We start from the raw sequence: 72,089 nt of genomic DNA, 5'->3' as shown, positions 1-72,089 counted from the left end.
TTTGTTGGCAATAACTTCCCTTTGAGACTTGTGGCCATCTACCCATATTTTTCTTGTTATTTTTAGCGCTTTTCTTAATCATCGGGCATTGGACAAGACTTCTCTAGAGATGAATTTGGGATTTATGGGCTCAATCTTAGGAACAAAGAAATGAACTATTAAGAAGAGGTGAACCTTTCCTTCATGAAATACTCTCTTTATTGAAATTGACAAACTCTTGATCTTCAGCTTTACGGTGATTGCAACATTTTCATAAAGGACTTAGAATTGAAACACAGTGGATTGATTGATCAAATTTGAATTTCAAATGTCGGTTTTGGGACCCCCCCCCCCCCCCCCCCCCCCAAAAAAAAAAAAAAAGAGTTTAATCCTAAAAATTTCCTCTCATTTTTGGATAATAAGGTATAAGTCTCGGCTCTTAGTGTTCATAGCAAGGAGGGTGAAATCATAGTGAACTGAGGGATAGAACGTTCAAATGGAAAAAAGTTTCAGTCACCGAAGTTTGGGGTAAGTTTGGTTAACCCCATGATTTTGTGCCTCAATATCTCTTTCTTAGTAATATGTTAATTCTGAAATTGGTACCGACGTGTTCAAGTTCGAGATATCTTGAAGTTTGGTGAAGGAACCAATTCAATCGAGGCCTAGAATGTGCTGATTGAGGGTGATATCAGACTATCTAAGCCTTCCCCACACAAATGTCCGAATGGTCACAAGGTAGAAGATGATCGTGTGGTTAGTTCAGTTGAACTAACAATTAATGGTTGATCTAAACCCCATCCTTTAAACTCTTTAATGTTTTTGTTCAATTTTAACCAAAGGAGGATTGTAAATTGTGGGTTCAACATCCTAGACATGTACATGTCTATCCTAACAACCTGATCACAAAATACCAAACATGTCCAAGTCAATTCATATCAGGATGGTATATATGTATGTTGTTTTTAAAACTTTTTACTGATTTCTCTCTCTTTTCTTTTTTACATGAATTAGGACCTAATTATGATATTTGTAGTGATTTAAGCTTGAGGAATGGGTAAAACCGAGCATGTAAATAGTCAATTCGATTTTTTTTTTTTTAAACATTACTGGTAGGAATTGACTTGGGCATGTTTGATATTTTGTGATCAGATTGTTAGGATAGAAATATACATGTCTAGGAAGTTGAATCACAATTTAGGATCCTCCTATGGTTGAATTAGCGTGATAGGACAAACCAACTATTATTCATGTCTTTATTGAACTGAGCTGCTCAATTCATGTCTTAACATTTATTTCTACACTCCAAAACAACGGGTAAGACTTGATCAACACGTATAAACAAGGTCTCAACAAACAACTTAGGGCTATGTACCAGAAAACTCTACCTTAATTCTTCCAGCCATAGCGAGTAAAATTGTTCTATCATGGCTCGAGGGCGAAAGCTAGTCCAACTTTAGCACTCATATCAACCTCTTGGATGTCTACATCCGCACATACGGTGAAGAATGATTTTGGACGCCACTCGTGCTGGATGAGAGCACTGGCCTTGCCAAAGTTGTTCACTCGAGCCTTCACCGTTGTCAGTGGATCAAGTGAATGCTGGGTGCCAACAGTGATGGTACTCTAAAAAAAGGAGGGTAGCTTCCATAATGTCTTTGTGATATCACTTTGTCCCAAAATCCCACTTTTGGACTCGTGGGGTGTTTTGTAATTGAACCATCGAGGTCGGTGCACATGAGAATGTGTACTCAAGTTATTTGGCTTCATTGGAAGCTGTTATAGTTGGCCACTTGTCAACTTTTTCTCCTTTATAAGACTCGCATTGGATAGTGGCCGCTTTGTCTCTTTTTCACCTGCATCAAAAAGTGGCATTGGTGTTTAGATCTTTCTCTTATTCAACTAGTTGGGGTTATGTTCTTCCCTTTAGAAGTCAATGGGTTGAACTTGTAAGAGTCCCGCTGACCTCTCGGTTGGAAATGAACGTTTAACTAGCGCGCCGAAAGTATTAGAATCGTTCTTGATCCTACTTAGAATTAAACAAAACAAAATGTTAAACAAACTACATTGAAGAAATATGGAGAAACTTCTCGCAGATCTTTAATCTACTTGCTCCAACTTCTCCAATAGATGAATCTCCACCGTAAAGTATTCATCGCTAGGAATCGAACACAAAGTCAAGGCTTGTGGTTGCTTCTTGAAAGAAAATATGCAAGGATGGGAGAATGAGACTTTTAGAGAGAATACTGGAACCGAGGAAACGTTGGATACTTTTTGGGTCAACCCAAGGGTCTTCTCTACCGCTATTTGAGGATATTTACCAAATAATATATTTGAATATCTAACATGGTAGGATATAACATCTTTCCCCAATCATATTTAAATGTCATAAGATATTCTAATATATATTTAACTAATTTAAATCTCGTTCAAATTTCAAATATATATTTTCATTCAATTATCTATATATATGGATTATTTTAACATTTAGTATATCAAAAGCAATAAATATATTTTTCTCCGATTTGAACCCATTAACTTAAATGTATTTTTTTTCTTTATATTTAATATATCTAATATATTAAATTGCAATTTAAACACTCCAAGTTAAATTTATTTTTTCTCTTTCTTGTATTTAATGATCTGATAGGTTAAATATCAATTTGAACACTTCAAATTAAATACTTTTTCTTCTTTCAAATTTTTCTTCAACTAAATCGATCCTTTTCGTGTTACTATGAGCTGGCAAAGGAACCTTATGACCGTATTGATTATAAGCTGCAATGATGTAAAACTAATTAAATATATTCCTTAATTAATCAACTTTGTTCATTAACTATAGGCCACTCCATTGTAGACCTAGAGTTGCACGCTTATATAGTGTACAACAAGTTTTGACCATTGATATAATCGTTACAAGCTATCACGAGTTGTTCGCAATGTCTTATGCCTTAAGTGCCACTAACTCTCTCATGAACAATTTACTTATGATCAAACCATAAACCAAGTCCTTCCAGGGTCGGTGAGAGAGTGTGACTCCATTGTTCAAGTCCCGAAATCAGCACTGAAGGGAACTACTCGTCTACTTATTCTATATCGGAAAGAGTGAATTTCATCTCGTGAAATTATGTTCCCAGCTCCTTGTTTGGTCAAGTACCCAAAACAGTAGACATATTAAATTTGCTATAAAAGTCATTCTCAACTCCCTTGGGATTGAGATTAAGTCGCATATGGTCAACCTGTAAAATATTAATTTTCTCGATTAATGAATTTGTGAAGCGAGATAAAAAAAATTCGTGGTCCAATCTTATACAAACTCTTTGCAGTATAAGATACACCCACTCACATGTGTCAACATGAACGATTTAGATATAATCATTTGAAACAATTACAGACAGAGTCGTATCAATCATGTTATCAGGATAAGAGACCAAACCTTATCGACATACGATAGACCCTTTAGGTTATTCTTAAACATGATTCTCTTGTATGTCAATCACATATTGTTTAAGATTACATCAATGATCTAGGACTTTTCATACCATGGATAATGTTAAATTTTAAATAAAATAATCAAATATATTATTAAAATTAAACAATTAATTACAAGAATTTATGGATGAATCTCAATACTCTCCATGTCCAAGATATTCTGACATTGTCCCCACTTTTTTTTTTTTTTTTTTTTTTTTTTTTTTTTTTGGCCTTTTTGGCCCTTGATCTCACTTTAATTAATTTCAATTAATTAATTGATGTTTTGATGATAACAAACCTACTTTTTAATTATTAACTATTTTCTGTATTTTGAACTGTCCACAGTATAAGGTCGGGAATAACGATTTCAACGACCTTTCAATTACTCAAATCAGAGCTAAAACGAAGAAATTACAATCGAGAAAACATACCCAACGTGATGATGTGTCATCAAAATCAAAATGATGGACAAATCAAAATATATCAAAGTATGACATTTATAATTTTGGGAGAGTAACAAATGGTAGAGTTTTTTTTTTTTTCTTTTTATTATTATATTTTTAAATAAAGTTATTTGTACAAAATATAAATTTGAATCTAACCGTTACTCACATCGATTATTATTATTATTATATTATTATATTTATAATAAATTTTGAATTTCATTTGATCATTACTCACATTACTTTTTATTATTATTATTATATTATATTACTATTATATTAAAATTTTGAAATAAATGAATTTAGAAAATTTTCTTATTTATTTACTTTTAATCTACACCTTTCATTATTCCTAACACAATCCAGTGGTCAATATTCAATCCTACATTTTGCCACGTTTCTCCTCTATATAAACTCATCTTCCCCACATTTTAAAACACACAACTTACATACATTCTCCAATCCTCATTTGTTCAAAGTCTCCATTGTTTGTTGCTCTCTCCAAGCTTACAAGTTTATTTCTTTTCATCTTATTCTTGGGAGGGATTATTATTGTATGGTGAGGAAATAGTTGTGAGTATCCCAAATTGTAAATCTACTCTTTGAGAGAGTTGTGGTGTGTTATTATCAAACTCAAATACTTGTATCGGTTTGATCCTGCGTCGTGGAAAGGATTGAGTTTGCTCTTGAACTCGTAAAAAGAGCGGTGTAGCGGTTTGGCTCAGATCCGTGGAAAGAGTCGAGAAAATTCTTTATTCAAATTTCCAAGAGGCGCTTGGGGAGTGGAGTAGGTCGAGTTTGACCGAACCACTATAAAACTACGGTGTCATTTTCTCTAATTCTTTCCTATTTAATTTCAAAATTATTATTGTGATTTATTGCATGTTCTACTTGATTATTGTTTTGACTTGAATTACTTTGTTATAGTAATTATCATCTTCTACTTATTTGTAAAAAGTTTCATCATTAGAAAAATTAATCACGTTTAAACACTTTTATCGTTAAAACCCTATTCACCCCCCCTCTAGGGTTGCCATACCGATCCAACAATTGGTATCAGAGCAGGTTGCTCCTATAGATTTTTTATCTAAACTTTATTGTTCGAGCTTATGGCAAACCTACGTGTTAAAAATGGTTTTAGTGAAGGACAATCAACTTCTAGGCTACCTTATTTTGATGGAACAAATTATACATGTTGGAAAGCTAGAATGAAAATTTATTTGCAATCCGTTGATTATCAATTGTGGTTAAATGTTAGTAATGGTCCTTACATTCCAATAAAAATTGTTAATAATATTGAGGTGCCTAAATTAGAAAATGAATTTGATGAGCATGATGTGAAAAAATGTTCTTTGAATGCTAGTGCTATCAATTGTCTGTATTGTGCCTTAAGTAATGATGAATTTAATAGAGTATGTATGTGTTCTTCGGCATATGAAATTTGGAAAACTCTTGAAGTAACTCATGAGGGAACCAATCAAGTTAAAGAAACAAAAATTAGTATGTTAGTTCATAATTATGAACTATTTAAAATGGAGGAAAATGAACCTATCGGTGATATGTTTACTAGATTTACTAATATTTTAAATGATTTTAAAAATCTTGGAAAAGTATATTCTACTTCCGAAAATGTAAGAAAAATTCTTAGGTCTCTGCCTAAAAGTTGGGAGGCAAAAGTGACGGCGATTCAAGAAGTAAAGGATCTCATAAAGCTTCCTTTGGATGAACTCGTTGGTTCTCTCATGACACATGAGATTACCATGAAGGGTCACATGGAAGAAGAATCCAAAAAGAAGAAAAGTATAGCTCTAAAGTCCATCAAAGTTGACTCTGAAGATGAGGACGTCCTTGATGAAGATGATGTCGCCTACTTCACACGTAAGTATAAAAATTTTATTAAAAGGAAGAAACAATTAAAAGAAACATTTCACAAATCAAAAAGAGTCAAAAGGTGAAAAGAGCAAAAACGATGAGGTAATATGTTATGAATGTAAAAAGCCGGGTCATATAAGAACGGATTGTCCTCTCCTCAAATCATCTAAGAAATCCAAGAAGAAAGCAATGAAGGCTACTTGGGATGATAGTGATGAAAGTGCAAGTGGAAGTGATGAAGACGCAGCAAATTTTTGCTTCATGGCTCATAGTGACAAAGAGGATGAACAAGAAGATGAACAAGAAGATGAACAAGAAGATGAGGTAACTCTTGAATCTCTTTCTTATAATGAATTATTTAAACTTGTTGATGAGATGACAATTGATTTAGAAAAACTTAGTTCAAAGTATGTTGTGCTTAAAAAGAAATATAAGTGTAACGCCCCTAATTTTCTTTAACCTAATCAGTGACGTCACCCATGCATACTTATCTCATTAAGCGGAAGCTCATCATAAATAACCTTGAAATAGTCTTTCATAAAAATTCATGAATCCAAAACAAAACCTAAACTCCGAAAATAAACCTTCAATACTGAATTCAAAATAAATCCAAATAAAACGATACTCAATCCTATAACTTAAAACAGTCTAATAAAAGTAAACTCCTAAAAATATCCCGTCTCCAACTTCCATGGTGGCCTCAGCTCCGCCGTCAACCATACATTGGCGCCTTGCCTTTACCTGAAAAATGTAGGTAGCACGTGGCTTGAGTATTTTATGAAATACTCAGTAAGTCACCCCACTGTTGGGGTTAGGAATGCAAACACATGCAACATATGAGCGGGACCTAACTTTTCATAAACTTTTCATAGCCTTGGGCACTTTTCTATTCCGGGTAGGGTTGGATGTGTGGTACTCCTTCACACATGGCCCATGTACGTGTACATGAACCCACCAGGCGGGCTCTTATACGTACCCCCTGGGCCTGACTTGGTCGGGCACAACGTGTTACACGTAGCCGGACACCACAGAACAGAAAAGGGCCCGCATGATATTATGGCGAACATAAATATCGTATTTCATTCTTTTGTATCATAAAGGGGAAGAATCCCGATGCACGTGACATACATATATGCATGAGGTCCCTTAACATATTTAACATGGCATTACATAAGCAGTGCTAACATTGCATTTACGTTTCTTACATCACATGACATCTCACATGACTTACATTACATGACATATTACATAACATTCCAGTTGCATAAACATCTCATAACATGACTCGATAATTCTATGTGTATCTATGGCATCAAACAACATATTCATGGCATACAATACTAACATCTCATTCATGACATAACATAAACAGTCAACAGTCAACACAAGTTCATACGTCACATAACATACACAATCTACGGTCAACACAATCTATACATCACATAATCATATCACATAAAATATGGTGCATGCAGGGGCCACAGGGCACGCACCATCATACAACACGTGGAAAGCTAACTCCAACAGTAAGGTCACTTACCTCGATAGTCTTGGTTGAAGTCACTCACAACGAGCTAATCCCAGCGGTTAAATAAGTTCTATGATAACCACATAAAAATTTAGAACCTTTGCTATTTATCAAATAAACCCTCGACCTAATCTGTCTTTAACGTTTAGGAGCCATACTGACCTCGGATGGTAAAACTAAGGGCAGAAACGGCTTCGGAAGGGCCAAAAACCTTGGAATCGATATATTATAGTGATACCGATTCACCAAGCTGAGCTGCCGAGCCGACCAATTAAGCCGCCGAGCTGAGCTGCGGGATTTGATGGAGCCGAGCTGCCGTACACGTCAAGCCGAGCCGAGAGCACGCGTGCGGAGCTGAGACCAAGGCTACAGCGCGCGTCCGCGTTGGGCCGAAACGCACAAGGCCCGCGTTCGTTCCGTGGGCTGGTCTAGAGGCCAAACGTGAACCCGACCCGTTTTCCTTCGTCTTCCTTACCCGAAATCTCGCGAAAACCCTAATCGTCGCTGCGCCGCCAACGGCGACGTCACAACCCCGATTCCGACGATGCGACGACACCCCTCGCCTATTCCAACCAACGCGCAACGATATTCAACACCGATAGCCTCGGTCGCTTCTCCCTCCGGCCACTCACCGAAGAAAATCCAGCGAACCACCTCACACGTTTTTCCTGGCTAACCCTCTCGATTTTTCCATACTCTTAGACACCCTCGAAAACCCTAAACGTTTGGAGAGCAAAAGTTGTTTCCAAGGAAGGAGGAGAGTTGTATATGGGAATATAAAAGGTCTTTATGACTTTTCCATTAAGGTAGTAATTTCCTTGCTAGAAATCATACCTTTTCCAGCCATAATAAATGCAGCATAATATCTTTTCGTTTTGGCAGCAAAAATAAAATCTTAGCATAAAATCTAAAATAAATAAAACAAAAATTTGAATCCTTACAATAAGACTTCAATTATTCAAAATAAGTCTTTACTAAATGAAATTTCTTGCTTAAAAGAGAAGTATCATAATATTGTTAAAATTGATGTACCTTGTGAAAAGCATGTATTTGATTGTGATGAGAAAAATGCATTAATTGATAAAGTCAAGTCTCTTGAGCATGATTGTTGTGAAAAAGATAAATTAATTAAATTGCTCAAAGAAAATGAATCAAATAATTTGCAAGAACTTGGTAGGGCTAAGGAGTCTATTAAAATGTTAATAATAGGTGCTCAAAAATTAGATAAAATACTTGAAGGAGGTAAGTCATATGTGATAAAAGAGGATTAGGCTATATTGATGAATGTTCTACACCTTCAAGTTCTAAAACAATATTTGTTAAAGCATCCCCTATCTTGTCTAAATCTAACACATGTAAATTTGTATCTAAGTATGATAAATCTAGATTTGTGCCTATATGTCATTATTGTGGTGTTGAAGGTCATATTAGACCTAAGTGCTTTAAATTGAAAAATTCTCAAAATATTCATTTAGGAAGAAAAGTTTCTCAAAATACAAAGTTTAACAATGTTTTAGAAAATAATTTTTCGAATAAAAATAGAATACACAAATTTAGTCCAAGAAATAAATTCTTGCATAATGTTGTTTGTTTCTCGTGTGGTAAATTTGGACATAAAGATTATTCTTGTTACTTATCCAAATACAATGTCTTTAATATGAATGCAAATATGAAATGGATTCCTAAATTTGTGAATACTAACTTTCTAGGACCCAAACAAGTATGGGTACCAAAATGTCAATTTTGAATATCTTTGTTTTTAGGTTTGTTTGAAAGCCTCCAAGAAAAATAAGTGGTACTTGGATAGTGGTTGCTCAAGACACATGACGGGTAATTCATCCAAGTTTGTGAATCTTTCCAAGAAGGATGGTGGCTTAGTAACCTTTGGTGACAACAAGAAAGGTAAAATAATTGGTAAGAGTTCTATAGGTAATGACTCTTGTACTCTCATTGAAAATGTATTGTTAGTTGATGGTTTAAAGCATGACTTACTTAGCATTAGTCAATTATGTGATAAAGGTTTTAGAGTTGTATTTGATAAGAATAATTGCATAATTGAAAATGCTAGTGATAGAAAAGTTTTGTTTGTAGGAAATAGAGATGATAATGTGTATACTATTGATTTGAATGATTGTCCTACAAATGATAAATGTCTTTTCGGTTTTCCTTGATAACTCTTGGCTATGGCATAGAAGACTAGGACATGCTAGTATGTACTTATCTCAAATATTTCAAAAAATTCATTAGTCAGAGGTCTTCCTCAACTTAAATTTGAAAAAGATAAAATTTCTGACGCTTGTCAAATGGGTAAGCAAACGAAGTCTTCTTTCAAATCTAAAAATATGATTTCTACTACTAGACCTCTTCAACTACTCCATATGGACTTATTTGGCCCTTCTAAACTAGCTAGTTATGGAGGAAATTATTATGCTCTTGTGATAGTGGATGATTTTTCAAGATTTACTTGGGTTTTGATGATAAAACATAAGAATGATGTTTTGAAAAGTTTGCTAGTTTTGTAAAAAGAGTTCAAAATGAAAAAGGGTTTTTAATTACTAAAATTAGGAGTGACCATGGAGGAGAATTTGATAGTGTTGCCTTTGAAAAATTTTGTGTGAAGATAATGGTTTTTCTCACGACTTCTCCTCTTCAAGGACTCCTCAACAAAACGGTGTGGTTGAAAGGAAAAATCGTACTTTACAAGAATTTGCTAGATCAATGTTAAATGAGTATGATTTACCTAAATATTTTTTAGCGGAAGCCGTTAATACCGCTTGTTATATTTTAAATAGAGTTTTAATTAAACCTTCATTAAATAAAACTTCTTATGAACTTTGGCATAACAAAATTCTAAATGTTGGGTATTTCAAAGTTTTTGGTTGTAAATGTTTTATTTTGAACAACAATGAAAAGCTTGGAAAGTTTGATTCAAAAACGGATATTGGTATTTTTCTTGGCTATTCATCTACTAGTAAAGCTTATAGAATTTTCAATAAGAGAACTCTAGTTATTGAAGAATCTATGCATATGGTATTTGATGAATCTTGCAATAATATTTCTAATGAGTCTATTTGTTGTGATGATTTAGAAAGAAATTTTGGAGATTTACTCGTTAGTGACAACGGCAAAGAAATTGTTACGAGTAAAGAAGAGGTGAGCTTAAAGGAAGAAGGTTCTTCATCAATGCCAAAAGAATAGAGGTACGCCTTGTCTCATCCCAAGGACTTGATTCTTGGTGATCTCGAACAAGGTGTGAAAACTCGCTCTTCTATTAATTTATTTAATAATCTTGCTTTTGTTTCTCAAATTGAACCAAAAAGTCTTAAGGATGCCGAAAATGATGAGTTTTGGATTTTAGCCGTGCAAGAAGAGCTAAATAAATTTGAAAGGAACAAAGTTTGGGAATTAGTCCCAGGCCCTCTAATACTTCTATTATTGGAACCAAATGGGTTTTTAGAAATAAAATGGATGAAAATGGGAATATCATGAGAAATAAAGCTAGGCTTGTAGCTCAAGGTTATTGTCAAGAGGAAGGCATAGATTATGAAGAAACTTTTGCACCCGTTGCTAGATTAGATGCTATTAGAATGTTACTTGCTTTTGCTTCTTACAAAAATTTTGTATTATATCAAATGGATGTGAAAAGTGCATTTTTGAATGGTTATATTATGGAGGAAGTTTAGGTAGAACAACCTCCCGGATTTGAAAATGTAGAATTTCCTCATCATGTTTATAAGTTGAAAAAGGCTCTTTATGGCTTAAAACAAGCTCCAAGAGCTTGGTATGATAGACTTAGTAATTTTCTTATCGGGAATGATTTTAAAATGGGCAAACTCAACACTACACTCTTTATTAAGATTAAAGAAAACGATATGCTATTAGTGCAAATATATGTGGATGATATCATATTTGGTTCTACTAATCCTTCTTTATGTGAAGAATTTTTTAAATGTATGCATGGTGAGTTTGAGATGAGTATGATGGGAGAACTTAGTTTCTTTCTTGGACTTCAAATCAAACAACTCAAGGATGGTATCTTCATCAATCAAGAGAAATACACTAAAGATTTGCTCAAAAGATTCAAGTTCAATAAAGGTAAGATTGCAAGAACTCCCATGAGCACATCCACTAAGCTTGACAAGGATGAAAAAAGTAAAAGTGTGGATATTAAAACTTATTGAGGTATGATTGGATCTTTACTTTACTTGATCGCTAGTAGACCCGATATTAAGTTTAGTGTGTGTCTTTGTGCTAGATTTCAATCTTGTCCTAAGGAATCTCATTTATATGTGGTTAAGAGAATATTTAAATATTTGCTTGGAACTATTGATTTAGGATTGTGGTATCCTAGAAATGTTGAATTTAAATTGGTAGGATATTCTGATGCGGATTTTGCCGGAAGCTTACTTGATCCTAAAAGTACTAATGGAACTTGTCAATTTCTTGGTAGTTCCTTAGTTTCTTGGTTTAGTAAAAAGCAAAATTCGGTTGCCTTATCTACTACCGAAGCGGAATATATTGCGGTTGCTAGTTGTTGTGCTCAAATTCTTTGGATGAAACAAACTCTTTGTGATTTTGGATTAAAGTTTCATAGTGTGCCTATATTTTATGATAATACAAGTGCTATTAATTTAACTAAAAATCCTATTCATCATTCTAGAACTAAACATATTGACATTAGACATCATTTTATTAGAGAGCATGTGCAAAATGGACATATTATTCTTGATTTTGTAAACTCTAATAATCAACTAGCCGATATTTTCACCAAGCCATTCAATGAAGAAAGTTTTTGCAAAAATAGGCTTGAGCTTGGTATTATTCATTCTGATATATCTTGAATTTTATAATTTTTTAATGCATGTTTTTAGGGGAGCCATTATGTCATTCTTAAATGTATTCTCTTTCAATTGTTCTTTTTGATGATTACAAAGGAGGAGAAAATTAACAAAAATATGCTATAAGTTTGTTCTTTTATTATTTATGAATCATTTACTTGTTTGATGTTTCAAAATTTCTTGAGGCATTAATATAGGGGGAGAATATGCTTCAGTAAAATTTATGATGATATATTAGCATGTATTGGTATTATTATATGGATGGTGTATTACCTTGGTTTTTATGAGTTTTTCTTGAAATGGTTTGTCATCATCAAAAAGGGGGAGATTGTTGGCTTTTTTTGCTCTTGATCTCACTTTAATTAATTTCAATTAATTAATTGATGTTTTGATGATAACAAACCTACTTTTTAATTATTAACTATTTTCAGTATTTTGAACTGTCCACAGTATAAGGTCGGGAATAACGATTTCAACGACCTTTCAATTACTCAAATTAGAGCTAAAACGAAGAAATTACAATCGAGACAACATACCCAACGTGATATGTGTCAGCAAAATCAAAATGATGGACAAATCAAAATATATCAAAGTATGACATTTATAATTTTGGGAGAGTAACAAATGGTGGAGTTTTTTTTTTTTTCTTCTTATTATTATATTTTTAAATAAAGTTATTTTTACAAAATATAAATTTGAATCTAACCATTACTCACATCGATTTTTATTATTATTATATTATTATATTTATAATAAATTTTGAATTTCATTTGACCGTTACTCACATAACTTTTTATTATTATTATTATATTATATTACTATTATATTAAAATTTTGAAATAAATGAATTAAGAAAATTTTCTTATTTATTTACTTTTAATCTCCACCTTTCATTGTTCCTAACACAATCCAAGGGTCAATATTCAATCCTACATTTTGCCACTTTTCTCCTCTATATAAACTCATATTCCCCCCATTTTAAAACACACAACTTACATACATTCTCCAATCCTCATTTGTTCAAAGTCTCCATTGTTTGTTGCTCTCTCCAAGCTTACAAGTTTATTTCTTTTCATCTTATTCTTGAGAGGGATTATTATTGTATTGTGAGGAAATAGTTGTGAGTATCCCAAATTGTAAATCTACCCTTTTAGAGAGTTGTAGTGTGTTATTATCAAACTCAAATACTTGTATCGGTTTGATCCTGCGCCGTGGAAAGGATTGAGTTTGCTCTTGAACTCGTAAAAAGAGCGGTGTAGCGGTTTGGCTCAGATCCGTGGAAAGAGTCGAGAAAGTTCTTTATTCAAATTCCCAAGAGGCGCTTGGGGAGTGGAGTAGGTCGAGTTTGACCGAACCACTATAAAACTACGGTGTCATTTTCTCTAACTCTTTCCTATTTAATTTCAAAATTATTATTGTGATTTATTGCATGTTCTACTTGATTATTGTTTTGACTTGAATTACTTTGTTATAGTAATTATCATCTTCTACTTATTTGTAAAAAGTTTCATCATTAGAAAAATTAATCACGTTTAAACACTTTTATCGTTAAAACCCTATTCACCCCCCTCTAGGGTTGCCATACCGATCCAACATTTTTATGTTACCCTAGTTTACCTGAGTGGCCTGGATCATAGATTGTAGTGTCATGGTATCCAGTTATTCCGACACTTGTTCTTAGCGTGCCTTTCCTTATAAGGAATTTGAGCAGGGTCGGTCTCAGTCAAGGCTCTACCTGCTCTACCCCCTCGTCAAGTACCACTTCAGATTTTAGGGCACATAATCTATCATCATGCAATAAAATCTAAGTTATTAGGTACGGTAACCAATTATAACCTGATTAGATCGTAAGACGTAGCTAACATATGCATATAATTCACATAAGGAGCGAGATCTTGCCTACTAACCTTACAACTTACACACCTTGTCAAGGCGAGGTGAGCTTCAGTCAAGTTGCAAGGTGTCACGGTCAGGCTTTTTCAAGGCGTGTTGCTTACGGTCGCGTGTCAGGTGTTCCAATGACGATGGTTGTCCAAAACGTATTGTCCATGACCGCATGCCCGTTCCAACCCCTTTACTTGCTTTCATGTTAGATTGGCATTTACTATTCTTGTTGTGTTAGTACGGGGGCATGATCTGTCCACAAAATTATGTCTACACCCTCCATGGCTAAAATGCTCCAAAATGTACTACAGGGTGATGAAACTAGTCGTCAATTCTTCCTACGGGGTTATATGCTATAAAAGTTTAGTTGTTGCTTATTTGCTTTTAGCCTGTAACATTTTTTTCTAGCAAAAAAAAAAAAAAAAAAAAAAAGATTCTGCGCATTTTTCTCGCTTACATTTTCTAAAACACTTTCTTTCAAACATGACCAAGGCTCGATTAAACGTACGAATTGTCTACGACTTACAATTTTCATACTGCTGAATTGTTCATCGGGTTAGAATAAGTGTCGCAAAATCGCTATCCCGCTCCACAAGAATGTGATTGTGATAAGTGGGATTACAGCCAAGTTGGCTCCTTGAATCATAGTACACAAACATGTCTGCTGCAAAACAACTGGGCATGTCCCGGGCTAATCAATTGGTAGAGATCGAAGATTAGTTACTCTATGTAAGTCGTTCCTACAAGCAGGATACTTACTAGGTATATTTATAAATTCACCCCGTTTTGTTTTCTTTTTCAGTTGTTCGCAGGTTGCAGAGTCAAGGTGGAGGAGCGTTCGAGAGCTATGCAGTCAGAGAGGGGGTCGTTACGGAACTTCAGTCCTTCTTTTCATTTTGTCAGTCTTGTCTATTTCATTTTCTAGTTGTATCCAAGTCCATTTTCCCCAAATTGGAAGTCTTGTAATTTTATTTTAATGTGGAATTGCTTAACTTAATTTGATTTTAATTTTACTGCATTTTCTTATTTTATTTTATTTTATTTTACTTATATTTTTATTTGTTTTCGCTTTCGTCTTTTTACTTTCGATCCGAGTTTCGAAGTCTCAGAATTCGTGCCGTGACATCTTGGATTTTCCATACCAGCGATAATATAAAATTACGAATAAAAGAATTATTAAATAATTAATTACAAAACTTTAGAGCATAAATCCCAACAATGGGAGACTTGAAGCAGTAGGAGGAGACTATGAATCCTCCAAAAAATGGGTAGAAATCCATGGCAAGGACTTCACAGTCACAACAACTACAATCAATGGTCCTCGTCCAGCTTCATATACGAGGTGGTCTATCGAGAATCTGAATACCCACAAACAGTGGACCTTCATGACTTCCGAGCCAAACCGTCGAAAACCCTGCATTGGGGGTCTTAAAGTACCTATTTGCTTTCAAGAAAAGAGCTGTAGAGACAAAATTGTCAATGTCTTATGTACATTGAGGACTAGGTTAACCATAGATCGGCCAAGAGCACAATGGTCGACCCTAGAGCTATGCACAACTTTATGATAGAGACGGAAGAAAAACACTTAAACATTCTCTAGTATAAAGACAGAAATGATGAAAGTTGTCAATGCGATACTTTTATCTACCTCAAGAGTTATAAAGAGAACTTCGATAAGTGAGAGACGGTAAAAGAAAAGTCTTTAATGATAAAAATTTTGTCGATTCATATAAAAACGGCATATCATCGATATAGTCTATCAACGATAGACTTTGAGACTTCGAAAAGTGTAACATCCCTAAATTGTTTCTTTGTGTGGTGCATTTGTAAATTTATTGGATAGTTCCAAATATGACAAACAATTTTGCTTCTCTTTGTTTGTGTGACATCTTTGCAAATAAAAAGTCACCGACTCTATATTACATCACATACTACAAATAAAAAAGACTATGAAAAATACATGATAGTATTTTCTCCATACTATCTTCTAGAATATTTTATTATTTTTATTATAATAGAGAATCCATATAGAATCAATATCTACAAATATAAACACCTAAAAGTATTAGGAAATTGTTATTATTACAGTAGGAGGTTGAGAAGCCCGATCAATGAAACGGATGTTGTTACATTGCATAGTTCTTTAGTTGACACAAACAATTAAAATTAAACATCTTTTTTACAAAATAAGCGGTTGGAAAACTTAGGGTTTTTTTTTTTTTTTTTTTTTTGGCTTAGATCTCCCCATCTCTTTTTTAGTTAAATAAAAAATAAAATCATATTGACAAAGAAACTTTTTTTAAATTCAACTAAACTAAAAATGAGAGATGGTCATTAAAATGGCAATGAGTGTCTTATCTTATAAGATAGCCTTCAATTTAAAAAGGTTGGCAAGAGGCAGAGATTTACCCACGTGACATGCCTAATCAAAATTGGTTAAAGGGTGTAAAAACAATAATTGTTAAATAGAACAAGAATAGAATAGTTCTTGAGACGGGTAAGTTCAAATTAGAGTTAGAAGGGTAAGCATTAACCTATAAATATGACTCCACAGCTCTTCCATTTTCCCATCACTTGCTTCATTTTTCTCTCTCTCATGCTTATCACCAGGCCTTGTATCATTAAGTTTTCTTTCGCTCCTCTCGTAACCTTTTATGTTTTTCTTTCCCTTCTATTTCTGTTTTGTAACCATGCCTTGGCTGCTGAATTAACATTCAATATTATTAGCCTCGGTGCCAAGCCCGATGGAAAGACCGATGCCTCGTCTGTGCTTCAAATGACATGGGCTAAGGCTTGTGACTCGTCTACACCGGCCACTATTTACGTTCCCAAGGGTATATTCTACGTTCGAAGTGTGAGCTTTAATGGGCCTTGTAAGAACAATGTTATTACTGTTCTCATTGATGGAACTCTTGTGGCTTCCTCGGACATTCAAGTTTTAGCTAAGACTAAATCTTGGATTGAGTTTAGTCACATAGATGGGCTTTCCATTACTGGCGATATTATCGATGGGCAAGGAACTGCGTTATGGAATTGTAAACACTCGGGGAAGAGTTGCCCCACTGGAGCCACGGTATGCAAAATTTGAGTTGGCTAGATAAAAAATAAAATTTGAAAATTTTTCTTTAGCGGAGAGTTGAAAGAAAATGAGTCCATTAATTACAATATTAATTTAAATTTGTACTATATCTTGCTTTGGATTCTTTTGAATGGACAGAGTCTTCGAATATATGATGCACGAAACGTGAACATCAATGGATTGTCTTCAATTAACAGCCAAAAGTTAAACATTGTGGTGAGTGGGTGTCAAAAAGTGCATATGACAAGAGTGAATGTCTCGGCTGCAGACGATAGTCCAAACACTGATGGCATCCATGTGGAATAATCATCATATGTGACCATCCTATTTAGCAACGGCGACGACTGCATCTCAATCAGTCCAGGGACCTCCAACTTGTGGATGGAAAGTATTACATGTGGACCTGGACATGGAATCAGGTAGCTAGATTACGACGAACATGTTTAGAATTTTTTTTTTAAGGGTTAAATAAATTTGTCGCACTAAATTTTAAAAGATAAACCTAAACGTTGAATTAAATTTGAATCATTAAAAATATATCCTAAAGTTATTTTGAAGGTGAGAAAAAAGATTTAAATTATTTTAAAATTATTTTGGATCAAAGTTGTTATTTAATATATTAGGTTGAAGTGAGAAAATTGAACCTCATGAAAAATTTGGTATTTTATTGAATGTATTTGTAGCATTGGGAGCTTGGGGATAAAGGCCGAGGAGGATGGAGCGCATAACGTTACAGTGACATTATCTACTTTCACCGGGACTCAGAATGGAGTAAGGATTAAGTCTTGGGGAAGACCAAGCGGTGGATTTGCTACAAAAGTTTGTTTTCAACACATTATTATGGATAATGTGAAAAATCCAATCATAATTGATCAAAATTACTACCCACATGAGGAAGACTGCCCTGGTCAGGTATATTTTCTCATTAATCTCACACAAGTTAATTTTTTTTTCTAATTATATTTAACCTTACATTTGAATAGAACTCAAATTTTTAATTTTATAAATAATCGATTTATTTTATCTTTGATGGCTTGAAATTTGTTTGGTTTAAAATGGGTGCTAAATTATTAGTATTATTTTTTGTTACATTAAATTACACTTATGGGTAATAAATTGCGGACTCGGTTACCCTCACATATCTTAATATGGTACGAAGTTTTTAGGTGGTAAAAAAGTTTATAGATGTCCTTGTTTATCCGTTTTCTTAGCATATTTTGATCGTTATTCTTTATTCTGATTAGGCTTCTGGAGTTAAAGTTAGCGAAGTAACATACGAAGACATCAAGGGAACTTCCGCCACTGAAATAGCAATCAATTTTGATTGTAGCCCAATAAACCATTGCGCTGGATTAAGCTTGAAAGACATAAACCTAACTTACGAGAATCACATCGCTAAAGCTTCATGTAAAAATGCCGAAGGAACAACCTCTGGTGTGGTTGAACCTTCTGGTTGCCTAGCAGACGAATCTAATTTTCCGCTTAACGTGTTGGTACTAAAATTAAAGGATAATAAAAATGCTCTAGAGGGCTTATAAATTAATTACCAATTCTATCTTAAAAATAAAACAACTTTGACAAAATTTTAAACTCAATAAACTTTTTCTTATGGTATGGTATTTAGTGATTTAAAACAATTGCAGTCGTGGAGTAGGTCTAAGTGTTCCCACAAAACGAGAAAATCTCAATGAATTATTATACTAGAATAACTCTTATTCCTATAGTTGTTAAATATTATACTAGAATAACTCTTATTCCTAGAGTCCTTTTGGTAACTTTTAGTTTGCTCAACCACATCATTAACCATCTTAATAAAATCTACCCATTATTTTAGACACAGCAGTTTGTCCTTTTAAGAGTTCAGCTTAATATTGACCCATGCAAATAAATTCCACAGGAGGACAGTCAAAAAGCCACCGTGAGCCTCTATATGAATCTCACATTACGAACCAATGATCGAGACCGTATGATGTATTGTCATGTTTCCTTCTCGCTATTTTGAAAATAGTTCCTTCTTATGAAAACTAGGGTAGACTTATTTATTTGCAAGTGAACTCGAACTTAAGACCCACTTTGTTGGCAATAACTTCCCTTTGAGACTTGTGGCCATCTACCCATATTTTTCTTGTTATTTTTAGGGCTTTTCTTTATCATCCGGCATTGGACAAGACTTCTCTAGAGATGAATTTGGGATTTATGGGCTCAATCTTAGGAACAAAGAAATGAACTATTAAGAAGAGTGAACCTTTCCTTCATGAAATACTCTCTTTATTGAAATTGACAAACTCTTGATCTTCAGCTTTACGGTGATTGCAACATTTTCATAAAGGACTTAGAATTGAAACACAGTGGATTGATCGATCAAATTTGAATTACAAATGTCGGTTTTGGGACCCAAAAAAAAAAAAAAAAAAAAAGAGAGTTTAATCCTAAAAATTTCCTCTCATTTTTGGATAATAAGGTATAATTGACGGCTCTTAGTGTTCATAGCAAAGTGGGTGAAATCATAGTGAACTGAGGGCTAGAACGTTCAAATGGAAAAAAGTTTCAGTCACCGAAGTTTGGGGTAAGTTTGGTTAACCCCATGATTTTGAGCCTCAATATCTCTTTTCTTAGTAATATGTTAATTGCTGAAATTGGTACCGACGTGTTCAAGTTCGAGATATCTTGAAGTTTGGTGAAGGAACCAATTTCAATCGAGGCCTAGAATGTGCTGAACGAGGGTGATATCAGACTATCTAAGCCTTCCCCACACGCATGTCCGAATGGTCACAAGGTAGAAGTTGATCGTGTGGTTAGTTCAGTTGAACTAACAATTAATGGTTGATCTAAACCCCATCCTTTAAACTCTTTAATGTTTTTGTTCAATTTTAACCAAAGGAGGATTGTAAATTGTGGGTTCAACATCCTAGACAAGTATATGTCTATCCTAACAACCTGATCACAAAATACCAAACATGTCCAAGTCAATTCATATCAGGATGGTATATATGTATGTTGTTTTTAAAACTTTTTACTGATTTCTCTCTCTTTTCTTTTTTACATGAATTAGGACCTAATTATGATATTTGTAGTGATTTAAGCTTGAGGAATGGGTAAAGGTAAAACCGAGCATGTAAATAGTCAATTCGATTTTTTTTTTTTTTTTTTAAACATTACTGGTAGGAATTGACTTGGGCATGTTTGATATTTTGTGATCAAATTGTTAGGATAGAAATATACATGTCTAGGAAGTTGAATCACAATTTAGGATCCTCCTTTGGTTGAATTAGCGTGATAGGACAAACCAACTATTATTCATGTCTTTATTGAACTGAGCTGCTCAATTCATGTCTTAACATTTATTTCTACAGTCCAAAACAACGGGTAAGACTTGATCAACACGTATAAACAAGGTCTCAACAAACAACTTAGGGCTATGTACCAGAAAACTCTACCTTAATTCTTCCAGCCATAGCGAGTAAAATTGTTCTATCATGGCTCGAGGGCGAAAGCTAGTCCAACTTTAGCACTCATATCAACCGCTTGGATGTCTACATCCGCAGATACGGTGAAGAATGATTTTGGACGCCACTCGTGCTGGATAAGAGCACTGGGCCTTGCCAAAGTTGTTCACTCGAGCCTTCACCGTGGTCAGTGGATCAAGTGTATGTTGGGTGCCAACAGTGATGGTATTCTAAAAAAAGCAGGGTAGCTTCCATAAAGTCTTTGTGATATCTTTTTGTCCCAAAATCCCACTTTTGGACTCGGGGTGTGTTTTGTAATTGGACCATCGAGGTCGGTGCACATGAGAATGTGTACTCAAGTTATTTGGCTTCATTGGAAGCTGTTATAGTTGGCCACTTGTCAACATTTTCTCCTTCACAAGACTCGCATTGGATAGTGGCCGCTTTGTCTCATTTTCACCTACATCAAAAAGTGGCATTGGTGTTTAGATCTTTCTCTTATTCGACGAGTTGGGGTTATGTTCTTCCCTTTAAATGTCAATGGGATGTGAGCTTAAGTCAAGTAGCAAGGTGTCACGATCATGTTTGTCCAAGGGGTGTTGCTTACGGTCGCGTGTCAGATGTTCCAATGATGCTTGTCCAAAACGTATTGGACACGACCGCATGCCTGTTTCAAGCTCCTTTACTTACTTTTATGTTAGATGGACATTTACTTTTCTTGTTGTGTTAGTACGGGGGCAAGGGCATGACCTGTCAACAAAATCATGTCTACACCCTCCAGGGTTAAAATGCTCCAAAATGTATTATAGGGTGATGAAACTAGTCGTCAATTCTTCCTACCCGGGTTATATACTATAAAAGTTGTAGTTATTGCTTATTTGCTTTTAGTTTATTACATTGCTTTCTTCAACAACAACACCAAAAAAAAAAAAAAAAAAAAATACTTTCTTTCAAACATGACCAAGGCTCAATCAAACGCCCGAATTGTCTACGACTTACAATTTTCATACTGCTGACTTGTTCATTGGGTTAGAATAAGTGTCGCAAAATCGCTATCCTGCTCCACAAGAATGTGATTGTGATAAGTGGTATTAGAGCCAAATTGGCTCATTGAATCGTAGTACACAAATATGTCTATTGCAAAACAATTGGGCAAGTCTCAGGCTAATCAATGAGTAGTGACGTAAGTTGTTCCTACAAGCAGGATACTTACTAGGTATATTTATAAATTCGCTCCACAAGAATGTGATTGTGATAAGTGGTATTAGAGCCAAATTGGCTCATTGAATCGTAGTACACAAATATGTCTATTGCAAAACAATTGGGCAAGTCTCAGGCTAATCAATGAGTAGTGACGTAAGTTGTTCCTACAAGCAGGATACTTACTAGGTATATTTATAAATTCACCCCGTTTTGTTTTCTTTTTCAAGTGTTCGTAGGTTACAGGACAAGGTGGAGAAGCATTCGAGAGGTATGCAGTCAGAGAGAGAGCCATTGTGAAACTTCAGTCTTTCTTTCCATTGTTCAGTCTTGCCTATTTCATTCTTTAGTTGTATCCAAATCCATTTTTCCTTATCTTGTAATTTTATTTTAATAATTTAATTTTAATTTTACTGCATTTATTTTATTTTATTTTTTTTAATTGTGCAACAACTTACCTAGAATAACTACTTAATGTGTTGTGATGTTCAAAGCCTTAGTTTTCCTTCCGCTTCTAGCTAAAATTCTCTCAAACTTCTTAATTAGGACTTAAATTGAATCAAAACTGGAAAACGGATTAAAACAAATAGAAAACATACTACAATCACCCTTCTTCAATGATCGTCTTGGTGTTCAACTTCATTTTCCTCGCGATTTCTAACTCAATTCAACTCAAATCCGAAGCTCAACTTGTACATCAATGTCACAAATCTCTATAAAAATGATGTATTAGTGCAAGAATGCGATGATTTCACAACAATTTAATAGCCAGCATCAAGTAACAATGTTGTCTATCCAGCTGGTTCAAGAACTAAGGTACGTAAGTATTGGGCATTGGCAGCTCCTGTACTCCGAACCATCTTTGAGAAAGCGCTTTGTTCATTTGATAACAGTTGTTTGGGAGTGTTATACTCCAAAACCTGAAGAGAATGAGGTAATATCACAGGCTTGAATCAGAATGCAAAATCAAAGCAGCTCTTTATAATTTAAAATGTATTAGCACACCAACATTACCTGACCAGCTTCAAGTACAAGCATCCGATCACAATCTATGATGGTATTCAATCTGTGTGCAATAATAAGCATTGAACAAGATTTGAACTCTTCCCTTATAGTTTTCTGAATTAAAGCATCAGTTCGAACATCAACAGCCGCAGTTGCTTCATCAAGAACCATAATTTTCGTCCTACGAAGAAGCGCTCGGGCAAGGCTTAGCAGTTGCCTCTGTCCAATGCTAAAGTTCTCCCCGGACTCCGAAACCTATAAACAATAAATCTGTTGTTTTTCCTATAACCAAACACATATATATTTCACACTGTTCAAGCAACGTACCTCGGCGTCCAGGCCAAACGTACTCCTCCTTATGAAATCCTTTAAATGTACCCTCTCCAAAACTTCCCAAAGATCAGCATCACTATGATTGTTGAATGGATCTAGATTAAACCGTACAGTTCCTACACAAAGTAAGAGAGGATTAACAAAGTAGAAAGTGGCACTCTAATATTTTGGACAATTATAGATCGTTTACCTGAAAAAAGAACGGGTGACTGTGGTATAATCCCAAGGACTTTTCTTAAATCTAATAGCCCGAACATTGCAACATCGAAACCATCTATCAATATTTTCCCCCTTTCCAGTTCAACGATACGAAATAAGGCGTTTAACATGCTTGATTTTCCTGCACCAGTTCGTCCCACTATTCCAACCTTTTCAAACGAAAAAATTGTGAAAGATAGACCATGCAACACTGTTGGGAGCTCAGGCCTGTATCTTAAGACAACATCCTCAAATTTTATAACTCCCAAATTAGGCCACCAAGGAGGGGGGCGATTGGTGTCAATAATTGATGGAGCTTCTAAAGGTAAATCTATGTACGCCCCAACACGCTCGACGGAGTTCAAACTGTTCTCAGCCGCACTTCCGAGCCTTAGTACACCTCTAAGCAAAGAGGTAATATTTAAAGCATAGCTAAGTAAAACACCCATGGTGGATGCAAATGCCTGCTGCTTTTCTGCCCTGCCATTCTGCATCACAGCAAAGGTTGTTGTAAGCCATATCATAAGACTACCCATGGTTTCTAAACGGACTCCAAGCCATCGATTGCCACTCATGTTTACGAGCGTAAATCTAATATTATTGTCCATGGATTTCCCATTAATCTCAGCCATTCTATCATAAGCTTTATATGCACGAATAGTTGAAATGCCATTTAAAGCTTCAGTAAATTGTGCATAAACAGGAGATCTACTTATGGAGTCTAGACGCTTTACTTCTCGAGCTGTGCTCTGTACGGAAAAAGAAAGAAAGCAAGAAGTTAATCCTTGATTATATATCCATAATTGAAACCTTAAAATATGCTATATTGTTATACCTAAAAAAAAGAAAGCAAGAAACAAACTTTTCAATTCATACATAAAATGGGGCAAAAAAGTGAATGGAGAGGGAAAAGAGAGACGAGAACCAATAGAGCTAAAAGCTAGAACCTTTTATGAGTTAGTATCCAAGCAGGGAATGGATGATATTCCGCAACTTGACAATGTTGAAGGAATGACCTTAGTTATATCTGTGTAAACCTCATCCTTAATTATATATGTATTGTTACCTTAATATCTAAGCTTCTAGCATATACCTGAGAGAACAATGGATCTGGCATTGGAGTTGGAGTTCATGGTTCCGTTAATAACTTTGCGGTAGTAGGGATGGACTCATAATTAGAATCGGTACTAAGCGTGAACTCAATAACTGGTTCTGTGGGTTGGTTATTTAGTGTCTAGGGGTTTAATAGTTTCCTAAGGACCTTCCCCAATCTCTATGTTCTCCTACTGAAGAGAGGCCTTAGAGAAGAACGGTTTATGCTCTGTGAAAATCACATTAATTAAAGTGTTAAGACTTTTTAGATGTAGGAATGTAATATTTGTACCACTTTGTGGTCGAAGAATATCATAGAAAGACACATTTCATTGCTTTTGGTTCAAGTTTACCTCATTGAGTGTTGTGAACATGAACAAAGGCAGTGCACTCAAATATGTGGGGTATGAGACGATTGATGTTCGAAAGTAAGAACGAAATTAGTTGAGGAATTCTATTGGGCTTAATTATTCAGGACACGAGATGGGAAACAATTAATCACGTAAGTTGCAATAAGAACTGCCTCTCCCTAGTAAGTTTTTGGCATGTTTCCATGAAAAAGCAATGCTCGAGTAGTGTTTAAAAGGTGTTCATTTTTCCTTTCGGCCTCTCAATTTTGCTGAGGTGTAATAACGCACGAAGAATCATGGATAATGCCTTGAGATAAAAAAAATACGAGGATAAGGTTTGATTGAAATAATCTCTAGCATTGTCAATTCAAAATGTTTTGATTTTGATTCCAAATTGGGTCGGAATGATCGAGCGGAAGGTAGACATCTAATTTTTGTTTGGAAAGGAATAACCATGTGACTCGAGTACAATAATGTAAAAAACGAAAGAGCATCATCACAAATACATGAAACAGTTGAGGGTCTCCATATATCACTATGAATCAAAGGTAAAAGGAGTAGAATGAGAAAAGATATACGAGTATATCAGGCAAATTCATAAGTATCACACTGAAAATCAAAGGCTTGGAGTCTGTGAAACAAATTTGGAAACATAATTCTCAAATCTCAAATGAGGATGTCGCATGTGAAAATGATATTAACCAAAACACATCTTTATTTGAGGAACTAAGAAATGACACAGGTGCAAGGATGATTGTTCCCTTAGGTTACTATGTCATTCAATTCCTTAGCAATTCCAATCGTACATTTCGAGCTTTGGTCTTGAAAACACAACATGACAAGGAGAAAATAACATTATATTAGTTCTCATGGGTAGACTTTTGTATAGAAAGGTGACTATTAGGTAATTTTGGAACGTGTAAGATGCTTTCAATGAAAGGGTATTAGGTAATTTTGGAACGTGTAAGACGCTTTCAATGAAAGGGTTTCAAAACCAGAGTTTATCCAAGAGCCAACTTGACACATCTCAAAAGGGTTAATACAAAAAGTGGAAGTTCGATACAAATGCTAATGCTAATGTTGCGGCCTTCCTACTATGAATACTCTTTAACGTGATCATTGATTGTTGTACAATGCTAATGCATTACTGGTTGGTAACTACGAAGGCTTTGAATGAAACTTGGCCACGGTGGAAGAACGGTAGCTATGAAGGCTCTGAATAAATTTGGTCAAGGTGGAAGTCTGATAACTATGAAGGTTACGCTAATTAATAAGACCTCCCATAATAGAATGACTCCGATACAAGCCTTTGATACTAGATAACAAAGGTACATGCATGTTTTATACAATTATTAAATTTCCAAGAGGTACATGCATGTTTTATAATACAGAAAGACTAACTAAATCCTTAGATACTAGATAACAATAAATCTAAATTTGGGAGGTATTCCCTTATTTAATGAGATTACACAAATATTACCTAAATCACGACCATTCCTTCAACAGTAAGTTTAACAAATTGTCTTTTTTGAAAGACCTTTACTTAAACATATAGCCATTTTTTGTATCGTCGAAAGATAAGTTACGCGTAATACACTTAATATTCTCGTTCACAATAGCGAGACAGCCTTATTACTACAATAGACCAGCATAGGTTTGTTTTGAAACAATTTCAATTTGAAGTATCTTGTTAACATTTAATCTAAACTAATGCTTTTGTAAAAGTAACAAAAGAATAAGGATTTTTAGTTACCTGGTAGTATAAATAGGCCGCATAAAACAATAACAGAAGAGGAAGGATTGCCCACAATGATAAAGTGCTCATGAACCCTATCAAGATGAATGTAGAAAGGAGTTGTGAAATTTGCCCCAAGAACATGTTGAAAAACGAGGCAACACTCCTGTCAATGTCACTAAGATCCTTTGAAAATCGATTGATTATCCTCCCAAGTGGATTGGTGTTGAAGAATACCATTGGAGCTTTTAAAATAGAAGTAAGCATTAGATCATGCAACCTTTTGGCTGCATACAGGCTTGATATGATCAGCCAATAAGAATTCAACAGTGTCACCACTACCTGACATCAAAAGTTATTTTTTGCTTGAGCTACATCAAAAGTTAATAATGTAGTATGCACAAATTATTAGTTGATTGTACTCATACCTGACCAAATGACAGGCCCGCGTATATCGTGTTGTAGTACAATGTTTCACTAGGATCGATATTGCCTTCGTCCGACCATTTGCTTAACCATAGGCTTCTAAATATTCGAAGAGTTTCTGATAGAACATAGCATAAGAGGAGTACAATAACCACCCATAGGCCTCCTAATGCATTCTTGTATCTTAAAAGAACCAAAACAACTTGTTCAGGATCATCAACCCAATAGGAGTAAACTAGATTCTAAAACATTCAAATGTATCTTTCTTGGCTATGCTTTAAACCAAAAGGGATGTCACCCTCCTCTTAAGAAATTTTACGAATAACCATTGACCTTGTGAAGCTTAAACTTCACGACCTTGAGGTAGTATAGATTGGAACCCAGAGTGACGAGAACAAAAGCCCTACGCAACGCTTCCTTAGTTGAAATAAAGAAAATTATAACTCGATCCTTACGAAGAGTGTACTCCACTTGACCCTTCTATACAAAATCCTATTATCACTACCAACAAAAGACCGCCTAGTCTATACAAGAAGAAAGAAGAATATCTTTGGAAAACTAAAACATATATATATATACACACACACATATTTTAGAAACAAACACAAAATTGGATAATGAGATTCGTGGTAAAAAGTTCTTACCGCACTAAAACGTTCCAATTGACGACACCTGTTTCTCTTTCTTCCTGTTTAATAAGAACAGATTTTTGTGCTTTGCGATTTTTTGAAGGATTAGCATCCTTTTTAAAATCATTTACCATCACATCAGCAGGAAATTCAGATGATTTTTTAGTATCATTGGTTTCACCATCTTCCTTTTCCTCTTCCAATTTACCTGCACTTTCCATTAACCTTGTGAACAACTCGCCATTTTCATAAAGTTCCTCATATGTCCCTTCCTCCTTCACCACACCTTCATGAACAAGGATAATTCTGTCAACTTGGGAGAGAAAATGCAGTTGGTTGGTCACAAGAACTCTCGTTTTCCCTCTTAGTTCTTTCCTAATGCATTTTTCAAAAACCTGTTGATCGTTGGATGACTACATGAGAATAGTACCAAAAAACTCAAACAAGGAAAACATGAAACTGAAGAATATTAAGATTGCTGACCTTAACACAGATTACCATGGTCACAAAAATAGCACTAAGAAAATAAGTTATTCAACATTTGAGAATTCTATTAACATAGCTTGATACCATGTTAGGAATAACGACTCTCCACAATGGTATGATATTGTCCACTTTGAGCATAAGCTCTCATGGCTTTGTTTTTAGGCTTCCCCAAAAGACCTCATACCAATGAAGATGTATTTCTTACTTATAAACCCATGATCATTCCCTAAATTAGCCAATGTGGGACTCCCTCCCAATCCAGACATATAGGCGGTCAAAATAATCCCATTTTTCACCTAACCATGTACTTCAAAAATTAAAATCAAGGAAAAATAATCTCATAGCGGGATATCTACCTCTCTAGCCACATGAGCATCAAGAGCACTCAAGGGATCATCAAAAATGTACACATCAGAATTGGAGTACACGGCCCTAGCCAAGGAAACTCTTTGCTTCTGTCCACCACTAATATTCACTCCTCTTTCCCCAATTTCAGTCAGATCACCACCCTAGCAGTGAACCAAAAGAAAAAAGCTCACTGCAGAATTTTAAACATAATTATCATCAAGGACCCGTGCAACAAAAATACTTACGGGAAGTAAATCAAAGTCATGCTGTAACGCAGTTACGTCTATTGTCTTCTCGTATCTGGCAGAATCAAAGACACCACCAAATATTATATTATCACGTGCCTGCAAATCAAATCAAATTTGACATCCATAAATACAACAATGCTTCAAAATCAATAATCTTAGAAATTTGGGTGGAGGATTTCGACTTAGGCATCTCCAAAGCTTTGCAATGGTGATTCCTTTATGCATTATTCAATCATTTTCTCCATTTTAAATGTAACTTTTTCAGATTTGGTGCTGGACAAAGCTACAAAGAACGATTTCATTGGGATTTCAGCAAAAGATCCCAATTGGAGGGAATGGTCTCAAATAGGAAGCATAGAGAGTGCAGCTCTCAACAATCAACTATCAGTTTTTTCCTGGATCTAGTGACGAAAAAGCCTTTGGTACATAGAATCTAACTTATGGAGGTTGTTGTTGAGAATAAAACTGAGTAACAGATGGAATATTAATGAGTAGAAACAAGTATGGATGGAGATGAATTGTTATAAGGTTCACAGGAGGAGACAACTATGTAAACAAGAAAATCATCATCTTTCTATTTATGCTTCCTCTGATTCTCACTCAAAGGTGAAAAAAAAGTAGGAAGAGTCTTCAAAGAACGAGACATTATGAAAACTAGAGTATCTATTAATACTAGGATAACAACACTGATTCCCTTTATGCCAACTTACTGTAGCATTATAAATCCATGCAACTTGTGGAACATAAGCAACACTTCCCCGAATAATAACACTAGAATCTGCAACTGGAGGAAGTTCTCCAAGCATGGCTGATATTAGGGATGTCTTTCCCTCCCCTGTACTTCCAACAACTGCGACCAAGCTACCAACTGGTATGTCCAAATTGATGTTTGATAGCGTGGGCTTCTCGGCCTAGTTAAAAAATAATAGATGACCAAGATGAACAATTGAACCATTGGAAAGCAATGCAAAATAAATTAATAAATAAATAAACAAATAATGTTGAAATGAAAAACTGCCTCTAGAATTTTATCGGAGAAAAGAATCTCCAATTCAATCAAAACTGCCTGCATGGAACTAAGACATTTTAAAGACAAGCTTCTATCGATGTGTTATGTTACCAGCTCAACTAAGATAAGATTTAGAGAGATGAGACCTTTGACTATAAAGGAAGTAATAACATTCCCCTGTTTCTACTGTTAATAAGTGTGCTTATAAAGGTATTTGTTAGATAGGGCATCAATATCCAAGTATCGTGGTTATCCTTTTGGTCTTATTGTGAAGCTCATTTTTGTACCGTTAGCTTTGAGACTTCTTTTGTTAAGCTATGTTTTTGTATGTTTCCTTAGGTTGCACGTCTAAATTGTATTGCTTGCATGTGCTTTTGTAATGCAGAAAAGCTAATTAAATCCCTAGATACCGCGTAACAATAAATATGAAAAAATCCCTAGATACTATGTAACAAAAAATCTAAATAAATATCCCGTGCTACATAACAATAAATCTAAATAAATCTCTAAATACAAGGTAACGGTAGAAATAATTAGGGAGGTCAATTACTTCCCTTATTTAATGGTATTTCACAAACATCTCCTAACTTGAGACTAGAAATTACACAAATATTCTTTAAATCATGGTCATTCTTTCAACACCCTCTCAAGCTGAGGAATACATGTCTATTCCCAGCATGGGTACTCGATAATAATACAGATAAAGTAGGGAGCCGTTTATTTAACTTATTTAATGGGATGAGAAATATATTTTCTAAGTTAAGCCTAGAAATTATACAAATAATCTTAAACTCAAGGTCATTCCTTCCCTTCAACAGAAGGTTCTTTATTGAGTTACATTATCTTAAATTTAAATTTAATTCATTAAAACTATGTCTGTATGCCTACCCAAATACACACAAAATACAGCAAAAAAAAAAAAAAAAAAAAAAAGAACTTTTGTAAAGAGAGAGTGTACCTTTGAATCCCAAGAAAAGTATCCATTCTTGATTGAGATGGCCGGAAGTTTTGGATTTAATGGTGGGTTTGGAAGTAAGACTTTCTCTTCAGCAAGAAGTAGCTCCTCTAGTCGCTTTAGTGATACTTTAGCGTTTACCACCTGTCAATCAATGGCTCCTTAAGTAACATAATAGAAATAAAACTAACATTGAAGCTACCTATCATAATAGAAGTTAGAGATAAACAAAAAGATATTTTACTGTTACTGAAGCTTACCAAAAAGGACTATAAAAAGAGATAAGGTCATGCATGAGTTCCAAAAGAATAGAATCTAATAGCCAAAAAGTACATTTGAAGAAAACAAAAGAACAAGCATGTCCATACAGCCCGCACCTTTACAAATGTTTATTATTCACATGATAAATTGAAGGTAACATGCTAAACTATATGCAAAACTACTTGCTTAAAGGCCTACCAACTGAGCAAACAACTATCTAAGGCTACGTGCACGCACAAGGCTGAGACTAGTGGGTAAGGTGTATTGTTGCACATTAGCCCATTAGAAACATAGTGCAGAACATGCATGAGATAGCGTGGCATAATTGAGTGTCAAAAGTAGTGGGTGAGGAACCAGAACTAATTAATCATAGTCAAATAAAATATCAAGGAATGACCTTCATTTAAGAAATATTTGTGTAATCACCTCCTTAATTTAGATTCATAGCATCTATGGATTTATTTAGATTAACTGTTATCTAGAGATTAACTCTCTGAAAATGAACAAAAAAACAGCAAACTAATTTAGACATGCAACATGGTATCCGAGCTATTCTATTCTGGGAGGTCAGATTAATCAATGTAGTCTTAGCTACCGATCTTCCACCATGACTATATTTATTCAGAGCGTCCATAGCTACCAAACTTCCACCTTGATCAAATATATTTGAAGTCTTCATAACTACCCTTCACCATTGAAACATCATTGTTCCAGCAATGTATGGCAATCAATAATCACGTAGAAGAGTATTCACAGCATGAAGGCCGCAACATTAGCATTAGCATTCCCAGCTTCATTCACCACAAGTGTAGTAGCAAGCCCGATATCAATTCATTCATCTATTCATCCATCAATTTGCAGACATACTTGCATTCATTCGTAGTTTGAGAAATAAGGGATAAATGTCGAAAACACGAGCATACATCGCAGTGGAGTCCAAATCAGAATAAAAGGCACTAGTGGGGAAGACTAGTAGTTTAATAATGAAGAGACTGAGAGATTGAAGGTATTCTTGAACTCGCTCAACAAACCATCAAGTTCCAATAGCTTGACAATCTCAGGTAAGTCTTCATTCACTTTCTGTATAAACCGTTCAATTATAAGTCAGGTTAGCTCTTGGATTATAGATTTTGGTGCAACTGATTATATGATCCCTTAATCACAATTTTTTAAAATATAAATAAACTATGCCGGAGTAATCTAAAAATTACAATGGCAAATAAAGCCAATGCCACCACTGTAGGAATAGACAATGTATTTATTTCTCGTACACTAAAAATGTCCTACAAGTCCTAAAATTATCTAATAGGCAACTTTCCATACAAAAGTTTACCCACGACAGCCATTGTAAGGCTATTTTCTCCTCGTCATATTGTGTTTTTCAAGACCAGAACTCAAAATAGATGATTGAACTTTCTAAGAAATTGAATGGCCTATACTACTTACAATTACCTAAGAAAACAACCAACCATGTACCGATGTCAAAGGACTTCAAGTCTATGATTTTCAATGTGATATACGTGAATTTGCATACTTGTGTCTCTTTCCCCACTAGTCAAAATAAAAGATATCCCTTTTTATTTGATTCATAGTGATATATGGGGGTCTCAATTGTTCCAAGCATTTCTAGTGCTCGTTGGGTTCTCGATGATTATACTCGGATCACATAGTTATTCCTTCTCAAACAAAAGTCAAATGTTAGTAATATTATTCTTTCCTTCAACTCAATGATTTGAGATTCAATTTGGAGTCAAAATTAAAACATTTAGAACTGACACTGCCATAGATTATTTCACTCGAACCTTATCCCCATATTTCCGATCTCTGCATTATCCATGATTCTTCGTAAGTTATTACACCACAATAAAACAGAAAAATGGACACCTTTTAAACACTAATCGAGAATTGATTTTAAATAGAAACTTGCCAAAAACTTACTGAGCAGAGGCAATTCCTACTGCAACTCACATGATTAATCATCTCTCATCTCGTGTCCTAAATAATTTAGGCCCAATAGAAGTCCTCAACAAGTTTCATCCTCACTTTCGGACATCAAATGGTCTCACCGCCCATGTATTTGGATGCACCCAGAGAAGTAAACATGACCTGAGAGCAATAAAATGTGTCCTAGGATATTCTTCGACCATAAAGAGGTACAAATGTTAAAGACCTTACATCTAACAAGTCTTACACTTCAATTGATGTCACATTTTCCAAGCATGAACCATCCTTTGAAGCCTCTCTTAAGGGGAAAACATAGCGAATCTCAAAACTAAGAGTTTGTGATAGAGCTTGGAAGGCTAAAGTACTTCCTCGGTATTGAAGCCGCATACTCAGCTCAGGGTATTTTCATATCAAAACAGAAATATGTGACGGATTTATTCACGGAATAGGAAAAAGTGAATGTAAACCTACAACAACCCAATGGATTCACATAAGAGCTTCAGGAAAGGAATTTTTATTCCAATAAAACAATTCCCTTGAATTGGAAGCTTATATTGATGCTGACTATGCTGGATCAATAGTAGACAGAAGATCTACTACAGGGTATTGTACTTTTCTTGGAGGTAATTGAGTAACATGGAGATGCAAAAAGCAAAGATCGTCTATAGCATCAAAATTCTGAGCTATTCTACAATGATTATGTGAACTCTTATGGTTGAAGATAATCCTTGATGATTTACCAATTAAAGGAAAAAAGTGTGATAAAGTTGTACTGCAACAACAAATCAACTATCAATATTGCACATAATCTTATCCATCATGATAGAACAAAACATATTCAAATTAATCGACATTTTATCACAGAGAAATGAGAGAAGAGGATAGTATGCATTAGTTTTGTGCCTTCACAACTTAAGTTAATTAAAATTCAGCAGAGAAAAATTAATAAATAATAGTAAAATATTATAACCATTTATGGAAGAAAGTGTTAATGGATGCTACAGTGGTCAGTAGCCTGGATGCCTAATTAGTTGTGGTGCAGGGATGAAAAATCTCAGAACTGCATAGGCATTTTATGCGCGTAACATGAAATTAGCTCCGACGCAAACATAAACAAAATGATTTAGTGACGTTACATTACACCCATTAAAAGAAAGGTAGTAGTAAGAAGCATAAGCAAGAAACTCAAGTGTCAACAACCCCAACCATCGTTGTAGAGACCATATACGAGTTAATGTAAGTCACATATCCAAGCCAGAAAAATTTTAAAGAATAAAAATGGAAAGGCATACAACAGAACCTGAGTTATTATATTAGGAAGCATGAGTAGAGGGAACCGAAGCACTGCAAATAGTGAAAGTGACGTAAATGCTCTAGATGGAGTCAAGTCTCCCCCAAAAGCCGTGAATAATCCAAAAGCAGTCACAGTCACCAAAACAGGAATGCTATTCAGTATGAAACTATTTAACTGCAAAATCAAGTAAAATAGTTAAATCGAGTAGTAGCAAATGGAGAAAATTCATATGAATACACTCCATTATCTAAATTCCTTAAGGATTATTAAATTATATAGCCATGTATAGCAGATATGAGAATACTATTTCACCACATCAAAATGGACATTGAAGAAACAATCGACATGCTGGACAAGTGAGCCTAGTAAACATAAAAAAGAGTGGCTATGTAACAGCCCAAGCCCACCGTTAGCAGATATTGTCTGCTTTAACCCGTTAAGTATCGCCGTCAGCCTCATGGTTTTAAAACTCATCTATTAGGAAGAGGTTTCCACACCTTTATAAGGAATGCTTCGTTCCCCTCACCAATCGATGTGGGATCTCACAATCTACCCCCTTTCGAGGCCCAGCGTCCTCGCTGGTACACCGCTTGGTGTTTGGCTCTGATAACCTTGTAACAGCTCAAGCCCACTGCTAGTCGATATTATCTGTTTTAGCCTATTTCGCATTGCCGCAAGCCTCACAGTTTCAAAACACGTCTGTAAGGGAGAGGTTTCCACACCTTTTGAAGGATTGAAACTTTTATTTGAGGATTGAAAAATGGTCACTCAAGAAGCATGGAAGAAAAAAAGTTGTTACCAGCTTTGGTGATTGGTTTAAAATCCAAAACCTACCTAAACCTTTGGTCTCGTCAATGTTTTGACCTAAGGGTTCCACTGCTTGGTAACTAGAGTTCCTCTACGGTCAGGAAGTGACAAAAACGACCACAAAATCGAGTCAAAACCACAACAGCGATGGCAAGAGAAACTGTTGCGGACAAGAAGTTCACAAAATCCAAGTACAAAAACAGAAGAGCCCTAAACATTGTGTTAATCCTTTTACTGAAACTCCAGAATTAAAATGTAAGGGAGCAATATTTAAGTGTAAAAATTTTGTACAAAAGATACGACTAGAAACAATTATAGCATACCGCTCCAAGAAGTGATGCCTTGCGGAACCATGACAACTCATCATTTCGAATACTTTGTACTTTCGACTGAAAGCTTTTCTCCCATGTATAACATCTAATCCATATCCAAGAGTCATCAAAATTATGAGTTAAGTTTTAGATAATAAAATAAGGAGTATTTTATTCTTATATTGCATACTTCAATGTGTCCATTGCAGCTAAAATCTCATTCATGAGACCAACTCTCTTGTCTGTGCGTTGCAATCCCTCTTTGGACTGTTTCCGTGATTCGCTGATTACAAGTGTCTGTCATCACAAAACATAATAACATAAAATGTTATGTAATCTTGAAATGGTATTAAACCTGTTACTTAATATGTCAACGCAATTACATGAACATACACTCATACAGATCGTAAGTATTCAAAGCAATGTAGACAAAACTTAATTCAAGGCTAAAAATAGGTCTACATGATGGAAACCAAGAACTCTAGGATGGTCTGTGAACATGACAGGGTTTTATTTTTCTTTAATTTCTAAGATTTCCTTTCACCTAGTAATAGTTATTTATTCTATTAGGACCTATTTACTTCAAGGGAAAACTCCACAAATTATTTATACAAATAAGGAAGGCCAAAAGAATGGGAATCATTAATAGCAAGTGACAATTCTAACTCATCCTGGACCTAGCTGGCGTCAAATTATTATTTGAAATCGGCGAGGCCAAACACAGCCTTACGGGATGGGAATGACATGCTCAAGTTATGCTTAGAGATAAAACATCGTTGCCAGCTCCTTCATTGAACACTACTATTGCAAAAATATTCTTGCGAAGATAAATTGGGTCATGTCAAATCTGTAACAAGTATGGGCTTGAAGCATGTGGGTTGGACCAATTTTTATTAAGAAAATGATTGGGCTTGGAATTGGATCGATCCACATGCCACAGTCGTACACTTTTCAATTGTGAGGCGTTGTGATCTTGACACGCTCACGACAAGTTTTGAAGGGAACCCAAGCCCCATATTCACTTTTCGCCCCCTTTGTGGCTTCATCGGACCTTAAGCGAGGTTTGTCTTCAGCAACCGAACACAACACGTGCATTATCTAAGCTTGTTCCGCTACACACGTTGCTTGTGCATGCATGTTAAATCTTCTGCAACCCGATCGACTTGCCTCTACACTAGGCCAAGTCATCCGGCCCGACCTTGCCTCTACTCGGGGTCAAGTCACCCACCCTCACTATGATACATGCATGTGCCACAAAGTAGCTCGCTCGTTGCCACAAAGTAGCTCGCTCGTTGCCACAAAGTAGCTCGCTCTGGCCATAGGACCCTGGGTGGTGGAGAGCTGACACCATGCCTCCCACTATAGTACATTTTAAGGCATTTCCAATCTTTTTGGAGTAGATGTTATTTTGGCAAGCGGTCATATGGCCCCGTAGAGCGCCTGTTGAGTACCCAATTGACAGCAAATTTGGTGAGCTTCCATCTTTCATATAGACAGACTTAAATCCAAAGCTAGATATTGAAACTAATATCGAAACCCCGACTCTTGTTGTGTTGGATGATGCACCGTCCTCCTCGTTTGCATAATGGAATTTGTCTATGTAGGCCCTCATGTGTCCAGATGGGCGCCACTTGAAAGTCGCCCTTGTTTGTTTTGTGTGTGGGGGTTTCAACCTAGTTTGTCTGAGTGAGGTTGTGACACCACGCACTTCTTAGGTTGAAATGACCATCATACGAGTCAAATTGTTTAAAGAAATAATGGATTTAGTGACAGATCCGACAAGCACCATGTTGGATCGCAGCCAATGAGTCTTCTTCCTCCTATATCTTGTCCTCTTCTATGCTTAGGGTAGCGTATACCATCATCCCATCTTATTCTTCCTCGTGTTTTTCTCTACTCACGAGATCTGCAACTTCCTGTCTTCAACTTCATCATTTCCCCTTCATTTTCTTCACTCCATAACTTCAACCATGATTCTTCAAACTTATCCTGCACGGTTAAATGCTTTTGAGCGATTTTCTTTTATTTTTCTTTTTGTTTTTAGGATTTTTTCAATCTCATCTTCTCAATTCTATATGTCTTTTTATATTTGTTTGAACACTCCTTACAATACTCGCAATTCTTGTCAATTGGAATTCATCTTATTTTGTGGTAAAACATTCCAAAACGCTATAATATAATCTAAAAGATGTTGAACTTCGACCACCCCTTTATTGATTTCCTCTAAGGCTACACGGTTGATGTGGGAATTTAGGTGTGTTCTTGAAGAGGCTTCCGCCTCCCTTGATCGTGATCTATAATAGCATTCTTCTAATGTTGTAGCATTCCGTTCCTTGGAAAAATTCTTGAAATTTCCTATCTAATTTTGAAAAGAAAATACTTGACAAAGTATCATCTTGTAAATAAATGTGGGTTGTTGAACAACAAGCATAGCGAAAAAGCTTCCCTTTGCGATCGACATCAACAAGAGTTTCCTTGTCTTCCACCAAAACAGCCAACATTGGCCTAAGTGCTTGCCCAAATACCAAATTGGTTTAACCTAGGAGATAAACAAGAAAAAGAAAAGAATGCTCTACAAGAATCTAAAACTCAACTTCATTGTGAAACCAATACAAGAGGGTAATCTTCTAATTGTTGAGTTATGGAGTCTGCTCCCTGTATTTATAGCTTGGTCAATGGCTATATCCGGTAAAGCTATATTTGGTAAAGCCATATATGGTGAAGCTATATCCGGTAAAGCTATATATGGTACATAGCTATATATAGTAGATGGTTAAATCTGGTAAAACTATATTTAGTAGACTGAACCATATATATATCCCGTCTAGTAAAGCTTTGAAATGTACTTTTCTATTCTCTGTACTCTCTTGTTGTACATGCCTGAAGTCATCAATAAAAAAATCCTTTTAGCCAGAGTTCTCCTTGCAATTCTTTCTATCCTTCTCTTTGTGATCATCTAGATCGAGCGTGTGTGTTGTTGTGCGATCCTAACACTAATTATATACAATTAAAAGCAAATGAAGAACTAAAATCCAAAAAGGAAACTAAAAAGAAATAACTAAGGAATTTTCGAAGATTAACCACTAATCCTACATCAAAATTTCCTCTTGCCTATATATAAGGTCTTTGCCTATATGAGGTTTGGAACAGAAATTTTGCATATATTTCATTAAGTGGAAAATAGTAATATTTTCAACTACATAACAATACGCTTCCTTTAGAAACTATTTCAAAATTGAAAAATTGTTAAGTACAAACCTGTATTGGAAATAAAAGAAATAGCATCAGTGCACCAAGAAGGGAAGAAACTCCCAACAGCTGGTACAGAAGAAACATAGCAATCGTAATACGGAAGGGAGCTGACCATAACGTGTGAAGCGACTGGGTTATCTCCTGGATATCAAGACCAACGAAGCATGACAATAAATAAAATAAATTGTGCAAGTTTTAGAATTTTAGTAAGAACTTAACAGACAGGGTTTCTTTCCCTAATTATGAGACCATGAACTTTTCTAACATTTGATTCTTATTTACAACTCATGACTCATCCAAATAAATACTAAAATGTAAAACTAATCTAATTGAGCCCAATCCTCTAAGCTTTGATATTTTAGAAAGTCCCAACATTTTGACATTAATTTCAACGGAGTGTTTTTAAGAACTAAGAGAACTCATAGAATGCTTTTGATATTGCCTATACAAAATATATATATATATATATAGAAAAAAAGATGAAACTTAAAATGTGCCTGAAGTGTCGCAGCGTCGGTGGTTATTAAGTTGGTTATCTTTCCAGTAGGAAACTCCTTGCGTGCCTCATGAGTTAACCTCAAGGATTTGCGGAAAACAGAAGCAACCTAAAAAAGGATATATAAACAAGCAAACCTGTATCAGGATAAATACCAAGGATAGAATGTGCTGCCTTGACAAAGGAAAGGGATTTCCAAAGAACTTTGTATAAAGCATCAAAGAAAAGAGCAATTACAAACATGAATAAAGCACCCCAACTCGCAAAAAGACCAGAATTCCTCATCAAAGATCTTAGGTTCATTTTCCCTTTCAAACGAGCCCAGTGTTCTTAACTTTAGCTTTGTTAGACAACAACATAAGGATTTATGGCGAGAGATCCCACATCGGTTGGGGAGGACAATGAAACATTAATCATAAGGGTGTGGAAACCTCTCCCTAGTAGACGCGTTTTAAAAACCTTGAGGGAAGCCCGAAAGGGAAAGCCCAAAGAGGATAATATCTGCTAGCGGTGGGCATGGGCTGTCACATTTGGTATCGAACCACTGTCTTCGTACACTACCAAACTAAATTTGGAAGAGAAAATGTTAACACGTTTCAGCTAGCTCACTGGATTAAAAAATTATTCATTGTTTCCTCAATAGAAATAAAAGCACATGGATAATCCATTTTAATGAGGGGAAAAATAATAATTTAAGCTTCTTGTATTACAAATGGGGACAGAAATTGAAGTTCCATTAATGTCACAAGAAAATAAAGGACACATTCAAGACATTGAAAAGCTATAAATCATACAAACCCTAATCTTCCCTTGAGCGATTGTTCAATATTGAAGTCGTCAATAAGGATTAACATATCCATCAATACAGGGGCGAATCTAAAGAATATATTTTGGGGGGCCGGCTTTATATAATTCATTTTAAGTTCAAGTTGTCAAACTAAGGTTGTAATTTGCATAACTGGATGTGTAGGTATTGGTTTAATATCGAATAAGAGTACTTTAACACCAACTCGAGTATAACTCAATTGATAAAGAAATTATATCAAGTGGTAGATCCAATACTTTATGGAAGGGAACAAATTCATATAAGGTTAAGTTGTAAGATTAGTCCACGAACTTAATAGATCCTTATTTTTAATTGCATCCAAACCCTTCAATTATGTATCCATTAGGTCTTTGGTATATTTAGAACTTGAAAAAGTTGATTGTCTTATAGGCCTCAATCTATTAGATGTTTTAAAATTTCTTATATTTATTTATAACAAAATTAAAAGTTTAAGATTCAACTAGACACAATTAACTTTTATCTACAATAGAACAAATAGTTTTTAAAAAACTTTAAATATATCTTGAGACCTATTGGATAAAAAGTTGGAAGTTTATGAATCTATTGGAATACTTAAAGTTCAAGAGCATTTTAGACATGAAAAATAAAGTTTGGGAATCCAACCAATTAGACATTTTTTACATTTTAGATAACATTAGACATAAATTTGAACATTCGATGACCAAACAGGTAATTTAACATTCATATAAATATAATGTTAGATGCATATTTAGATTAACTACAAAATTATAATACATAATCAAGTACATAAATGTACAAGCAAATAGTGGAACTTGAAATATTTATCAAAGAGATTTTAAAATAGAACTCAGTTTTTTAAATGAATTAATTTTTCTAAAATAATGTATTGAAGTTTAACAAATATTTATGTGAATAAATACTAATACAAGGCTTATACTTAGTTTGGAAGTAAAAACAACTTAATATTAATTAAAATACTTGTATAACTTTTTTTCGTTATAGAAATATCTATCAATAACGATATCTTATTGATAATACATTGATATCCCAATATCAATATCGATAATGATATTTTAATCGTCGATAGCTTAAAGAATGTCTTAGCATATTCTGACAAATTAAGATCGAAGGACTTTGCAAATAAACTTTATTGATGAAAATAAATAAAATGGAAGGGGAAAGTTACCAACGTGGACCTCAATCGAAAACCAACACGCATCACGTTTTGAAAATATTGTGCATCGCATAATACTCCAAGGAGCTGTGAAGCAAAAAACCCATTAGATATGTGAATTCTGAAGCCATGCAATTCATGCACAAAATGAGCATATTGAAGGCATATATGAGTTAAAAAGCTATCAAGGAGTTATCACATAAATCAAACAAGCAAATTGAAATTTCTAAAAACAATTAATAGCATACACGAAAACTTATGTGAACTTCTATGAATAACATGACCAAATTTAATTAGAGCCTTCATTGCTACCAATCTTCCAACTTGACCAGATTTAATAGGCTATTAATCTTTCACCATGACCAAATTTATTCGAAGCTTTCATAGCTACCAATCTTCCACATTGACCAAATTTAGTCGAAACCTTCATGCTACCCTTGAAGTCATGTCTTGGCGTACTTGAGGGAACGCATCTTTACATCAAAATCGTTGGTTAGTTGAATTGAGGTTGCATCGTCTGAAATATCGCTTTAACTACTATTTCACGAATTGATATCCAAGCTGGGAATGGATGATATCTATTCCTCAGCTTAAGGGAGAGTGTCAAAGGAATGATCTTAATTTAAGGAATATTTGTGTAATTCCTCTAGCTAGGAGATATTTGTGTAATTCCATTAAATAAGTGAAGGAGTCGACCTCCTTATTTATTTGTATTCTCGACCTCCTCATTTATTTGTATTCTTACCTAGTATATACGGGTTTATTTAGTTTATTATTTCCAAGTATTTAGAGATTTATTCATATATATAGCTACCTAGTATCTAGGTATTGATGAACCTCTCTGAAAATTAAAATAAAAGAAAGCAAGATAAGTTTACACTTGCAACATGGTATTAGAGTCATTCTATTCTAGACTCTATTCTAGGAGGCCTAATTAATTGATATAGCCTTCATAGCTACTAATTATACACCTTGACCAAATTTATTCAGAGCTTTCATAGCTACCGGTCTTCCATTACCAAATTTATTTGGAGTCTCCATAGCTACCGATCTCCACCTTAGCCAAATTTATTTGAAACCTTCATAGTTATTATCTTCCACCTTAGCTAAATTTATTCGGCTCATAGTTACTGTTGAAGTCGTGCCTGAGAGAGCGCATCTTTAAATCAATGACACATTGAAATTAAAAGGGTTGGTGTCGAAATTGTTGAATTGAAGTTGAACTATTAATTCATGAGTTTATAGGGAATAGATGATATTTATTCCTCAACTTAAGGGAGAGGGTCGAAGAAAGTACCTTGATTTAAGGAATACTTGTGCAATTTTTCTAAGAAGGAGATATTTGTGTAATCCCATCAAATAAGAAAAGTAGTTGACGTCACTAATTTATCTCTATTTTTACCTAGTGTGCATGAATTTTTTTAGAATTATTGTTACCTAACATGGCTCTTATTCAAGAATAATGAGGTTGTACACATTTGTATCATCCACACAACTACCAGATCAATCCCTCAACATTGCCAAAAAGACCATCCAAACTCTTCTAGAAACCCAGTCAAGACCAAAATACAATTTATGGCATCTTCACAAGACAAACAAAATTTCAGCATACCAACCACAATCAGATTTGACCTTTTTTTTAACCCTAAAACAGTCTATTTCATCACTCATCTGCTTAAAATATTAGATATTCAAACACCACCTCCATAATTGTATAACATGCACAGTGAGGACAAGTATCTGAATAATAAGATCTACCATCTTTTGAAGCCGTGATGAAGATATGTTAATATCAAGTGCATACCTACTTGTTGATATGCAAAGATTTGGTAAAATAAAACAGGAATTTGGGTCTTACCATTCCAGCAAGCATTGAGAATGCATAAATGTAACCCATTCCAGATGAATCTCCACGTTGCATGGACTGCAGGTATTCGAAACAATATGAGAACGATATACAGGGACACAATTCACTAGGAAAATGTGCTAAAAGGTACTTATAAATCAAGGCTTTCATTGTTATGTAAATTTTTGCGATGATGTAAGTTCCTACTTTAATGAAAAGTTTTGTTACCATAATAAGGAAAATGTAAATTCCCTGATATATCCTCTTTTTAACTCAATGGTGTGGCAACTAAGATAAGAAGGCATGTAGCATGTAATATACTTTCTTACAGCCAGTTTATCCAAATGTGACATAGTTGGTGCTCAAATTTTGTTAGTCATTCGTTGTTCGAGAGGAAACTATTTGTTCCCCACACTTTTGTATCATATATTGCTCCAACAAATGTGAGTGCGATTAATCTTATATATCAAAATCTTTGGAGCTTAAGAAATTCTTGTACCTTTTGAAGGGTCCATTATATGGTCAAAATATTTGTTATTTTTACTGTTTTGGGTTGACTTGCCAGGTTTCAAGGCTGGTCTCAAGATACGTATAGTTTGTATAGTTTATTTTATATATTTTCGATGTGTCTACTGGCCGTTCCTCGTGTTGAGATGTTTGATGTTCCTTCTCCTTTAGTAAGTTGTTACCATTGTGTAGCTTTCTTATTCGTCAGTGAAACGTTCTATCAAAAAAATTATTTAACTGGAAGAAAGAAAAATACAAAGAGGTTTATTGCCCCACAATTTTACTATATATTATACTCCTGAGATCGACCAAATATAGAAGATTGTTATTTTTCATAGGAACTTAAACGAACATTTTTTTCATAATGGAAGAACAACTAAAAGAATTTAGACATGCATAATATTCCTGGAAGGCTTAAACTAATTGGCATTCCCATCAGCATCATCAACGATGATAAATGGTATGTGATGTAAGTTCACATGAAAAACTACCAGGCATCAAATGCTTAGAAGAGGAGAGAATATAGTAATGAACCAGCAAGAAGTAGAGGAAAGGAAGCAAAAAAGAAAAAGAAAAAAAGGAAGAAAGAAAGACAGGCCCACCAACCTCAAGAAGTTTATTCAAGATGACAGGTCCCACAAATTGAGAAATATCATTGCCAATCTGTAGGTCCTCAACAAGTTAGTCAAAGAAAGGGGGCAAAAACATAAATAAATAAACATGAACCAAAAGAAACTTCCAATGAAATAACCTCTTGAATAGAAAAGGAAAGTTTCCTGTTCATTTTTTTAAAATGTTTTTGAACTTTTTAACAAGGAACATTTATTCGTAATTGTTTAAGTGTGAAACTCCCAAAATATGTACCGTTCACGGCATCAAATTGGAGCACCTATAACAAGATATATTGTAGTCACTGTTAGGATCGCTCAACAACGTGCACACTGGATCAAGATGAACACAAAGAATAGGAGAGAGAAAATTCAAGGAGGAATATTAGCTAAAGGTTTTATTGATGACTTTAGGTATGTACAACAAGAGAGAATACAGAGAACGAAGAAAAGTGCATTTTGAGAGCATTGCCTAATGGGGTATATATGGTTTCAATTTACTAAATATAGTTTCCAAAGATTTAAACCTACGAGATATAATCTACCAAATATATCTCTATCAAATCTTTACCAAATATCTACCATATATATCTCTATCAAATTTTACGAAATATCTTCCAAATATATCTCTACCAGATCTAGGTATCAGGCTCCATATCTCAACAATTACTGTACTTTCTGGAGAAGGAATAGCTTTAATTTGAGGAGTACTGTCACCTTATTTAGAGCTCTGTACTCAATGCACAAACATAGTGCCCCGTCTTTCTTCTTCTAAAATAAGACTAGGCCCCATAAGGTGCGTTTGTGGGACGGATGAACCCTGCTACCAACAGCTCATCTAGCTGTTTTCTAAGTTCGACTAGCTCTAGGAGAGCCATCCAATATGCATTCTTTGCTAGAGATGTTACCCTAGGTAAGAGTTCGGTCTCGTGGTCGATGTCCCAACAAGGCGGTAATGTTGACAGGCTTTCTGACATAATATCAGCATAACTATGTAAGACATCTTTGACTTTATTTGGGACAAGTTCAGAGGTGGTTACTTCTTCCACCATTGATATAGCCATGAACGTGGGCTCTTCTCGGACGAGCCCTCTTTTCAATTGTAATGTCGAGAACATTCTTATATTATCAAGTTGTTTGATACTTGCAGGAATCACGATAGAATTGCAATCAGTGATCATGATGCACATCGCCAATAGCATTGGGATGATTTTATGTTCAAGGAGGAAGTCCATTCCCAACACCATGTTGAAGTCGTCCATGTGCACTACAATTAGATCCATTTCTTCTAACCAAGTCCCTTATTTTAGGAGGACTCTCTTAGAGACTCCAACGATAGGTAGAGCCTCTAAATTAACAGCTTTCATCTTTTCAGAGTCCTATTTTACTTTTAGTTCCAGCCTGCGGGCTTCATGGTCAGAGATGAAGTTGTGAGTCGCACCCGAATCTATTAGGGTGCCCTTACATGAGCGAGAATTTATTATAGCATAAACATAGATCAATCCTTTCTCAAACACTTCTTTCAGATCAACCTTCTTTTGGATGGCCGATAGAAATTTCAAAGTTTCCATTCTTGGAGTTTCATGATCTTCCTCTTTATCTGTCGCTCGTTCCATTTTCCGATCAGCACCCCCTTGAACATAAAGTCATCCAATGTCATTGGCGAAGTGCATAATGATCACCAATTGCAATCCTGCCATAATTCCCACAATTATCAAACAATCGGGCAAAATAAGAATGATCTCGGTATTACAACTAAAGAGAAGGCTCACCCAAGAAGAGCTCACATTCATGACTATACCCATGGTGCAAGAAGTAACCACTATTGAGCCTGTGCCGAATGAAATCAGAGATGTCTTGCATAGTTATGCTGATATTAAACTAGAAAGCCTATCAAAGACATTACCCCCTCATGGGGACATCAACCACAAGATTGAACTCCTACATGGGGTATAACCTCCAGCAAAGAATGCATATCGGATGGATCCCCCAGAGCTAGCTGAACTAAGAAAAGAGCTAAACAAGTTGTTGGCTACAGGGTTCATCCGTCCCGCAAAGGCATCTTAAGAGGCCTGAATCTTATTCCAGAAGAAGACAGGACACTACGTCTATGCATCAACTATAGAGCTCTAAACAAGGTGACAGTATGTAATAATTACCCATTGCTTATTATATCTGATCGGTTCAATAAACTCTGCATAACCAAATACTTCACAAAGTTGGATCGATGGTCAAGATATTATCAAGTGCGCATTGTCGAGGGTGATGAACCCAAAACAACTTGCATGACAAGATACGAACCTTTTGAATTCCTAATAATACCTTTGAGGCATGCTTTATCGATGCCAACGAGGGGGTAATGTCTTTTTGTCAAACATGTGAGGCGATATCATGCAATGCACCAAGACGTTATTTATCTGCCAACAAGACAAAGTTGAGAAAGCCGAGGTCCCAGGACTCCTCAAACCCTTATCAATACCAACGAGACCTTGGGAAAGTGTGTCTATTGATTTCATCACATCTTCCTAAGGTAGGAGAACACAAAGCAATCTCAGTTATCATTGATCAGTTTTTGAAGTATACAACTTTTGTACCCACGCCCAAGCAATTCTCGGCTGAATTGACGGCCTAGTTGTTTTTTAGACACATGGTGAAGTTATGGGGAATCCCAACAAGCATCGTCAATGACAAGGATGGTCGATTTATCGGAACATTCTAGACCGAGTTGTTTGGATTATTGGAGATAACCCTGAATATCTCATCTAGCCATCACCCCATACAAATGGACAAACGGAGAGATTTAACTACTTGCTGGAAGAAAGAAAGATAGAAACAACGGAAGAGACAACCAATGGAAGAGTAACAAAGACATTTTATCGTATCTCATGGCAAGAATTTGCTACACACAATGAATTGTTATTGGAAGTTGAACGGAAAACCTCTCCATAGCAAATAGGGAAATCGTGTTAGGGGAAACAATAGAGAAATTTCGAAGGCATGAGCATACATTGCAAAGGAGTAAGTATTCTTTTAAGTAACTTTCCTAAATCAAGGTTTTGGTTGATACAATAAACATATTCCAATTTTTTTTTCCTAAATGTGCTAGTCATATCAAGAAGATAGATCACATTACCTTCCAAAGGCCACCCAACCAAAACCTGTAAATGCAAAGGAGAGAAGAAAATGAATGATAGACAATATAAAAGATTGAGCAGCAAAATAAGTCGTATTCTATCATATACTAAATATAAGTAGCACACATTCAATTCATCTTTATTACTTCACATAATTCACTTTTAGTCACAATCTAAAAAAAATGTTTGTGATGGAACTCCTAACCCCCAGGGCGGAGATTTGAGGGACAGTTGATTCTATTTTGTTGCTGGAAAATGTTATATACTGAGCGAACATTACAATAGTTAATTTCTCTTAGTTTAGAACCTTCATTTAAGCTATTGTGATGGAAGATGTTCAGAAGCTATTGGAAGGCACTCTGGTGGTTTGGTTGATTGTTCTTCACAGACTTTGAATTTCTTGGATTGTAGATATAATTTTTTTGAACGAGAAATGAAACTTTTCATTGATAAAATGAAAAGAAACAAATGCTCAAAAGATACGAAGTCCTAAAGAGAGCGAAATCCGAAACAATAAATGAAAGTGGTAAACAAGTAGAACTACAACAGAAAGATAAAGGCACTCTGGTTAGACACAAAACTTGTAAAAATAAATCAACAAAAGACTTAGGCAAAGAACACCATGAAAAAGCCTTAAGACGAACCGAAGCAAAGCAATCTATCCGTGGGAGGAGCTTGAAATGGAAGATCCTTTGATTTCTTTCGAACAACAAATCAAAACGAAAAGCTTTGACCGCTAAAGGCCACAAAAGATTGGGCTTTGGAGCCAAAAAATGGACTCATAAGCAATTAAACGTAACCCAGACTTTCATCTGGTAAAAGTATAACACCAAAAGATTTGGATAGAGAACTCCTAGAAGAAAGCTTTTAGACTTGCAGATTCAAAGAACTCAATCCAGAAAAGAAGATGGTTATCAAAGATTCTGAAGACCCTCCCCAACAGAAAAAGATGCATTCTTTATTGTTTCCAAAATACTACATGGAATTGACGAATTCAACCAATTACTAGATAAAAACTCTCAACAAGTTGACTAAAAGACTTCGAAATCCAACAAACATTTGTATAACAAAGATAAAATCTCCAACTGAAATTCTACGACCATTGGTCTGCCGAAGTTAAATCTCCAACTGATCCATTAAATTGAAGAGGCATGCAAGAGAACATCACTAAAATACTCTTAAATTTCCACCGACTGCTCTTTTAAAACCTTTTCCTTTCACAACAAAACAGCACTAATTGACTCTTTAGCCCATCACCATAGCTTCATGTGAAGCACCTAATAAAATATTTGTCGTTATTAACGAAAACAACATTAATTGATTCAACTTCTACCATCTGCACTTCTTGCAAAAGGCCAATTAAATTTGAAGTGACATGCAAAAGATCACTAATACATGACTTTAGCCAGCACCACCTTTTCACAAGCGAAGCACAAATTAAATCAGTCTTTTCCAATGAAGCAGCATTAATTGGATCAACACGCACCAACGGCTCTACATGCAAAACACTAATTAAATTCTACAAATTCTCTCTAATCATGTACCAAATTTCCAAAAAACCAAAAAAATGTTAAATAACCTCGAACAAGGAAAGGTTATGATATAAACAATGCACATCCCTTGAAATCTCAAAAATCTTAGTTAATTATTGTCTTGAAAAAGATCAAGACATCAGTAAGATTCAATGAATGGCATGCAATCCTTCAATGGGAGAGATTTCGAAAATTGTAAAACACTAGCTTCGATTAGAGAAGAAAATTTTCCCGGAGCTGAAGGAAGAGGTGAAGGGCTGACACTAAAAATATTCTGAGATGAAACCAAGACTTCACTAGAAACAGAATCTTCCTAAAAGATTTGATTAATTGATTATCAAATGATCCAATCTTCGTTTCTTGAATAAGAATCATCAGGACAATCGTGTTGAAGAAACTTTTTCAATGCAACTGGATGGAAGTTTTGTAACCCTCATTGACCTCAGGAATCCTTCCTTATATATATTTTACCACATTAATGATAAATGAAATGATGTTTCCTTTCAAATATATATACATACACTAGTAAATTATGAATGCACCATTCAAAACAAGGAAAATGTTTCCATAAAGGACATTAAAACCTTTGAAAGAAAACTACAACTGGTAAATATATAGTTCATTCAATGGAAACAATTTTTCACTCGTCCACTACTCACCTTCCTCCAAGGCTACTATTTAATGCTCTAAGAAGCCATGGCTTGGATTTTTGAGATTCTTCAACCCAAGTTTTCTGGAAGCTAGAGCAAATAGTAAATAAGATCCAAAAATAATGTTTAAAAAAATTGAATAAATAATGTCGAGAGTGAGATAGTCAGACTTATTGTATAATGTTTCAGTTCGATCCCAAGTATCCAATTTCCATATATCCTTCTCCGTGAGTGGTCTTCTGTATCCTAGCTTCATTATGTGATCCATCCACGCAAAAGTTATTTCTAGTGAAAAGTAACCACAGTTAGAAACGAAATATATGTGTGGAAAAAAGTAACGATTGTGGAAGAGCATTAAACCAATTCATGAGAGAACTATTGTTGTCCTTTAGACCACTTAAAAATTAAATCTGTAATTTATAATCTATTAAAAAGGGACAATCTTTGTAAAACATTTTTAGACTACTCTGTCCATCTATAAATTTCTAAATTACTTAACATGCCACTACTAACTTATACTAATAACCAATAAGTTGGGCACATAATTCCACAATTTCTGTGTTTGTATTTTTGTCAAAATTGTTTTGGTTAGATGTGATTTCTCCTCTACACCCTAATCGTTGTTGCCACCAAACATAACCTTTCCCACCTTCAGACTCAAGTCGCCACCACATTTCTCCATTCCCTTGCATCTTCAGCCTACACTAACGTCCCAACCCCTTGTTTCCCATCAATCCAAGGGACAAATCAAGGTACATTGTCGTCGTCCGTCTATGTTGCTTGACCAGTAAATAGGTCTCACTCAAGTCTTTCATTTTGTTCACTGATACTCATAGATTCCATTTTTGCTGGTTGATGGGTTCTTTGTGGACTCTCACTTGTTTCGTTAAAAAAAATTCTCAATCCTTTCTTTTGCCCAAGTTTGTTATGGAAGAAAGAAATCGTTGCATTGATAATAAGTACTTTAGCATTTGAATTGAAGATGATGGGTTCTTTGTTAAAGATGTTAAGAACATGTCAATTATTCCCTTTTCTTTAATGCATTTTCGCAGGTCGGATGGCTCGCTTGTTGATCTTTTGCTCCTTCCAATGTCTATGAACATTTCAAGCAAGTCAGTGTAACACCCGGTACACAAAACGAATATTATATTGGAGCTTTTGGCATTTAGTGAGTTGATGAAGAAATAAATAAATAAAGGAATAAAAAAGAGATGACTGTTTTAAAATTAGCTTTACCAGCCCACAAATTTAAAATTTACCCTTAAGTTATTCGAACTTAGCAATTTAAATTCCATGTTTAGCTAATTGGGATTTAAAGTAAATAGGAGGTGACTAATTGATGATAAAGTCGGCTAATGGATAATTATCAACTTTTGAGCTAAAGATTTAAAAGGAAAATGGAGGGATAATTACAAAGATGCTATGGCCACTTGGTCAAATGGAGGGTTGCCAAATGGATGAAGATAAATAGAATGAAGTAGGCCTTTACAAAAATCACAACAACAAGTTGACCCAAATACTCATAAATATCAAAAGAAAAAAAAAAAGTGATTTTTATCCTTCATATTTCACAAAGGACACGATGATGGATTTTACAAAAATAATACTTACTTGAAAACAAATTCACATGCCGCTCAGGACATATATGTTCTCCTTCAGGAAGTCTTTCGAATTCAGCAACATCAACAGATTCACTACGTAGAGGGGCATGACCAGGATAAGGATCCAAGTTAGGTATATATGGGAGCAAGAGAACACCAAATAAAGCCTACAGCAAAAATAAAATCTCAGAAGAAAGCTAGTAAGGTAGAATAGGATGAAATCCAACTCAACACTAATAGGTTATTTAGTTCGCTGTTAGTGATGGATAGTAGTACTAGTGAACATGCGTGCATAGAACAGCATACTCATGGATTTTCTATCCTATCAATTCTCAAGCTAGAGGGAGAAAATCTTACAAATGAATCTTATTTTCAGCTTCAATGTCAGGGAACAAAACGTAAAGTATTTGCAATGCTTAATCTATAATAGTAAGTTTGTACCTACTTATTATGTGAAACTATGTACGATAAAATTATTTAATATTACAAATGAAAGTATTTACAATTATTTAGGAATTATATGTAAGGGTTCACCTGACAAAAGCAATGAACATAAAGTAACGAAGACCAAATATGCTTTGATTAGATAAACGGCCAATTCAAGAGGGTCACTCTACACCACGAAATCTCAGTGTTCAAGTTCAACAAAATCAATCCTACTTCCAAATCAACGGTTCTACTATTCTGTAAGTTCCAAATTATATACTTCTGTAAACTTTCTACCATATGCATGAACAAGTTCTATTTTGGTTACAATTACATATTTGATTAATCACATCAATTGATTATATTACAAGTATAATATGGAAAAATATGCATTCTCTGTTTGAAGGAGGAGACCCTCAATCATATTTTTCCTTACTACTCCGATCATAAGAAAGGGTTGGGAAGGATTTTGTGTAATAACTCATACAGCTGGCATTAAATGAAGAAAAGCCAGCTGTACCAATAAAACCAAAATATATATATGGAATATGAAAAGACAGAAATACGAGGCAGAAATATGAAAAGGCAGTGGGTAGGTCTGCCACCTACCCAAAATCTTCTCTTTAAATCTTGTTGGTGAGAGGCCAATAAATCCGAGGGAGGGGGTTGAACCAAGCTGTTTTTGAAATAAGAAGGAAAAAGAAAAGGGAACATTGGTAAGAGTCGAAGAAGCTGAAGAAGGAAAGGAAGGTCGTTGGAAGGAAGGAGCTGAACGATGGATTTAACGAACCGTTGGACCCGACCCGACCCAATTAGCAGATTCTGATCCACTACCCAAAACTAGACTCGAAGGTATGCATGACCCTCGGTTCAGAGGCCAATGCTCGTAAATTTGGACTATTTTTAACTCGAATCCTACTCAACTTCTATAGTTTTGATATATTTTCTCAATGTAGGACCTAATTGTAGATCTTTGAACGAATTGGAAATTTGTTGAAGACCCGAAACAAGCTCGAAAAGTCTACAACAAGTAAGTAACCGCATGGAGCAAGTTCTAAGAAATGCTTGTAGGAGTCGGTTTGGAGTATGGGCAAATAATCTAGTATTATACTTAGGAGTTTGGTTAACATTAGTTTCATTTATGGTACTTCGATAACGTGAGTGTTTATACCTTGATTATAGTTAGGGTTATATAGCTTCCGCATGCATTATTGTGAATTTCTCTGATAAGCGTTTGGGTTTATGTGTTTCCAAGGAAGTCGAGATAGATTGTTATTTCTTGATTTGCATGATAAGTACGATGTGAGCCTTGATACTTTGTGCTGTTTTGTTTTGGGGTGTGGATAGCCCCTTTATTGCCCATGTGTGAATTGGACTATTTTGCTATGTGCTAGATAGCGTGAATTATGAATTTCGTAGATTATGGGTTACCGTCTTTTAGTTGTCACCTATTGTAGATATGGATGGCCTTAGTAAGTATCATACTGTAGTACCACGTCAGGGGTGCCTAGTGGGGAGACCCATGGCCTTTTACTGATCTAAACCCGACCGGGGTTTATGACAGGTAGTTTACTGACCCAGCCCGGCGAGGCATAGTGACAGGTAGTTACTGATTCTCAAGAACAGGTAGTTAAGACCAGACACCACTAGGCAAAATCCACTTATTTAAGCTCATTAGATAGTTAGGTATGGAAGAAAATCCATATCAATGAGAATCCATGGGGTCTTCTTTGGAGACCATAGTAGTCTTTGCTAGAGATAGATTCGAGCATATAGTCAAAGTTTCCGTGAATAGGATTAAGTCCGATAAGAGCCTACAAGTAGGTTGCTTACTGAGTATTTTTGTAATCATCCCATGTTGTTGCTATTTTTCAGGTGCTAAGTAGACCAATGTCGGAGGCGGGAATGTGTGGAGCCGTGCGGCTACAGTGGAGACCCTTTGATCGAGTCCTCTTTGTCCATGTCGTTTTAATGCCATTTTGATGTTTATTTTGGGGAAACTTATTCTATTTTGTAACTGTTTTTCTTTTGTTGTGTTTCCGCGGATCTCGTTATGTTTTGGAACTATTTGGATTTTTAATGCTTATCAGATAACATTAATTTTATTGTGTCTCCCGTTTTATCAAATGAAAATGTTGTAAGGCTTTTTATCCTAGAGTCCACGTAGCGATTCGTGATTCGATGTGTCGGAGAACAGTCGTTACTGATTTCTTATCCCTAACTGAATCAATGAATAGATGAAAATGCTCGAAATAGAACCTAATGCCCTAAAAGATAAAAAGGGCTCCAATCTAAAATAATATGACCGAGGAGTAATAACACAGGTCTATCGAAAAAGGCGCCATAGAGAAGCATTAAAGTTGGCAAGGTCCCAGACATCTTTCCAACACTTTCAAATCCTCTAAAATTTCTCTCATTCCTCTCCAACCAAGTGCAATGAATAACAGCTAAGAAACCAGTCCACCAAAGGACACACCCCTTATCAAGACAAGGCCGATGGAACGAGAACTCCTCCATCATGAGGCAACAATCACTATACAGGTCATACCCACACCAAAAGGTCTTGAAAAAGAGCCTCGAATCGAGAAAGCAAACTTGTAACCCGAAGAATATAACTCAGAAGCTCAAATGCCTCCTTACAAAGAATACCCCACTATTACCCAAGCATAAAGGAGGAGTGTCTTGTTAGGATTTGGAGACAAAACTCACATTAAACTATATATGTACCTTATGAAACATGCATAAATGTTTAGTTCCTCAATATTGTACACGGATGCCCATTGGAAACAATCTAAATTTCCCAAGTGCTAGTTGCTCATGCATAATAATCATATTAAACTAGTTGCTCATGCATAATAATCATATTCAATATTGTTAAATATACATTCAACAATATTGAATGAAGTGCAGTATCCCCAATTCAAAAAATAACAATAAAATAAAATAATCCTTGTTTTACATTTTACTTTATATTAATTAGAGCAAGCAACAAACAGAAACAATTTTTAATTTTTGTACATTCAGGAAAATATGAATCGTGATTTAGTTAACTAGGTAAGTAGTCTCATCCTCAGAGCTAGAAAAAGGAAACTAAACAAAGTTGAGTAAGAAAGAACAGCATTTACAAAGAAAACATGCAGCGAGAGAGAAAGATTGCTTTTTATATATTCAACAGTTGAACACCAGATATTGCTAAATTTTTTTACTTTAGTTCATACCAACACTATTCACCAAACTACTCTTTGCTCACATTCTTCTCCACCATTAAGTGCAAAATAATATAAAATTTGCATAACAGACTAAAGGGAGAAAACAAACTAACCTGGAAGAGAACTTCACTGATATACAAATACAGGACATATCTGAAAGGACAAAACAGAAATGTGAACTCATGGAATGTGTAAATGTATGCTCAAGAGACTGGTCGAGCTTTGAAGATATATATGAGAGGAAAGAATTTCTTAATTCGTTGAATGAAGAATGATGGGATTTATACAAGAAAGACTCATTCAAATATGCTGGAAAAAGAAAATTACAGCTATAAACATAATTCTATGTAGAGTTGTAATCAGTTCAGTTCCCCTGCGGTTTGAGAACCGCCAAATATATAAAGATTAGTTTTTTACAAGAAACTAACTTTTCATTGAAGAGATGAAAGAGACTAATGCTCAAGTTATGTACAAGAGCAAATAGTTTATAAATTCCTTGAGTGAATAATGATGGAATTATACAAGAAGACTTTCAATCAATATGCTAAAAATAATCAATCAATCTATACCTCTATGGAAAAGAAAAATTACAGCTATAAATATAATTATATGATATATATACAAGGAAACAATCTATTCATATTTACCGTTTGATTTTCTATGACTTCTTTTTTCAAAGAAACTGCAAAATTCAGATATTGTCATCAAATTTCACAACTATCTATGACGTACCTGTTGAAGAAAAAACTTTGATGGAAGGAATATTTATGTAATCTATTAAATAAGGGAAGTAGTTAATCATATCTATATTGTTACATAGTAACTAGAGATTCATTGAAATTTATCTAATCTTGTAACTAGAAATTTATTTAGGTATATCTTATCTTGTTACTTAGTATTTAAGATTTATTTTATCATTTGTGTATTATAGAAGGCAAATGTACCAATCTCAAAAGAATAAGAAAGTTGCATGGGACGAGGAAGACTCCATGATAATGTCATGGCTTTGGGATTCTATAGAGTCATCCGTCAGTAATACATGTATGTTTTTACAAAACGCACAAGTCATATGAGATTTCGTTCATCACACTTACTTCAATGATAGAGATGTTACTCAGATTTATGAAATTAAGATCAAGATTAGAGCTACGAAGTAAGGATAAACTATCACGGAATATGTCAATGTCTTGCAAACATTGTGGTAGGAACTCGATTATTATCGTCTATTAAAGATGAATTTCACTGCAGATGCCACAATCCTGAAGAAATTTATTGAAGCATATCATGTTTACAATTTTTTGGAAGGTCTGAACAATGAGTTTGACTAAGTCCGTGTACAAATAATTAGAAAAAAGGAAATACCAAGCCTAGAATAAACAATTTCCCTTATTCGAGCAGAAGAGATCAAACGAAACCATGCTTTATAAACAACCCAGTTCAGATGCATCAACCTTTGCTATAGAGAAAGATAGAAACAACGGAAGTGGCAACAAATGGAAGAGTAACCGAGACAATTTATGGTGTACCCACTACAAGAAACCGCGACACACGAAGGAGAGTTGCTGGAAGTTGAATGGAAAACCTCCCAACCATGAATGGGAAAATCAAGGAAGCTCACAAAACCGTGGTTGGAGAAACAAGGGAGACATGTTGAAGGCACAAGAGTACATCACAGAGGAATTCCAATTCATAACAAAAGCCACCAATTGTGGAGACTAGTGGATTCAATAATGAAGAAATTGAGAGATTGAAGATATCATTTGACTCCCTCAACAAACCATCAAGTTCCAGTACCTAACAATCTCAGGTAAGTCTTCCTTCACTTTTTGTTTCAGAGATGAACAAAGGATAATTCTTGGATTATAAACTCTGGTGCAGCGGATCACATTACTCCTCACTCAATATTTTAAAACATATAAACCATACCCAAATAATCGAAAAATTACAGTAGCAAATGGAACCAATGCCACCATTGCAGGCAGGTGACCAAATTCTAATCAAGCTGAGACAAGAACAATTTCTATTCCAAGGCAACAAAGATCAAAGACTAGTACGAAAATATGAGAGATCAATCGAAGTCATTGAATAGGTCGGAAACACTTCATATCGGCTTCAACTACCCTCATAGATGAAAATTCACCTTGTCAACCATGTAAGTAGTTTGAAGTTGTACCATCCCGATGAGGAAGACCACAGACGCAACAAAGTAACGCCCTCCCGTCACAATGAAAAATACCACTGAGAAACAGATAGAAGAGATCTTTGATGAACGAACGCATCTTGTCGGCAAATCGTGGTGAGACGTCCAAGAGTTCCAGGTAAAATGGAAGGGGCTGCATAATGCAAAAATCAGTTGGGAGCCTACCGAAGACCTACAGTCTGCCACCAAGTCATATCATTGAGTTGGAAAGAAGACGATTGATAGAGACATCAACCAATTAAGTGGGGAAGGATACTACAGTCATGCTTGTCCAGGGCATGTTGCCCATGGCCGCATGTCCGTGGCATGTCAAGCCCCTCATGTTGTACTACTTTATCACTTTAATTTACCATTTCCATGATGCATAGTTTATTGTTGTATTTAGTAGGAGTATGATGTTTCGAAAAAATCATGTCTATGCCTGGTGAACTTGAAATGCCTCATAATGTACTATAGGAGGATGCAACTAGTCGTCAAATCTTCCTACTCGGAGTTATATGTTATCTAAGCTGTTGGGTTGCCTTTCTTTCTTGCTATCTTATAACATTGCTTTCAACTTTCCTTTCATTATTACTTTCATTTTCTTTTTTTGAAAATCTCTCTGCCCCCATTTTCTAAAATTTTCTTCTCAAAGCGGAGCCAGAGGCTTGGGTATGTGCCATCTGGCCAACGGTGGCTCAAATTTGAAGTGGTTGACTCACTCAGTGGTGAGAGTGAGTGTCGCACAATCGCTTGCAAACGTCTTGAGAAAGTGTGATTGTGACACCCTGCACCCGTGTAAGATCTTAGTTCCTCCAATAAAGATGCGATTTGGTTACATCACTTTCGCATGGGACATCCCTCCTTTAGAGTTATGAAAATTATGTTTCCATATTTGTTTGAAGTATTTCAAGTCTCTTATTTTCATTGTAATACATGTGAACTTGATGAAAGAATTTGAGATGAAGAAATTTGGAAGGCTAAAGTACTTTCTAGGTATTGAAGTAGAGTATTTAGCTCAGGGCATTCTCATAACACAATAAAACTATGTGATTGATTTATTGATGGAAATAGGAAAAGCGGATGTAAACCTACATCAACGCCAAATGGATCCACATCAGAAATTGGGTGAGTCAAAGGAAGAACCTATAGTGGACAGAGAAATGTACCAAAGGCTAGTAGAAAAAATAATATATCTAGCTCACACTCGACCAAACTCGACCAAACATAGCATACTCAATAAGTGTAATTAGACAATTCATGCATGATCCGCACAGAGTCTCACCTTCATGCAACAGATAGAGTGTTACATATTTGAAGGGAACTTTAAGAAAAGGAATTTTGCTCAAACCGAACAATTCCCGAGTGGACAGAAAATCTACTGCAGGTTATTGTACCTTTCTTGGAGGTAATTTAGTAACATGGAGGAGTAAGAAGCAAAATGTGGTGGTTAGATCATCTGCTAAATCAAAATTTCGAGCTATTACATAAGGGTTATGTGAACTCTTATGGTTGAAGATAATTCTTGATGACTTACAAACTAAGGGAGAAGATCTCATAACATTGTACTGCGACAATAAATCAGCCATCAATATTGCACATGATTCTATTCAACATGATAAGACAAAACATATTGAAATTGGTCGACATTTTATCGAGGAGAAATTCGAGGAGGTAATAGTATGCAATTAGTTATGTGTCATCTCAACTTGAATTAGCAAACGGATTTTATAACTTAACGTTTCATGAGTTAGTATCCAAGCGGAGTGTTGAAGAAAAAACTTGATTTAAGGAATATTTATGTAATCCCATTAAATAAGATAAGTAGTTAATCTTATCTATATTGTTACCTAATAACTAGAGATTTAGTTAGATTTATTTAGATTTATCTTATCTTGTTACTTCGTATCTAAGATTTATTTTATCATTTGTGTATTGTACAAGGAAAATGCACCCATCTCAAAAAAATAAGGAAAAAAGCAAAGCTAATTTGGACTTGCAGCTGAATTCCCTATTAATATCTTAATTTATTTTCTCTCTTTTTTACTTCTTTTTATGACAAACAAAATAATATTTAGGATGTACTTCTCTGTTCTTTCCACATCTCCAAAAGGCATAATAGATTGTTTACATGACAACTTCTAATTATTCAAAGAAATAACAGCAGGAACAGAACAGTAAAATGTCGTCCAGGGTCATAAATGATGGTAACTTGAAATTTAGACATAATAGCTTTTATAAGAAATACCTCTTGTACAAATCCTTCACCGAAAGAATTAGGTTGAGCATCACGCCGTCCGCTACTAATATATAGAAAACTCCAAATCTGATGATCCATCGAAATTCAAAAATATAAACTTTGGTTTCAGCAACAAGCATTACAACCATTGAGAACCAAGTAAGGGCCTGAATTATCAGGGCAACAACCTGAAACAAAAGGACGTAAGGTTTAATATCTGTGAACTCGATCAAAAAGCCACTCACCATGTCCAAAACTAAACAAAATTACCTCTTAGTTAGTCAATTTCTTCTTGCCTAGTACATCAAGTTAAACATACGATGTCTCAATCTTTTTCACACTTAGAATCTTTGGTTCTAAAGAGTAATACAAAGTAAACCAAATTCTTCCTATAGCGCCCATATATCATACTGCAGGTCATATCAACCTTTTAAAATGATATTGCCAACATTGCCATTGCAGTGTGAATGTTAAATTTCAGGATAAAATAATTCGAAGTATTGTAGGGAACACTCTACCTCGTATGGACCGAGTGCAGCCTGCCCATCTAAATTCAATACTGAAATTCCCATGATCAATTTGAATAAAAGCACAGATGTACAGTAACCAGCCAACAAACACAGTACATAATTGTAAATCTTTGACTTCAAACAAAACCTCTGTACGGCAGAACTCTTTTTCATCAGCCATATTCTGTAGATACATAGACCTAGAACAAGCAGGTGAGAAATAACAACCACCAGAGAGTCAATGGCACATGGTGTATAAGCGCCAAAAGCATTATCCACAGCATTTGTCCACACGCCACCAAAAACTGGACGACAATACCAAACAAACAGCTCTATGGCCATTCTTGATTCCAATTGTTAATGTTGGCAAGGAAATCGATGAAAATAAATGAGTAGCGATTCCAATAAAATTCCTTCCATGCAACAGCAGAACAATCAGTTCCAAGCACCTTAAACGAAGAACTGAAATTCTCAGTTCGTGCAGTTCCCCAGTGAAATAAAATCACTGGTTTCCGTCGTTTACAGATTCAAACTCTGAGAATTTCGAAAACAGTGAATGCATTTATGAATCTAGCCACAATGTCGCAAAGCCTCCTTCTCTGAAATTGTCTTAGGGTTCCATGCATTGGCCTCCACATTCTGAACTCTCTCTAGACTGTCTAGCAAGTGGAACAAGACTGTTCTTTAAAATGTTTATCTTATCCCCAGATAAATGAGGACGGATGTTTTTTTTTTTTTTTTTTTTTTTTTTTTTCTTTCTTTCTTTCTTTCTTTAAGAAAACTTTTATTAAGCCCAAATTAAATGGGAGAGACGTCTTTTAAAAGAGCCTCCAAATAACTTTATTTAGGGGAAAGTTTGGGGTATTGGGTCGGGTTATGAATTAGAGAATTAATAAGTTCGGTATTTGGGGTGCGAGTTTTGAAGTCAGAGTTTAGAGTTTAGAGTTTATAGTTTAGAAAGTCGGTGTCTGAAGAATTGAGTTGCTTTGAATTTTGAAGTCCGAGTTTGAAAAAATAAGTTGTTGTTTGGGATAAGTTCTCCCCCGCTCTAAATGGTACGTTGTTTACCATAAATTTAAATTTACCAAGGAAATCATTCCAACAAACATTGATGGTGGGTTTTTTTTTATTTTTTTTAGCATGAGTCAATTTGTTGCATGATTTCTTGGATGTGAGAGATGTGATTTAAACCACCTAAATGCCCCAAGAACTTAGTAGACCTCTACGGCATACACGAATGGCAAAGGTAGCTCTTAAGCCGTCAGATACTACCCTTTCTACTCTAATACTTGTACTATCAAGTTCCACTCTTGTACCCGTATCATTGACCCAAGCATGGAGCCAGTTAGGGTTGTGCGATTTGACAGTTCAATTTGATTATTATGTACTGCAGACCTATCCTATTGGGGGACATGGACCATGTTGGTAGTGTAGATCCGTCCTTTTATGGAGAGATGTGGATCACGTGGTTAGTCATGGGAGTTAGCACACACAAAGGGTCGTTCCCCTGACTTTTGGTGACTGTATAGTTCTATGGGATGAGTTCACCAACAAACCTCCCTTGGATGATGAGCAGGTTAGTTATCACGATCATGCTTGTCCAAAGCATGTTACCTATGGCAACATGCTCATGTCACATCAAACCCTTTATGTTATTCCATGTTGTATTGTTTTACTATTGTATTTTCACAGACCTAAATCGCCCCAAAATATACTATGGGGATGTGACTAGTTTTCAACTCCTCCCCCTAATTTTGTATGACCATTTGGCAAAATCACGTATAGGCCTGCCAGACCTTAATTCTCCCTACTTGAAAAGTTATATTGTTTAAGTCGTTGTTATTTCCTTTGCTTGCATGCTATATAACACCGTTTTCAATCTCTCACTCAACCTTGCTTTCGAACTATTTTTTAAAATCTCTCTGCCCTCATTTTCTAAAACTTATTTCTCAAATCGAGGCCAGAGGCTTGAGCATACATTGCCTGGCCAAAAGCGACATGAATACAAATTGGCTTGACTCACTTTCTGCTGAGAAGTGAGTGTCGCACAATCGCAAAGTCTGCTACCAAGAAAAGTGTGATTATGACAAGTGGTATCAGAGCTTTGTTAGCTCCTTGACACATTAATGAATGAAACAATGTCGACGACAAAGTCAACACCCAAAGCACAAGCCGACCGGCTTACTTTGATAGAGGAGAAAATGTTGTTCCTCAAAGAAGTCCCTGGTACTGTTCGCTTCCTGGAAGCACGAGTAACAGAATTGAACGAAGAAGTCAAGGGAATCGACGCAATGGGCAACTGCCATGATGGTATCCTGATCTAAGATCTATTTTGGAAATTACTGTTGCCTCTCAAAATTGGTTGAATAGGTCATCGATGCATGGTAATGTTATTTGTCCTTTATCGTTCTCTTATTTAATTTTCTGCAGTCAATGCACAAATGCATCGAACTGTCTTTCTTTTTAACAAACAACACTGGCGCACCCGAAGAGAATACACTAGGTCGAATGAAGTCTTTATGTAATAAGTCTTGTAGTTGTAATTTAAGTTCTTTTAATTCTGTTGGGACCATGCGGTATGGGGCTTTAGAGATGTGTCCCATTCCTGGTTCAAATTCTATCTCGAAGTTCTACCGCTCGTGAAGGATGAATTCTTGGGAGGTCCTCCGAGAAGACATCTGGGAATTCGTTTACTATGGATACTGTATCCATTGTTTTCTCTTTTCCTTTTGTGTCTATGGCACAGGCTAGAATCACCCATCCCCCTTGTTGTACCAGGCGTCTAGCTTTTATCATCGATATTATTTTTGGGTGGTGTCTGTGCAAGTTCCTTTAAATTTAAAGGTAAGTCCGTTTGGAGATGTGCATACTACTTCTTTCTTGTGGTCGTCTATACTAGCAAAGTTTTCAGTAGCTAGTCCATTCCTAGTATGACGTCGAAACCCGTCATATCTACTACTTTTAGGTCTACTTTGATAGTTCGTCTAGGTACTACTATTTGTCTGTCTTTTACTCTATTTTCAGTAACTAGGTCTACTCCCGTTGGGGTACTGACCGACAACACATGCCATAAGGGTTCAACTATGAACCGTGCTTGACTAACAAAAGGCAAGAAAACAAAAGAATGGGTCGAACTTGAATCAAACAATGTTAATGCAAAGTGTCCTATGGAAAGTGTACATGTCACCATGGTGCGAGACGTTCTCCATCTTTACTGGTCGTTGCATATGCCCTGGTCTGTGTGCGGATTTGCATGGTGGGTTCTCGAATAATAGGACCTCTAGATGGTTCCCTTGGGTTTCCCGTGTCCCTTATAGGGCAGACTCTAGCCACGTGACCTGCACGACTACACTTGTAACATACACTAGAGTCTGCCATACATCTACCTCAATGTTGTTTCCCACATTCACGATACAGGGGTTTTTCACGTTTCGGTCCTAGAGTTTGATCTACTGGGGGCGGGGCAAGTCACCTGTCATGATATCGAGGTCTCTGCAGTAGTGGTTGGAATTCCGTCGGCCTGGGCTCAATGGGGTGTTTCTGTCCTACGGCAACCGTTGGCTCTGAGTTTTTCTCTTCCTAAGGTTCTTCCAAAACTTTGGCCATCCTCAATGCCTCTTCCTACGATTTTGTGTTGAATGCCTCAACCGTGCGGCGAGTCATCGGGTTCAACACAATTTTTCCATCTCCTTTTCCTCAATGTCTACTACTGACGGTCAAAACCTCTTTAACCTCATAAATTTCTGGTCATACTGATCTACGGTGCATTCGCCTTGAGTCACGTAATTGAATTCTTGTTGTTTCTTGATGCGGGTTTCGTTCAGATAGTACTGTTTCAAGAAGGCTTCCTTAAATGTATCCCATGTCGTGAACCCCTCTCCTGGGTTGATATTCTTTTTTTTATCCACCCACCACACTTTTGCGTCCTTATGTAGCACATATGTCGCACAAGCTACTTTGTGATTGTCTGGACACCTCATTGATTCAAAGGTCGTTTCCATAGTTGCGATCCACATTTGAGCCGCTATAGAATCTTCCTTTGAACCGATGAATGGATGGGGGTCATACCATTTGAAGTCTCGTTACGAATTTGCCCCTTTGTCCGGCTGCAAGTTGTTGGCTTGTTGTGTGGCCATCCTCGTGGCTTGCTGTGTGGCCATCATTGTGGCTTGTTGTGTGGCTATCATTGTTTGCATCATCGCCTAGAATGCTTCCCACGTTAATCGTGTGGTGGGATCCAATCCAGCTGTTGGTGCTACCGGAGGTGGTGCAACTTGTGGGGGAGGTGCGTTTTCTGAAGGAAGTACAGGCTATAACGGGGGTTCCCTTGGTGGTGGTTCGAGTGCATAGGGTCCAATTGTCGACCCTTCTTGGGAAGAGCTTCTTTTAGCTTCTCCTCTTCCCCTTCTGCTAGTGGGGGGTCGTCCCCTTCCTCTTCTACCTTTTTCGTGTTCTTTGGACAGCATGGTTCTAGAAACCAAAAATAATTCTATCGAAGTCTATTGTTTACTAATAATATTACTTGCAATCTACTATATAAGTTAAGAAAACATTATTGCGGTAATTTAAAGGTGTGCATTGGCATAAAATCATATCATAGCATAAAAGCGTACATTATCATAACATTCAATATTTAAACCCAATCACATTAAATATATCACAAAAATATCGGTACTTTTCTCATCCTTCACTAGGTATACCTGACAATGACGAGGCATCGACGATTGGGCCGTGGAACATGTCAATCCAACGTCGTAGGCTAGTCTACAAAATCTATAACCTAGAGCTCTGATATCAACTATAACGACCCTAAATTTTCCTATTTAATCTAAGGCAATTACTATACTCCTAACCTTACATTTAATGCGGAATTACTTTAATTACCGTGACTACCTAAATTTCCCTATTTAATCTAACACCGTTACTATGCTCCTAAATGTTACAACAATATTGCTTCATACTTTTGTCATCTTTTGTATAACCAAGCACCAATTCTGACCAATGGTCTTACAACAAACTTTCTCCTACTATTCGGACCATAGCGTTGAATAGTCATAGTGAACATATGTTCTGGATGACTCTAGGTCTACAATTCTCGGGAGACCACACAGTTCTCATCAAACGATCTAATTGATTTTCGATGTCTTTTGTGCTTCAAAATAATTTATTTTTTTTACAAAATAGTTTAACGATTATTTAGTCTATTGACACATAGTTAAGGGACGATGTTGGTTCATTTGATTACTTTTTGAATATTTTGTAATAGGAAGATAAATCATCGAGAAATCATTCTACCTTTTGTCGTTCAACAAAAACTATGGATACCATTGTTGCTATAACTTGGGAGGTTGTGAATCGAATAGATAGTTGAGGAATTCATAATTTTTCTTCTTGGTTAGATCTTGAAAGTTGTTAAGTTATGGAGACTGTTACCTATGTATAGTTTAGTCAACCGTTATTCTCTCTTGTACATACTCATCCATACAAATCCTTTAGCCGGAATTCTCCTTGCATTATCTCTCTTTTATTTCTTTGTGTTGATCTATATTGAATGTGTGCATTGTTGTACGATCCTAACAAAAGTGGCCCTTTTCTGTTAGCCATGCTTTCACGGTTTTTGCATAGGCATGGGAGTTGGTGTATTTTTCCACCACTTTGATTTTAATGATTTTGAAGACTTGTTTGATAGGGTTTTAATTGATCTCTATTAGAAAACTCTAAGATATTATCTAGTATACGCTGAAACGCATCGTAAATAGAAAAGGATTTTTTTAAATGTTTTGAAAGAAATAATGGAAGGATTTTCGATAAGACAGGGAAAATGTTCCCCCTATTAAGGCCATTGTTCCCCCATTAAGGCCATTGAATGAACCAATAATTGATTTTGTAGGCATTCTGATTGAATTGAATGAACCAAGAATACTCAAAGTCTTGTACCAGAAACGTTATACCAGGACCTTTAGTAATCATGACATGAGAAAGATGGAGGAATAAAAGGTTTTGAGAATGTTTTTTTATGCAAAGGTTTTGAGAATGTTTTTTCAAATTTTGTTTTCAATATGTTAGATTCATGAGTGTTGGAAATTTTTAGTTTTGAGTAGGGCGATCATAGAAGGATCGTCACGATCTTGAATATGAGTGACCTCCACCAATTTGTTGTCGACCAAAATGAACTCGTTTTGAGTATCTTCTAAGATATAGAAAAATCTTGATAGGTAGACATTTTTTATGATTTCAGTAATCTTTGGATCATCGTATTCTGGTTCTATCAGAACATCTCGTAAATATATGAAATTTTTAAAACAACCAAGTAGGTTGCTGGGAAAGAAGATCTTGTTGACGGTAATAGTGTCGAGACAATAGGTCCCGTTGGAAGGGTGACAATCGGTTGCACACGGGAGGAAGGAGGATTTGAGGAGGAAGAAGCAACATGCTTCTTACCGGTCATGACCCAATTTTCAAAGTTTCGAAAAATTGGACAGCAACAAAAAGACGAAAGCAACACAAATAAAACAAACCACTAAGAGTGTAGAAAATACGGTAAAAATTTTGTGCGGATTAAAAGACATACAACATAGTGTCAAAAAAAAAAAAAATTCAAAGTCCAAAATGGAAAACAATTCAAACTTGTCCAAGTTACTTACAAAGGAGAAAGAAATACATACAAAATCAATCTTAAAAGAATACAACTAACTGACACCCCGATTGACACCCCTCTATGACACTGCAGCTACCGAGCACCTCTCCACCTTGACTCGTTTCTACACTCAATAAGGGTTCTCATCCTGACATCTACTTGTGTAGTCCCTAGTCCAACTAGGACTAGTTTACAAGTTCCCCATTTTATACTTAATAGGAGTCCATATCTTGAGCTAACTACCCATGTAGTCCTTAGTTCTTCTCCATAACGGGTTTAACGGAATCACGACATCGACCCTGACCCCACTCTACACTCAATAGTAATTCAACTAGTTTCGAGGTTCTGTAAACTACTTATATCATATTTGGATGTCGTGGAGGTTGATCGCTTGTGAAGGTATATATAGTAAAATGGTATAAAATTCACAAGAATAGTGCAAGTATACACTATCACAAGTACGGTAACAAATAATAAGTAATTTATCGATTCCACACATAACCCTTTTTTTTTTTTTTTTTTCTTCTGAAAATTAAGTGGATTTTGGTATCATGTAAATGTGGGTTCTTGGATTTAAACTATCAAAATGAAATTTATGCATAACAATAACTATCGTCTAAAATAGAACATCAACAATAATGAGAAAGGTTTGGCTAGGAAAAAAATTCAACAATAGGAAGATTTGGCTAGCAAAGAAAATCAACAATAATGATGTTGAGCTTTTTGACTTGATCTGGAAGGCTTTATATATTTCCTCATCCCTCTTTCTTGAACGGAACCATGCAGCTTACTTCTGTAAAGATTGGGACTGACTCGATGACTCAAAAAAAGATTGGCAAATTTTTCGCAAAATAAAACATATAGAATTTAAAACTTAATATACATTATATCAAACTAAAGTTTATACATTAGTATTTAAAACACAAAATAAGGAACCGACACAAAACATTCAAACAACAGGGGTGTGGAGGATGACAGGTGAGGCTTATCTATGGCACCTGTTCTAAAGTCCGCTCCTGACCTTGACTAACTCTTTGTTACCTAAAAGACATAGAAAACATGGAATGAGTACATTAAGTTGGACGCCTGTTTTCAGCCATCCATGTGGGGGTAAGTGGATTGGCCTATCAAAGGTTGAGCGCGTGGGTTCGAATCTAGAGGCGTGTGCTTGGCATCTCAAAATTTTCTTATAATAACACGTGGCACATGCGGTCTCTTGAGGTTTGACCACCACGAAAATAAGATGTAAAACATTCCGGAATTGAGAGTTTCTTACCATGAATGGTTAGTTATTGGGGTCTCTAGTTAGTTATTGCGTTCGTGTTTCGTTCATCATAGAAATTCGCTCTCTCGTTTTTCTCTCACCGAAAAAACTCAGACATGGGTCCCTCTCTTCCTCGTTCTCTATCTGTATCTCATTTATTTTTCCTTGTAGGTGGATCTTTGAAGCACGGCTGAAGCTTTGGCATGTTTTGGCATACCGTGGGCGTCGGGGGAGAACGTGTACGAGAGGGGGGCGACAACTCGGTGCCTCACTAGAATTCTCGCACCCTTTCCGACGATCGAGTATTTTTGTTTTTTTTTTTTTTTTTTCTGTCGTTATAGATTATGAATGCTATGTTGATATGATCATATTTATGTCTTGTGAGATAATCATGAAGTATGATAAACATGAATAAAATACCATGAATAAATATCCGTATGGTAAGGAATATAAGTCATGATAATTATGTAAGTATTAAGTGTACCATACCGTTGAACCATGACTTTTTAATGGAGGACCACATGTATGTTGTATATCATATAGTCATGGATTACTTCTCCAACCTGTCATGTATGAACACATTTCTTATTTATTTATTTATTTAGTTAGTTTTTGATAGCATAAGCTTGCATTATCCCATTAGAGTACGTTAACAAATCCTCTTATTAGATTCATGTGCATGTGTGGACGGTGTATGGAGTAGTAAAGCATACAACCCTACCTAGAGAATAAAGTATTGTTAGGAACCGTCATGAAATATATATTTTATGTGAAAGCATATTTTTATCCTAATAGTGAATTCAGTTATTGATTTTTTTTTTTTAAATGTTCATCATTCTATAACAATTTTTCAAATAAAGGTAAAAAACCGATATACGTTTATAACAAATTTTCAAATAAAGGTAAAAAACCGATATACGTTTGATGACGTCGGCGACCGAATGAACATGTTTTGAGTTCCACTCATGAAGTAGTTGGAATAAATGATAGTTTGACCTTTATTATAATATTTCTATTTTATGGAATTGTAAAGTAAAATGACTAATATGTTTTCTTATTATTTCTAATCAATTTGAAAGAGTGATGGCACGAATGTAATGATCTGGTGTAACGCCCTAATTTTCTTTTAACCTAATTAGTAACGTTCATCCATGCATACATATCTCATTAAGCGGAAGCTCATCATAAATAACCTTGGAAGAGTCTTTCATAAAGATTCATGAATAAAAAACAAAACCTAAACTCCGAAAAAAAACCTTCAATACTGAATTCAAAATAAATCCAAATAAAACAATACTAAATGTTATAACTTAAAACAGTCTAGTCTAATGAAAGTAAACTCCTAAACATATCCCATCTCCAACTTTCATGGTGTCTTCAGCTCCACCGTCAACCGTGCATTGGCGTCTTGCCTTTACCTGAAAAATGTAGGTAGCACGTGGCTTGAGTATTTTATGAAATACTCAGTAAGTTACCCCACGGTTGGGGTTATGAATGCAAACACATGTAACATATGAGCGGGACCTAACTTTTCATAAACTTTTCATAGCCTTGGGCGCTTTCCTATTCTGGGTAGGGTTGGGTGTGTGGTACTCCTTCACACACGATCCATGTACGCGTACATAAACCCACCAGGCGGGCTCGTATACATACCCCCTAGGCCTGGCTTGGTCGGGCACAACGTGTTACACGTCGCCGGACACCACAGAACAGAAAAGGGCCCGCATGATATCATGGCGAACATAAATATCGTAATTCATTCTTTCGTATCATAAAGGGGAAGAATCCTGATGCACGTGACATACATATATGCATGAGGTCCCTTTACATATCTAACATGGCATTTACATAAGCAGTGCTAACATCGCAAATACATTTCTTACATTACATGGCATCTCACATGACTTACATTACATGGCATATTACATAATATGAAAGTACATTCCAGTTGCATAAACATCTCATGACATGACTTGATAATTCTACGTGTATCTATGACATCGATCAACATATTCATGACATATAATACTAACATCTCATTCATAACTTCACATAACATAAACAGTCAACAGTCAACATAATTCATACATTACATAACATACACAATCTACTGTCAACACAATCTATACATCACATAATCATATCACATAAATATGGTGCATGCATGGGCCACAGGGCACACACCATCATACAACACGTAGTAAGCTAACTCCAACAATAAGGTCACTTACCTCGATGGTCTTGATTGAAGTCTCTCACAATGAGCTAATCTCAGCGGTTAAATACGTCCTATGATAACCACATAAAAACTTAGAACCTTTCATAACATACCCTAGCTAAACCTCATGCTATTTATCAAAATAAACCCCCGACCTAATCTGTCTTTTAACTTTAGGAACCATACTGACCTCGGATGGTAAAACTAAGGGCAGAAACAGCTTCGGAAGGGCCAAAAACCTTGGAATCGATATATTATAGTGATACCTTGCCGCTAAGCCTCGTTGCCGAACCGGCCAACTAAGCCGCCAAGTCGAGCTGCGGGAATTGACGGAACCGAGCCGATTTCGTACACGTGCGAGCCGACCCGCACTGTATACGTGTGCGAAGCTGCCGGAGCTGCTGGGTGTGCGTCTGCGACTCGACTCTATTCCAAAAACATTGCCTTCCTTACCCGATTCTTCCTCCAAAGAGCAACGCCAAGGTTCCAGAGGAAAGTTTGGAGAGAAAATCGTTTTCAAGGGGGTAAAAGGTTGGCCATAGAAATATAAAAATAATCGGAAGACAATTGCATTCTATGGTTTTAGGATAAGAAAACTCGGAGAAATAGGAATGTTTCTATTACTTAATAAAAGTACAGCACGGAATGCTCACGGATTACATTTAATTATTTATTTTATTTTTAAGGTAATAACTTCCTTATTGAAAATTGCAAATTTTCGGGCGATAATAAAAGCATAACGTGATATTTTGTCATATATAAAAATAAAAATAACAATCAACCAAATAAGGCAAAAATGGAAAATCTGAAACGTTACATCTTATACTTCTACTTGGTTGTTACCTCCGTAATCGCATTTGAAAGTAGAAGATACTTTAGCCGAAAGAAAGATAACTGGAGAAATGTTATGTATATGCAGTCGTATCAAATCTAATTGATAAATTGTCTAAGAAATCATGGATTCGACAAATTCTCAAGATATATTGAATCATGAGACATTGGTAGACTACAACTTCTCACACTCGTTTTAAAAATTTTCGGGATAAGGCAATTCTAGTCCTTAGCCCAACGATCCAAGCTTTTAATGGAACAAGAATCATTGAATCAAAGAAATTAACACTCTTTATACAAAATTCGGATCAACCAAGAGATGGTTAGAATTAGATTAACTCTTACGATCAAAGATCTAGAAGCAAGATTTGGAACCTTGTTCTAAATTGAGTCACTCTACAATCGAACTTGATCAAGACTTGATTGAATGGATCGGATGCAATCTACCACAAAAATTGCTTGAAACTTAGAAATGGCAAAGATGATGCTCTGATTTCTAAGGGGAACGTTTCAACTTGAGAGATCAATTTCATGCATCACAAATCTGATTTTTACATCATAATTTGTGGGTTTAATCCTGACCCCCTTGAATCTCCACAAAACACAGAGTCAACTTGACCATTAAAAACTTTATGAAATTAAAAAGAAATAAAGTTTTCGAAAAACTCAAGAAATGATGCTTGTAACTTCATCCGCTATTTCAACCGTGCAAATATTCACTTCTGAAGCTCCAAATGATCCTTTCTCAATCGAATTAGCTTGCAACACATGAAATGATGGTTAAACCGAGTCTATCTAATTTTGTAGATGAATAATGAATGCTTGTTGAATCTTTTTGGTCTTGGATCGTGTAATAGGTCCCATTGGAACATTTGGAATACCGTAATTTTTATCACTAGGTCTAGACATCTATTTCAATTTTGTATTTCCGGTTTCGAAATCAAGTTTGTGTTATTTCTTTTAAATCCAAGTATAATTGGTTTCTCTTTGTAATTAAGTTTATTTTTATTTTTTTCTTGGAGATTCAAATATGTGGATACATAACTACGAAATACCCCTCGAACAAAGTACACCATAGAGCCTCTCCTAAAGTCTATGTAACCCTCGAATAGCCTCCTCTTAATCGAGGTTCGATTGATTTCTTTGGAGCCCTCAACCAAAGTACACTCTTAGTTCGACACTTAAAGATTCTATTGATATGGCTAAGTTAAGGCATGACTCTAATACCATGTTAGAAATCATAACTCTCCACAACGGTATGATATTGTCTACCTGAACATAAGCTATTATGGCTTTGCTTTGGGATTCCCTAAAACACCTCGTACCAATGGGGATGGAGATGCATTCCTCATTTATAAACTCATGATGAACCCCTTAATTAGCCAATCTAGGACTCCCTCCCAACAATCCTCAACTGATCTTCAAATTCACTTATAAACAAATTTGGAGCTCAAGATGGCCAACTTGGAAGGTCCTAGTCATCATTCACCAATCAATCACCTCCCACTTGCCCCATGTCAGTTGTCCATAGGTAAGGCCCATGACGTGGCATCCAAGTGGCCAAATTAGAACTTTGGCTTTTTTTGGTTTACATTTCCAAGATTTTTAACAATTGAGGGCTAATTTTCCAATTTAACAAACTTCACGGCTATTTCTACAATTTCGATCTTTACAATATGTTTTCAACTATCCCATTTTAAGGGCTATTTTTCAAATTCATTTATGAATATTTTTCAATAAATTCCTTTCCTTATTATCGTCCACTTTTCCTTCTACAACATCCCTAATTTATCATTCA

At 35.5% G+C, this 72,089-nt stretch overlaps 2 protein-coding genes and 1 long non-coding RNA gene across 5 annotated transcripts; 2 read left to right on the top strand and 1 right to left on the bottom strand.

Annotated features, from left to right (window-relative positions):
* Positions 1-16,791: 16,791 nt before the first annotated feature.
* Positions 16,792-19,328, top strand: LOC147789188 (polygalacturonase-like). The gene is made up of 6 exons (XM_087118248.1): positions 16,792-17,088; positions 17,233-17,310; positions 17,427-17,482; positions 17,778-18,006; positions 18,339-18,587; positions 19,233-19,328. The coding sequence occupies exons 1-6, from the start codon at positions 16,792-16,794 to the stop codon at positions 19,326-19,328; spliced, it is 1,005 nt and encodes a 334-aa protein (XP_086974374.1).
* Positions 19,329-22,158: 2,830 nt separating this feature from the next.
* LOC111811349 (ABC transporter C family member 2) lies at positions 22,159-60,024 on the bottom strand. Of its 3 annotated transcripts, XM_023698156.2 has the most exons (26): positions 59,351-60,024; positions 58,842-59,020; positions 54,528-54,567; positions 50,790-50,946; positions 49,349-49,463; positions 49,188-49,268; positions 46,996-47,020; positions 43,861-43,917; positions 42,760-42,825; positions 40,914-40,988; positions 38,921-39,028; positions 38,430-38,564; positions 35,362-35,468; positions 35,184-35,277; positions 34,060-34,227; positions 30,558-30,698; positions 29,301-29,501; positions 28,588-28,686; positions 28,351-28,503; positions 27,524-27,903; positions 26,882-27,062; positions 26,472-26,795; positions 23,269-24,025; positions 23,073-23,194; positions 22,755-23,000; positions 22,159-22,660 (listed from the first exon to the last, which is right to left on the bottom strand). In XM_023698156.2, the coding sequence occupies exons 1-26, from the start codon at positions 59,681-59,683 to the stop codon at positions 22,532-22,534; spliced, it is 4,473 nt and encodes a 1,490-aa protein (XP_023553924.2). In that variant the 5' UTR covers positions 59,684-60,024; the 3' UTR covers positions 22,159-22,531. The 3 variants fall into 3 exon arrangements, with proteins under 3 accessions (XP_023553924.2, XP_086974372.1, XP_086974373.1); XM_087118246.1 differs by lacking the exon at positions 54,528-54,567 and having other exon boundaries at positions 50,790-50,872; XM_087118247.1 differs by lacking the exon at positions 59,351-60,024 and having other exon boundaries at positions 50,790-50,872; positions 58,842-58,983.
* On the top strand, positions 51,765-53,355 carry LOC111798676 (uncharacterized). Its single transcript, XR_015411999.1, has 3 exons — positions 51,765-52,057; positions 52,162-52,235; positions 53,081-53,355. It is a non-coding gene; the product is annotated as an uncharacterized LOC111798676 (long non-coding RNA).
* Positions 60,025-72,089: the final 12,065 nt, after the last annotated feature.

This window comes from Cucurbita pepo, chromosome 15, assembly GCF_057944985.1.
Source record: "Cucurbita pepo subsp. pepo isolate OVF chromosome 15, ASM5794498v1, whole genome shotgun sequence".
Classification (NCBI taxonomy): Eukaryota; Viridiplantae; Streptophyta; class Magnoliopsida; order Cucurbitales; family Cucurbitaceae; genus Cucurbita; species Cucurbita pepo.
Note: the sequence above shows the minus strand (reverse complement) of the source record. Positions and strands in the feature narration are given on the sequence as shown.

Excerpts from the sequence above, each read along its gene's own strand:
- LOC147789188 (XM_087118248.1), top strand. The coding sequence starts at position 16,792 with ATGACATGGGCTAAGGCTTGTGACTCGTCTACACCGGCCACTATTTAC. Across the intron at positions 17,089-17,232 it reads GTTGCCCCACTGGAGCCACG|AGTCTTCGAATATATGATGC; the intron begins GTATGCAAAATT and ends TTGAATGGACAG. Across the intron at positions 17,311-17,426 it reads GCCAAAAGTTAAACATTGTG|CAACGGCGACGACTGCATCT; the intron begins GTGAGTGGGTGT and ends CATCCTATTTAG.
- LOC111811349 (XM_023698156.2), bottom strand. The coding sequence starts at position 59,683 with ATGGCCATAGAGCTGTTTGTTTGGTATTGTCGTCCAGTTTTTGGTGGC. Across the intron at positions 42,826-43,860 it reads TCTTGAATAAACTTCTTGAG|TCCATGCAACGTGGAGATTC; the intron begins GTTGGTGGGCCT and ends GAATACCTGCAG. Across the intron at positions 28,504-28,587 it reads ATGACTTTGATTTACTTCCC|GGTGGTGATCTGACTGAAAT; the intron begins GTAAGTATTTTT and ends GTTCACTGCTAG.